The sequence below is a fragment of the Acanthopagrus latus genome, chromosome 18, assembly GCF_904848185.1.
Source record: "Acanthopagrus latus isolate v.2019 chromosome 18, fAcaLat1.1, whole genome shotgun sequence".
Classification (NCBI taxonomy): Eukaryota; Metazoa; Chordata; class Actinopteri; order Spariformes; family Sparidae; genus Acanthopagrus; species Acanthopagrus latus.
This window is the reverse complement of record NC_051056.1, coordinates 12020322-12081269: the sequence shown is the minus strand read 5'-3', so window position 1 is coordinate 12081269 and position 60948 is coordinate 12020322. Positions and strand designations below refer to the sequence as shown.

General features: G+C 41.0%; 3 protein-coding genes and 1 long non-coding RNA gene across 6 annotated transcripts; 1 reads left to right on the top strand and 3 right to left on the bottom strand.

The window, feature by feature from the left end:
* Positions 1–295: 295 nt before the first annotated feature.
* Positions 296–16445, bottom strand: fmr1 (FMRP translational regulator 1). The gene is made up of 15 exons (XM_037076271.1): positions 16015–16445; positions 13040–13092; positions 12853–12946; positions 12181–12252; positions 11733–11881; positions 10990–11083; positions 10737–10853; positions 10355–10525; positions 10153–10231; positions 9886–10019; positions 9569–9655; positions 5897–6137; positions 5327–5527; positions 4719–4798; positions 296–2409 (listed from the first exon to the last, which is right to left on the bottom strand). The coding sequence occupies exons 1-15, from the start codon at positions 16063–16065 to the stop codon at positions 2200–2202; spliced, it is 1833 nt and encodes a 610-aa protein (XP_036932166.1). The 5' UTR covers positions 16066–16445; the 3' UTR covers positions 296–2199.
* Positions 16372–23940, top strand: LOC119007014. Of its 2 annotated transcripts, XR_005070977.1 has the most exons (3): positions 16374–16509; positions 17385–17512; positions 23724–23940. It is a non-coding gene; the product is annotated as an uncharacterized LOC119007014 (long non-coding RNA). The 2 variants fall into 2 exon arrangements; XR_005070978.1 differs by lacking the exon at positions 17385–17512 and having other exon boundaries at positions 16372–16509.
* On the bottom strand, positions 18690–33653 carry rab33a (RAB33A, member RAS oncogene family). Of its 2 annotated transcripts, XM_037076274.1 has the most exons (5): positions 33515–33653; positions 31413–31983; positions 25357–25497; positions 23948–24028; positions 18690–23869 (listed from the first exon to the last, which is right to left on the bottom strand). In XM_037076274.1, exons 2-5 carry the CDS (start codon positions 31809–31811, stop codon positions 23645–23647), a joined length of 846 nt encoding a protein of 281 aa, XP_036932169.1. In that variant the 5' UTR covers positions 31812–31983; positions 33515–33653; the 3' UTR covers positions 18690–23644. The 2 variants fall into 2 exon arrangements, with proteins under 2 accessions (XP_036932169.1, XP_036932168.1); XM_037076273.1 differs by lacking the exon at positions 33515–33653 and having other exon boundaries at positions 31413–32208.
* A 549-nt stretch (positions 33654–34202) lies between these two features.
* On the bottom strand, positions 34203–53906 carry si:ch211-159i8.4 (matrix-remodeling-associated protein 5). Its single transcript, XM_037078099.1, has 16 exons — positions 53820–53906; positions 53086–53222; positions 48579–48708; positions 47387–47625; positions 46933–47084; positions 42942–46118; positions 42550–42812; positions 41496–41778; positions 41184–41384; positions 40476–40994; positions 40156–40327; positions 38709–38975; positions 38477–38603; positions 38035–38115; positions 36119–37265; positions 34203–35741 (listed from the first exon to the last, which is right to left on the bottom strand). Exons 1-16 carry the CDS (start codon positions 53904–53906, stop codon positions 35188–35190), a joined length of 7536 nt encoding a protein of 2511 aa, XP_036933994.1. The 3' UTR covers positions 34203–35187.
* Between the last annotated feature and the right edge of the window lie 7042 nt (positions 53907–60948).

The window sequence follows — 60948 nt, the reverse complement described above, 5'->3', positions numbered from 1 at the left end:
GGATGCTCAGAACCCTGAATGAGAGGATGGAAATCTCACTTCATTAAACCTGACTTTATACTCTGGTTTCATGCAAAGTCTAAAAGTAAGGAGACCAATGTGTTATTTAACCCATGTGGTTTTTGTAAAGATTATAATTTGCTGCAACTGAAAGTAAATCTGCGGTCAGTCCCTGTGCTCTGCCCTACAACTTACAAAATACAGCTAACAAAAAATAACAATAAATTAAGGTTATTACAAAACATTTTTTCTAAGTAAGAGATGTGGCTCCAGAATAACTTGGAAAACAAGGAAGAATAATACTTACACCAATATTTATTGTCAAAGAGTAACTCAGTGTAATGCCGGTTCTCCTACAATAATACTTCAAACAGGTTTCTCTAAAGGTTAAGTACAAAGGTTTTCATAAATTAAAGAAAAGCTCATGGAGTTCTACATTCAAGATGTTCCCACCTCAATCCTGCAAACGTTACTGAACTAATTGAGCTGGCTCACAATATTCCCCTGTGGAAGTTGAGAAGGCTCCCTCAGTTTTTAACAAGATAACTTCACACGTCTGTCTGGAAGATTTTATTCACGACTGTTGTAAAGGCTTTAGTCATGAGACACAGTGTACGTCTTAATGACTGAATGAATGTACAGGTTTTACCTGTGTTTCTGAATACTGAATTTATAATCAAGCATATTGGTTTACTGTAGTTGCTATTAGTGTCCAGTTTTCTGTGTGCTTCCTTTAAATCAATTCTAATCCACAGTGTTTTAGAAGTGTTTTTTTTTTTTGAATGTCCATCACTCACTCAGCTTGGGAAACAGACAGACTTTCATTCTATAATCCAAACAGCCAGCTGTTCACGCACTGTTATGAATGGTATTTGTCATGGCTGATACAGATCAGTCAATCAGTAAAAAAAACCTCAACAGCAACAGCTGAAGGGAGGTCTAAGTCAGTGTGAGCTGAATGCACTAATCACTTCAGTAGCGTGGGTCACATGACAAGAAACTCATTTTAAAAAGGAACAGCAGTGCATAACATTTTGTAGCCTGTTGAAGACTCTTAAGAGTTAATATATTTGCTTCTTTAAAAGCTTTTAAAAGTGATCATTTGCATCAGAGTGCCTCAGATTTATGTTTCCCCAGTGGTACGGCTAATATGCGTTTGAATTCATGCTTGGTCTGACAGTCGAACAGACTGAAGGAATTAACGTTGTGATGGCAACAGGAAGCAAAACACAGATGGGTTCAATAAAGTGAGATTGGTATTCGTTAGCAATTTCATTGCCCATGCATCCCTGCTGGCATTTCATCCTCAAACATGGACACTTTGAACTTCACTCTGCTGATCCCAAAGGCAAGTGTGATTTCAGTTTGCAAACGTTTTTTTTCTAAACTAAAAATTCTGTTTCCCATATGTAGAAGTCATTTGGGCGACACCCAAAACACATCTACAACATCTGGACAATGTTTATATTATAGAATTATCTCACTGTAGTTCTTAATACTCTCTAAAAATGCATCTGTAAGATGCTTCATGACTTCTCTACTCAGTGTAGTTGTATTGTAAATGCAATGCTGTGTCCAGGCTGACTCCCAAGTGTTGGATTTTGGAGCCTCAGACGATAAAAAGTAAAATTCGAGGCCAGTGCTGTCAGATCATCTCCACATTCAACATCTGCAGTAACACGATTCTTCTGAGGTACCTGTAATTACTTCCTTAATTTGTTTCACTCTTTTTCTTCCCGATGTGAGAAAGTCCAAACAGGGCAGAGGAAAAAAGAAATCATCCAATTCAGGTGATTTAAAAAAAAAACAAGTAAACAATTCTTTGCCTTTGCTGGGTAGGAGAGCATGTTTGGGGTCAATGCCTCTGTGAGAGATGAGCTTTAGTCAGATCACATCTCTTCTTTTCCTTCAGTCTAAAAAAGTGCCATTTCTTTACGTGTCACTCCAGAGAAGAACAGAGCAGTGGAGAACTAAGCGGACCAGAAAACTCGACAGAGCAGACCAGCAGATACCAGATCACCTCTGGCTAAGACTTCACTACAGTAAACTCTTCCATGCTGATGAAATATGTGTATTCATGTGTTTGACAAAGACAGAAAAAGAAAAAAAAGCGAGAGAGACACTACGATGGTTTATGACAAGTTGCCTGGGTGTGTGTTTCTGTGTGTGTCTAGATGAGAAGGTCCTCCAGTGGGTAATCTACGACACTCCGTTCACCAGCGGAGGAGCGTCCTGTTTGTCCTTCTTCATCCCTCGGTCTCTGATGGGTCTCTGATGATGATGGCGGGATGGACCCTCCCCGCTGGAACCGATGCCACCCTGGGACGAGGAAGGCCCTCCTCCTCCTCCTCCTCCTCTTCCCCCTGAGGAGTGCTGCACACTACGTTCATTGTTGCCGTCCACACGGATCTGTGGGGGAAAGAAAACAAGTACAGTCTGACACAAGTGTCGTTTGAGGAGAAGTCTCCCTCTGAAATCTCTGTTGCCTCTTCTAGGTCAAAATCAACTAAATATTCAGCCATGACTTGCTGCCAGTTCCTCTAGGTAAACTCCAACCTCCTCTCTCCAAGTCCGACATGCGTTTCCACGTCAGCTGGCAGCTGCACAGCATCTTTTTTCTGAACGCTCCAACCTCATCAAGTTGAAAAGCTCTCAACTTTTCAGAGAAGGCGCTCGTGATGTTACGGTCACTCATTCTTTTTCATGGCCTCGGCGATAATACTGACTGTATTTCTGTCTTCTATGGATCATATCGGCACCCACATTCTACTTGCTCTGTTGTCCAGATGTCTTATAAAAAAGAAATGGATAGTAAACTGCAAAAGGGGCAGTGTCATATAAGCGGCGGTTGTCAAGGTATTGTTTTCATAGAGACAAGATGCACATACAACTGTAGCTGCACAGTTCTAATAAGCTGTTGATGCAGGAGAACATGACTGTGCGTGAATCAAAGCTTCAGTCCACTCTGATCACATACGCTCAATACTGGAGATGCTGCATGAGCCCAGTTTGATTCATTACTGCAGATATATTTGGGTGTTGCAGGGACAGCATGTGCTGTCCTCGATAACTGGCACAAAGGCACTGATAAAAATGATGCGGTTTTAGTCTCAATTGTATCTTTTCATAAGCTCAGTATCATTAGATCATCGCTCCGCCATCAGCTCTGGATGGATCCTGAATATCACCAGAGAAAGAAGTAATTTCATGAGCTAACAGAGTTGATAACGTGGGTTTATCTTGGGTCTACAAGTAGTACCAAATATGTGTCACAGATAGATATTTGGTCTGTTTAGACTGATCAAAGGAAAGACATCTGTGGGTGTTAAAATCATTTTTCTTGGTCTCAAATAATTACTAGAGCTGAAACGATTACTCGAGTAACTCAAATAATTCGATTACAAAAAATGGTTGAAGCAAAATCTCTGCCTCAAGGCTTTGTTTAATTCCTATCCACATTATGTGGCCTGCTTCACTCAGGGGTCATTTTTCCACACGGACTGTTATTGTGGACACACACCACTACATTCACAATTGAGTGGGCACGATGGAGGAGAGCCGAGAAACTGTCTGTAAAAGACAGAGAATGTCCAAAGTTTGGGATCATTTCACACTTAAAAAAGAAGATAAGAAAGTGCAATGTGTCTACTGCAAAGCAGAACTGGCATAACACAACAGCACGTCAACAATGATTCAACATCTGAACCGAAAGCATCCAGTTGTTAACACCAGCTCACCAAGTGTCGCCGATACAAGCTAATGTAAACATTTATGCTAGCTAATTTAACGTAGCCTACCATCGCTAGTTAGTACGTATGGTATTTGTAGAGGCAGTAGCCTGATGTCAGTATGACCAGATATCATGTTAAGATGTGGAAACTAATTTGTGTTAAATTGCAAGAGAGTAATAGCCTACACCCAATAACTCCTTTCCCCACACACACATTCATCTCGTCTCTCTCACACTCCATCACGCACGCGTGCACACATAAACACACACACACACCTTTACTTCTGGTGTTAGCAGTAGTTGGAATAAATACCTGTATGTTTTTTCAGGAATAGAAGCCAACTGCTTGGTCTTTTTTTCAGGCCTGTCATTTTCATTATGCATCATTGGGTACTGTTTTTCAATAATGCAAAATTATCATAGTGACTGGGGGAGTACCGATTGCAGACAGAGAGCACTTATGGTGCAAAGACACATGGGAGCGAATTCTCAAGTGCTCATGAGACTGTTGTTGTTCGTATATGAGTCGTAGTTCTGCTTTCTGTACATGTTCTGAGTGTTGTAGTGTCCTGTTGTGTTGTGAGGCTGTGTGATGTTGAATTGGCATAGACATGAATTTTGCAGTGTGCCACCATGGCTGAGTATGATAGGGCGGGTGGTGATGTTCATCAAATGTTTGTGTCTTGAGGGGGTGATTAAAGCTGCAGACCTCAGATGTTGCTGCGTAAGTGGCACAGGATCTGCGTTGAAGTTAGAGATCCGTCTCGTGAGACTTTCTTCCTAGCAAGTTCACCACATATTCTTATTTTATACTAGATTACTCAATTAATCGATGGGATAATCTGTTGAATACTCAATTCTAAAAATATTTGATAGCTGCAGCCCTACTAATTACATTTAAAAACAGGTGGCTCTGTGTAGTTGTTTCTTGGTACTATTAAGATTTGTACACAGCAGAGAACTGTGTGTGTGTGTGTGTGTATGTTACCTGTAGAGTGTCCTCCTGCGCTCTTGTCTTGGGGTCTCTGATATGACGAGGTCTCGGCTCGCTCCACTGCATGTCTTCACCTAAATAACAACAGACAAACCCTGAATCTCAACTCAGGCATCATCTTCCTTCACCTTATCTCAGGCGACATTAGAAACAAAACCTCTTCTAGGAATCCAGAACCACTGACTCAATGTTTTCCATGAACCTTCATAAACCTCTGTAGTTTAAGGCAGGCAGGTAGCAGCTTGAAAACAGGGTTAAATATATTTGTTAGGATTAAATTTACGCCAGGAGAATTTCATTTTTTCAGGATAAATGATGATCACCTTGAAAAGCAAACACTCAAGAATGTTTTAGCGAAGGAGTCAGCAGAGAACGCATTACATGTATTCATTCATCTCACTTTTCTCAATTCACTACACACAAACATTTCTTCCTCCTTCTTTTTCCTAATTTTCTTAATAACTTAATAACTCATCTCCATTTGTCATCTTTAAAACTAGCAAGAAAGATTATCAAGCTTTGAAAGGTACATTTTTGACTCATCTCTCTCCTGAGAAGAATCCTCAGTGACTCAAGATCACTACAAATACATTTCCGCCTACCTTTATACCCGCCCCCTCCCCTTCCTCTCCCTCCTCGTCCCCGCGGACCTCCCCCGCCTGCCCTCTTCCTCCCGTCTGTCCGTCTGGGAAGGGTCCCGCCTCCTGTCATCAGCTCCTCGGTGGGGGCCAGCGACCAATCGCTGAGCTCGTCTCTGTGGTCTGACTCAGTCTCTGAAGCGTTGGATGCCTCCGAGTTGGTGCCTGAGGGACGGAGGACACAAGTCAAACATTACTGAAACTGTTTTGTTTTATGAGAAAGTCATCACAGAGGGAAGAGGCTGGATTTTTCATCTACTTTCCAGTGAATTGTCATAAATCCAAACACTTATTTAATCCTGAAATGGGGTCACTGTGCACAAAAGGTTAAGTAATTACTTCTCATCAAGTGTGGCTGAAAATAAACTCAAGTCTCAGCAAGAGAATCAGCTCTTTTGCTTCGTCATCGTGCCATTAAGGGCCAAACTAATGAGAGCACCTGTACTGAGCTGACTATTTTATATTAATGCTTCAGATAATTTAGTTCATTATTTTAAAAGAAAGAAGATGTGAATTGATTTAAATTTCACATACCTGAGGCGAAAGCTGCACCTCCTCCTCTTCGCCCTCTGCCACCTCTTCCTCCCCCTGCGTAGGGCTTCCCTCCTCCGCCTCCTCCTGCTCCTCTCCCCATGCCGAGCCCCATGCCGTTATCGAACACGTAGGTTTTGTCTTTAAGGTTCCTGGGCCCCGTCCCTCCTCCTCCACCTCCGCCTCCTATCTGTCGCAGCTGCTCGTCGATCTGAAGGCGCTCCAGACGAAGCTGATCCACCTCCTGTGGACATGAGGAATTGAAAAAACATGGAAAGTAATATGTTTACATGCACACTAGAAGACTGGTTTTAATCATGTTGCAGCATTCTGGGAGAGTAGGCGAAGAAGATATCACTCAAGTAAACAACATATGGCCTTGCCTACGACATAGCAGTTAGAATTACCGTGACCTGGATGACTGAGAGCCCTCATCAACATGCAACATATGGTCTTGTTAGTGCAATAAAAAAATTGCAGAAAAGAGCTTCTTCCAACTGCTTTGATCGACCGCCACTACATTCAGCCTAACTTGCCATCATAAAATTGAGCAAAGTCCTTTTGACTCTAGCTGAGATGAGAGCTACTCCATCTCTACCTGCCGCACCAGTCTTGTCAACATTCACCAACTAATATAAATTTCATGACTAACTTGATGACAGGCCAAAATGGACCTTTGTTGTCAGGTTGGTAAAAAAAGCCATATGTTTTTTCCAGCCAGACTATTTATGAGGTAGAGAAGCATCACTGTGTAACAGCACAATATAGTGGTACAGATTAAACTCTAGCAGTGTGAGGGGTCAACATCTGGCATCTAATGCTGCAATGTGCTGTATATATCTAGTGTTAATATCCATACTGTGTGTCTTTAGCATGAAAATGTCTTTCAATATGAATATGAAGTTCCATCTCATCTTATTCTCTAGCTGTAGCTGCAAGTTCCAAACGTTATTGCGGCGACTCAACTGTTTCTGCTTTTAGACAGATTTCAACAGGATCTTTTGAGCTCTGTTATCTATGTGCTTTAAACTTCCCAAACGTTGAAGACGAGGCAGAAATAGATTCAATAAAGGTTTTTTTTTTTTTTATGGATTCGTATTAAATATGCAAATTCAATACTGGATGCAGGATAACTGGATAGCAATAACCTCAGCACTGATGGATAAAGCCTAAAAATAAAAAAGTAGACTGCTGTTTAAAAAGCAGTGGCTGACCAACACTGGATTGATGGAGACAATGTCGATACCAATACTGGGGAGTTAAAGTCCAATATCAAAATATCAGCTGATTTTCTTATTCACATGCAATACATTTGTACATGAGCACAAAGTTTTTGCAATAATCCTTCAAATGTGAAATGTGAAAAAGACATGTACGTAACAGAGATGGGACGCTTACACTTTAACAATAACATTTTATTTTCCGAAATGACATGCGTATATCGCATAACATACAAGCCGATACCAGTATAGCAGTGATAGTTCAATATTGGCCAACTGAGACTTTGGATAGGGATGTGTTAATGAAGCACATTACATTTCTGTGCTTTGTTTGATCCTTTACTTATAACTGTCAGTAGATCAAAGACTGTCTGAAGCTCTGCTCTGAGAAGTCATTACAACATCCTGTTAAACCTGACACACCAGCTGTGTGAAATTCTTCTGAGAGCGAAGTCTAAGCTTACCACAATACTCAGGACATGTTGTTTACATAGTATACACGGAAACCTGGTTATTTAGCTTCCTGCATGCAAGATTATTACAAACCTACATTCCCTTGGTTTATCTGAGTCAGTGCAGAGAACGTAGCTCCTCTCTGTCAGGTCTGTACAGAGTCAGATCAGTGATCGAGGATGAACCCACTTTGGTTTGTGGCTTCCTCAACAATGCTGTTTACATCACTGTGCTGGGTTTGATTCCTCTATATGATTATTAGTAGGTGAAAGAGGAAAGGATAAAAAAAATCCATATTACTGGTTAGGACTGAATTATCATAATGTTAGTTTTGCTATGTAATTACAGATAATTAGGGTAGTGGAGGCACTTTTGATGTTTGGATGAGGAGTTTAAATGCTAATGCTACATTACCTCATCTTCCTCTTCCTGTATTTTTACTATGCTAAGCTAACTGTCTCATGACACGTCCTTCATATTAAGGACATGAGAGTGACAACCCTCTGCAAGAAAGCTAATTAATCTAGTCCTTTGCCTCCAAGTTCTTCATGTTCCTTCATAAATATTGTAATGCTTTTGTGGAAAAACATGTTTTTTGTAACATGTGAGTTATTCAGTATTTCTGCAGACATTTTAGTGTGACTACCGACACAAGCTCTAAAAAAACATTTGCAGGAAGTACTACTCCAGGGTTTCCTCCAGTGTATTAGAAGCCTGGTGGCCGCCAGGCTTAAATCTCCCACCGCCAGGCTAAGCATCATTTATTTATTTATTCAAATAGGTTTGTATATATCAGTAAAGCTGTTGTAAGCTGGAAGCACAATGGTGACATTTTATGGTCAACATGTGAACAAATTGCGGGTCTGAGGTCAGGTGTCTTTTTCATCACCTAACACCCCTCAAACCACTGCTACTCTCACTACATGCAAACTAGGCTTCTTGTGATTGATCATAATGGGATCTCAAAAAGTAAAGGCCAAAAAACACAGATTTTTCCTCCGAAGTGGGACAAACAAAGGCGGAGATGTTGAACCCACTGGTTCATCTGTTGCCCAGAGTGCAGTGGCATGATGTTGGCTAAGCCACGGGTCAATGAGGCAGCTAGCATGGATGTAGCATGGATGTTAGCTTGTCGTCCACTGCAGTGACAGAGCTGCCTTCTCCATGCTGCGATGGGAAGCATAGAACGAGCGGATTTAATCAAAATTAGTTGGTGGACCAGAAATTCAGTGGGTGGCTGTACCTGACCAATTATAGTTTTGTTTGTTTTGTGCTACGTGAAAATATCAACAATATTAAGTGCACTAAATTTTCAGTGGTTTGGTCGTAAAACACCGCTATTAAATTCAGTGTTAGATAAGCTATGGCAGTAGCTGTTTTAATAAAGTCAAAGTTTCCGTTTCAGATATGTTTTGCAGAGTGTGTTGCAGCCAATGCCAGTGGGAAAACGCAGGGGTCCTCGACAAGAGCTTTTATTGAAGCTCCTTGCACTACTTATAGGCAAGATGTGCTAAATCCTCTCGTTGGGTCTCTCTACCATCGCACCACCATCAATATAGCAGCAAGCAGAATGCCACATTGTTTTAAATGTAAATATATGTCACTGATTGTGATGAAATATTTGCTATGAAATATCCAATAGTTAGCTTGCACTGTTTTCATGTTTTGGGCTTGTCAATCACTGCAGCACTCGAGCCAGTGACTAATATGGTTGCTGGCTGTGTCGGGCCCCTGTCACACAAAAAAAAAAATTTAAAAAAAAACATGCTTTGCTGCCAATGGGCCACCCTACCCACCTACCACCGGGCTTAGCAAGGGTTCTGGGGCAAACCCTGCACTGGTATTCTTACAGTCAACAAAGGGAGAACTGAGACAGACCACAATCCTTTTGGATCAGATAAATACATTATCATATTGAGACAAGTCATATTAAGTCAGAGTCAGGGGTTCAGTCTAGAATTTGAAAGGGTCAATGCAGGTTATTCATGGCAATGATACGCACCTTAAGATAGTTGAGGTGATAGTCCAGCAGTACTGTAGCATTGGAGATGCTTTCCTTGGTCCCCACAAAAACAAATGGCACCATTCCCTGTGAGGGAGGGATGGACAGAGAAAGAAAGATTAATTATCTTGTCTTGCAGCTGTTCTTTTCTGAAACAATGCATACTAGCAGTAGTAGACAGAAATTCATTACTGGAATAAGGTCAGGTCAGAGATTTGGTGTTTGAAAGTTGAGCCTGTTTCTGTGTACTGGTTGAATAAAATGTTTTGGTTATTGGTTGGGTTGTCAGTTTGACGGAGGTGTTTTATCCTACTGACCTCGTCTGCTGCTGCTGCCGCTGCTGCTGCAACCGCAGGCTTCTTGTCATTCTCAGGCTCAATACGAACTCGCACCACCCCGGACTTGTCGACCACTTCCTGGATTAGTTTGCCGTTTTTGCCAATCACCTTTCCTATAAGAGCAAAATAAAAAATTATCAGTCACATTCTACCAGGACTTTGAAGTTTAATAGTGTGGCTAATTCCTGAATAAATTCCAGTTACCGCATGAAGAATGTCAATGTCTCAGTCGAGTGATTTTCTCACCTACTAAATTCCTGGGAACTTTGATGACGTCTTCAGAGAATTCCAGGAAACTCCTGGCCATGCGTACAGCATCCTGGTCCTGAGACAACAATGAAAAAACATATTCTAACTTCTGTCACTTCACCTCGCTCATGCCTAACTTCAGCATAGACATAAACATAACACGAGGTTAAACCTCTTCACACTGGCAGAGCCACCCTACCTCTCCATATATGTGGAAGGTGCACGTCTCCTCATCCAGATCGATGTTAGTGACTCCAGGGACTTTACGTGCTTGCTGAATGTTGGCACCGTGAGTCCCGATGGCCAGACCCATGAGGTCATCCCGAACCGCAAACTGTTCATGAAACCGCGATGCCAGCTGCCTGGAGCTCTGCAGAAACACAAAAATGAGGAGCAAAAACAAAACACATGAGCAAACACATCATCAGTGGCAAAACAGGGGAGGAAGCGGGAATCAGAGGGAAGTGATCCTTTAATGAAGCTATAATCGTTTTTACTGCAAAATGATCACATTACACACATTCAAGAATGTCAGTTGTCTGTAAATCTCACTGTGCATGCATGTGTGTATTAATATCTACCTCCAGTTGTCTGCTGGCCTCTTCGTTCCTCTGCATGAGAGACAGTTTGGTGCGGAGGCTCCTGAAGTGCATGTCACTCATCATGTTGGCTCTCTTCGTTGTGACCTCATTCACCGACTGAGAGAACAAACGGAGCTTCATTAACACAAAGAATCTGACCTTATGATGTGTAATGAGCTACAAAATGATGTGATACTGTGTCATATTAAACACAGGGTGGCTCAGGCAAATTCGAGAAAAAAGTTGAACGAACCAAAATGACAAGCTGCTTTTTCTCCGAGTCGTAGGTGACGCTGAACGCTCCCACTGCCTTTTTGAAGTCTTTGTGTGCCGACTCCTTGGAGCACCTGTTAACACAGTTATACAAACAATTCATGTCTTATTCATTAATGCCGCCAGATAACTTGTGTACACACAAACCTTCGACTCATCGCAGATTTGTATGAATCTAATGAGGCATTAGTCAGTCATATGCATGTGTAGTCCAATCACAGCCATTTATCAAAGGCCTATAAGAGTTTCTATTCTTACTTTTATAGTTTTACATGATAATAAACACCTTGAAGAATGTGGCTCACACCCTCTTATATTACTGCTGCATATTTCAGTGTTGCAATATACCACTGCTGTTCTATTGCCACTGTACTGCTTATAAACACCCTGACACAGCGTTCCTCGGACAGATGCAGTGTCACATCAGCAGGTTATGTTTTACAGTTGTGACAAGGTACTGATCTGTGAGGGCAACTGTCATCTGGGCTAAAGGCCTTTGTTGAATCCAAGCTTGCAAGCCAACCATGGCTAAAAAAATATCAGCCATTAAACGCCACCACAGCCCAGCGTGTGCTTTCAAACTGAAACGCTCTTAAAATAGACTTAACTTTTTTTTTAGAATAACTTAACTTTTCTGACTCAGGTTTCTTAGCGCCGTCCTGTAGGAATGTATCAAACCAAAAACTTACCCTGATGTGTTTAGTGTCTGTGCATCAAACTCACATCTGCCGTAGATCCTCAGGCACATCCAGTCTGATCTTGATGAAGGTGGTTTTGGTGGCTGGTTTATTCGGATTGACTGGCCGTAGTCGCTCCAGTGTCACTATCTCATTTAACGTAGCGTCACACGCAGCGTACTCTATTACGTAAAACTAGAGATACAGAGAGACGAGCAGAACGTCAGCATGACCCCGATTTAGATATAAGGAATACCTAAATGTGCAAAAAGAAATGTTACTATAACTATGTATCAATAGATGAAATGTACATGACTAACATTTTCAAAAACTAACATGGACAGAGAGGAAGAGAGACATTCAAAAGTTAATATCTGGATCCTGATCCAACAGTCAGACCCTGAACACAGGCAGTAAGCTCACTAGTGCTCATCATCAAAATCAACACCAGCCTCCACGGGAATGACGGGAATGACAGGAATGACTGAGTCTACCTCTCCTTTGACCATGCGAACCTTGGCCAGCCACCACCCACATGGCTCCTTGTCGTTAGCCCTGGAATACACCTGGAAACACACACACACATGGACAAAGTAAATTTCCTGAAGCATTCTTCTAATCACCCAAAGCTGAGATGATAACAATAACGGCATCTGGCACAGAGAATGCAAATACACAAGCTAAATGCTGGATAAAATGTTGTGGGCTCATTTCTTCTTCTGTCCTTTTAAAAAGGACAATACACCCGCGGCACCAGAAAGTTGCCACATAAACATATTAGAATAAATGCTGAATATAAAAATCAGGGAAAAATAAATGAAACAAAGAAAGAAAATGTTTCTAGTTTACAGCTTTATCGCCACAGCTTTTTCCCTTCCCATTTCTTCTTTTCACTTCCTACTAGTGGATGCTCAGCTCTCCTCATAACAGCTCCATGTTTACTTAAATCTGTCGCATGAGGAAGCAACAGCTACTATTTTATATGTGAGAACATATACTTCAAGTGTCCAACACCAGGAATTATTGTGTGAAAATCATTAAAAGTAAATAAAAATGAGCCTTAAGAACTCCTTTTTTCCACACAACTGAACTTTACCGACAACATTTCTTCCCTCGAACAAATTTCTGCAATCTGAACAGTTCTGAAAGTACTGAATGAGCCTCACCTCGACCTCATCGCTCTCATTGATCTCCTTGCAGAAGCCTGTTGGAGGAGGGAAACGCACATCCTGGAAGGAGATCTGACGCTCTGGCTGCCAACTGGGACAGGGGGACACATGTACAAACATAGGCGTCGATGTGACGATCAGAACAAGGTAACGCTTTACGGTTTGTTATATCCTCTGTACTCACTTGTTTTCAAACGCCACATTGACCGATCCTTCGAGAACATCCTTCACATAGGCCTGCGAGAATCACAGAGGTGATAAAAACAAAAAGTTAGAAGAATAAGGGTTTGACATGTGTCTATAAATAGTCAGAACAGCTCTATACTGCCATCAAACATGTGCAAGAGGCATAAATTCTGCTACCCAAGCCCAAGCTGTTAGCAACAACACAAATGGATTCCTTTTTTATGGTGGTTCTGGCTTTGGCCTTGAGTCAGGTTTGGCTCTGTCTCTCTCTGGTTGTACACAGTCTGTGTCCATGTGTGTCAAATACTGTAAGTAGGACATGTAATGCCTTGAAGGAGAAGGGCGAGATAGAGAGGCAAGTCTAAGAGTAGCATTAGCCTGGTGAGCTAACAGTCAGTAACGGATAAACATGAGATTCAATTCAGGGAAAGATTTTCTATTGCAGAACTCCAGACAGATGTTGACTACTTGAACTGTCAGGTGATGGAGAAGTGGGTCTAAGTTTACAAGCTATGACCAACTGGCTTATTTTGAGAAAAAAAAAGGACAAAATGAGTGTTTTGTTTTGATATCATTAGCTAAACCAGTATAAGCAGGTAAGTAAGGTTTAGTATGAGATGCTTAAGTGTTTTTTTAGCGTGATGTTTTTTACTTTACTTTTGCCAACTGTGCAGGAAAACAGAATTTAAGAGGAAATCAATTTGAAAATAAAAAAGAGCAAGAAAAAAACAAACACTAAGTGCCTCATTCATGACATCACATGTCTTCTGCCATTAGTTGCTCGACTTAGTTAATTGTCATCTCCCTGTCACTTTTTAGTTTGGAGCCCATAGCATTTAGCCACATCTGACTTAACTTGTTTCTGTGGGGGAAACAATGTGCAAGCCCTGCCTTCGCTTATTGTAACAGGCTCGACAGCTCTTCTAGTCATTCAAGTCATACACGTTTATGTGAGTGCCTTTTAAAAATCTGACGTCTTCTCATTCCTCATGTGACCAAACAACTCCAAGATCACTCATCACTAAAAGATCACATATAGCAATAGTAGCATAAAAGTCGAATGAAATGAGCCTTAAAAACTGCTTTCAGATTTAAATCTTAAAAAGCAACGGTACAAACATCTGATGAAGCTGCTCTAACCTCCAGCCTACTTGGCTCCATCACACCCTGCACATGAGCAGTGCCAAATTTACCACCTCTAGGATTAGCATCCCGGACCGGGGCGTCAAAGTCCGCTTCCTCACCAAGTGAATTACTGTACAACACCAGTGTGGCTGACTGAGAGTTGCCTCTCTGTCTGCATCGAACGGAAAGTGTGCAAGGCGGGCAACTAAATTACTAAATGACAGTGGTCCCAGCTAAAGTCACTGATCAAATCTCATTAGACAACAGATAATCAGTCTATGCTGTTTATTACAACATGTACTATAGCCCAAACAATTTTCAAGCTCATGATGATGACTATTTCTTTTTACCAACAAAGCCTTCAGTGTTTGTGTGGTACCACATAAGCATTTTTCAGAAAGCAGCACAAGTTGAGTAGTTGGCAAAGTCTCCCCATGTTCTTTTCTCAATCATCTTGCAGAGCTCTTAAACTTATCATCAAATCGGCTACTTAAGAATTTGATCTGATTACATGTCAAATAGTAAAACAGTGTTCAAACCGTATGCCCCATTGCCCATTTAGCGTATAGGAAGTAATATGTTGGGTCAGCACCACACCCAACTATGTTCAATTCGGGAATTTACTTTAGTTCAATGCTCAATTTCTTTACACGGACCAAATGACTTTGCGGGGCATTAAACACAGCATGAGAGTGTGTGCAGGACACGGCTACAATAGGAGGGCAGAGCAGGTGTGCAGAGCAGTCTGCAGGACAACTCCTTCATTCATTCATTCCATTCATATTACTCGCATTAGTTTGGCAGCAACACAACTCCAACTTCTGCAAACTCTTAAAGCAGTAACAATTCATCCAGAGGCTATAACGGGTGACTCATCTTTACTGATCAAAATACAAATCTTCAGCCATCAGTGATCATCTGAATTGCTTTATTCCATTTGTCTTTCCTGCTCTGCTTGTTTATCCTGTTCATTTATTCAATCCTCCTTGGAACAAGTCAGTCCCCCAAAAAACTCGAAACATGAGAACTCCAACAGTCACACTTTGGTCTAATGAGTACTTTCACTTTGGATACCTCAGAATATACTATTCCAAATGATTACTTTAGATTAATTAACATTCTAATGCAGCATCTTACCTTGTACTTTTTTCTTTTATAATGGTGCTGCTAATGTTACTAAGAAAAACGACTTCTTCCACAACTGATGAACACTTACCACAAGATCAACACCTGCTTATTAACACCAGGCCGAGGATCTTTGGACAAGACTCTCAGATCATTACTTGTGAAACACAGCCTCCTGCCAAGCCCCTCAAAGTCCTGTTCCCTCCAAACCTTACTTGTTGCCTCTTTTCTTCAGAGTAACCCCACAAGTCTGCTGCGTTAATGAATAAAAACTACCTGTTCGTTTGGCGAAACCAAATAACACCCTAGCCGCTTGTCCTAAATGAAGTTAGTCCATTCCACGTCTGCATTTTGACACCTGTGCCTCTGCTGCCGACCCTCTGCCCATCACTTTCTGGATAACGTGAGATCACAAGCACGTCAACATGACCGATACTACCAACCGAACAAGTGAATTGTTTTAGCACCGCCACTAACACCAGTGACTAACACGTTGAGCTAACAGCACTGATGTTGGAGCAGCAGCTTAGCGTCACCTTTGTTTACAGATTCGCAGCCTCCACGTCCCGGTGGAGGCTGGACAGAAGCACTGAGGCCCCGAGATACGAGTAGGTATCTCTGGCTAATGTCAGTTTGAAGAGAGAATTCCATGTCAGATGGGCTCACGTCCGTGCATGGCGTGGCCACCGAAGCGATAAAGCTCAATAAAAGCCTTTAACTTACCTTATAAAAGGCGCCACTCGTCCCCCTCACTTCCACGACTAGTTCATCCATGACGCAAATTACTACAGCTCGCTAGCTAGCTAACTACCGTTAGCGATGTGAGTAGCTAGCTAGCTAGCTGGCTAGCCTGACGCTAGCCAAGGCAGAGCTTGCTATCGCTGGCTTCGCCTGCTAGCCAAAGTAGCCTGTCAGACGGATGCGAGAAGAGGCCGCGGTAACTGTGTGTGACCGTAGAGTTGCTCCCCGCTCTGCACCGTCTATAAATCTTGCGTTAGTTTCCTTGCAGATATGCAGTTCCGGATATATGATAAATCAAAGGCGAGTGATGTAGCGGGCTAGGTTAGCTTGTACTAGCTAGTTATGTTAATGATGTGTGATTAGTGGTGGAGCAGCTACTGCTGGTTGCATCGCTTCCATGTGACGTCCCCGCTTTTCTTCCTCTGCTGAAATTCGAGGCTGGTTCCACTCATCTGAGCCTATTGCTGCTCTCCACAGGTAACACATAGGAATGTCTTTTTCACACAGCAGGACGCTACATCTGAATAAAAAATGACCGTCGTCTTTGTCCTTAAATGAACCGCACACTGTTCACCAACATAAAGCAAAACCTATAATATTATTCTGATACTACAGTCCAGACATTCCCACGGACAGAGGAGAAACGGCATCGCTATCTTAAAAGTAATCTCTTCATATTTAACATATTTCACCCCAAAATAAATGCAAGTAATTCAGAGTATTAGGTAAATATTTTTATTTTTTTATTTTATTTATTATTATTATTATTTTTTTTTTTATTTATTTTTTTTTTTTTTTACAGATAATTGTCTTAAATTCACCTCCTGTCACTGGGGAAAAAATGGTACCAAGGCCCCAAAAGAGTTTCAGAATCCAGGACAGCCTCCATTTTGTGTCCTTAAGATAATCAGTTAGTGTTATTTCTCTCACAGGCCTCAGGGATACGTGAAAAGATAGCCTATCTACCTATATGACTTATCAGTAAGGGCCATTAGAGCTATTCTTCTGTGTGGAGCCCGTGTTCAAATACAAATTTTAAAAATATATTTCTGTGATATTTTGAATTTCCAACTCAGATTTGCCTACCTTTCATTACATTTTTTATTTATTTGTTATACAGGCTAGATTTTTTATATTAAAACTGCTGTTTAAGAACACTTTCTCTTTCCAATCAGATGTCTGTCTATCTTTATAGCTCACATGCTGACCTATGTCATCTCAAAAAAAGTCTAGCCTCTCTGGTAAATGTGAAATATGTGATAAGTTTTGTTTCAAACATTTAGAAGACCAACTAACACAATCACCAGAATGTGAAGGCATAACAACTCTGACATTATGTCTTGTGTTCATAGATTTATATGACGAACTAGGTACCAGATGGAAAGATGGCGCCCGGGTTGCTGCGTGGCTAACTGAGCTAACTGGCTAACATTAGCTACGGCTGTGGAGCAGAACACCATGTAGCTGCGTTGAGTTGCAGGTGTAGTTACCAGTATTTGTTGTTGGCATGAATTCAACTTATCAACAGAACAGAATTCTTACATATTGCACAATTAACACAACAACATTTATAACATACCTTTGAACCCAACAATTTTAATGAGTAACCATGTTTTCTAAGATGTCATGGTGCTTGTTCTGGAGGTTTTTGTCGCTTAAAGACACCTAGAATTCATGCTCGAAACTAATAGGAGACAGCATATTAACAGAGTGATCGCTAACCATTGCTTACTTAAACTGCTATTAGCCAGTTGTTAGCAGTGCTGCCAGTGGTCAAGACTGTGGGTTCAGAGCATCAGGGAACATTGGTGTTTACACCGCTAGCACAGGAGTCATGGGCCTATCCTAGGATGCTAGCGAGTTGGTTAGCTTGCTAACTTCAGCAGATATCTCTACAGCACAACACACAGTCGTCAGAACTGTTGAAATTCTGTTGAAAATTGTCATTATGCTTTGAACGTTTCAACTTGAATTCTTTAATATTGTCCCTTAAACCATTTGAACCCTCTGTCACTGGTGGACCCAGAGAGTTGGTAAGAAGGAGCCACTGCAGCCCTATGATTCGGTGAAAGGCATGTCTTTTGTCTTACCTCCCTGATCTTCTCACACTCCCAACATTCAGCGCTCATCTGCTACATCCATTAATAGACACATGATCTGCTTGTTTTCTAGCCAAAGGCATGGAACAGCCACAAGCCACAAGTGTGTAGACAGAAGGTGGAGACAGACAGACAGACAGACTGATGCAGAAACTGAGATATGGAGGCAGTGATGGAGACAGAAATTCAGAGTATTAGGAGTCATTGAAGCAATGACAATGAGATATGAGACAGGCATTGGGGGACTTAAAGGGATAAACCATACAAGGATAAGGACAGAAATAGAATAAGAGGGCAGCAGAAACAGGGTGACACGTGAAGGGTGAAATAAGATCCAGGTCAGAGAGAAAGAGAGCAAGAGAAGGAAAAAACAGACATGAAATGTGAAGTCCTGTGTGTGGGAGGGAAACGTACTCTGACAGTAAACCTCAGTCATGGCCAAAACAGACATGTTACTGAAATCTTCATCACGTTAATGCTTCGGGGGCACGTAAAACATTCAGATTCAAAAGTCCCTGAGCTGGTCTCCAAAAAAAAAAAAAGTGGATCTGAGCCAAGTGAAGCTTCTTCAGCAGTTTTTATCAGAAGTCCCTTTGAGATTGTAACAACCACAATGTTACATATGAAACATTATAATAGTAGACAATCGGGTACAGTCCAAAACAATAATAACAAAAACTCACAGCCAAAGAACATTGTCATCTCAGATTCAACAACTAAATGATGACAACATCATAAAATCAAGTAATACCACTTAAGGCTTTTGTTAAAGGAGTAACTTGGTATTTTGACTTTTAATCTGATTTTTTTTTTTTTTTATTTGTATTGACCAGGTAGAAATTTATTTGCTTTCAGGGTGAGCGCTCCTCATGTTCAAGTTACTGTGTATGTTTGGTGTCAAAACTGGTAAAGAAGAACAACCATATAGGTGAAAAATGAAAGCAACTAATTACGACTCTTGTTTACTTTTGTTGTTAGGCTGCAACCTCTAGAGGCTGTAGTAATTATTACAGCTTAAAAGGAGGAGGTGAGAAGACGTATAAGGAGTGAAAAGTCCATACGGGGAGGAGCACGGATTAAACAAGCACAAGACTTTCATTCAGGAGACCGCTGTTCATGTCCACTGTGAAACCAGAAGTCAATGTAGTGAAGTTAAGTCACGTACTTAACGTAACATAAGTTACTTAGGTAAAGTAGATAGGTTTGTAACCAAAGTTACACAAGTAACATAGTGATTTGCACCCATAATGTCTTCCTAACCCGGTTGTTTTCTTGGCTAAATTTAGATTAAGGCTACTAGCACTCCCTGAAAGTAAGGTATATAACCATTATTCTCTCATTTGAAGAAACCCCCGTCATGTGTTGTTTGTTATTTGATTCATCTGCCAATTACGTTCTCAATTATTCATTAAACATCAAAAATGTGAAATAAGCCAATCACAAAGTCACGTTTTCTCCAACCAACAATCCAAATTACGAAGACATTCGGATGGTTAACTTTCATATCAAGAAAAGAAACTAAGCAACTTTTCACATTTGAGAAGCTTGAACCAGAGGATTTTTTTTGGCATATTTGCTTGAAATTCACTTTTTTAATTGATTATCAAAAGAAAATGATTTGATTGACTAATTATTTCAGCTCCAGTACCCCGTGTGACTCATTAAATGACTGTGCCCTGACCCGTACCCTGAACTGATCTGCTGCACCAAATGTATGTGATATTTATTTCGATTCCACACCCAAAAACCTGACTATTTGCTGATATAAAAATACCAGACCAAAATTTCAAAATGTCAAGGCATCCCTTTAAGAGCAAACATCGGTTATTAAAAAATCACAAACTGACAGCAAAAAGGAGTAAACTATTTTAACAAAACATGTATATGTATGTACATGGAAAAATAAAGGCAAGCAAAACTCACTGTACATTGGTATTTCTCAAGTTCTAGACCTGAATAGAAGACAAATTACTTATGATTTCAAATGTTTGAATAAACTTTTAATAACTTAAATACCTTCCTCATTCTTGTCCAATCATTTGAAACCAAGTCAGTTGTTATTTTATTCAGATCTAGTGAGTTTATGAAGGAAATGCAGGCACAACATGTTTTTTTTTTTTTTTCTTTTTAGGCCAGTACAGTCGTCTCACATGTATTACTGCGACTAAATTAGCCAGGTTATGCTAACCTAAACAGAGCCATAGATGTTTGTTAACAGATAGAAAGTTGTAGAGTGTACCCCTCCAGTCAGACTTGACAACCCTAAAGAGAATAAGCAGTTTAGGAAAATGGAGGACAGGATGTTATCCCAGTTTTTGTGTGTTCTTCTGCCCAGCTTTTTACAAACCCATGGCTCTGGGTTGAATGTCACAGATTTGCCTGTGCATGTAGCTCCCCCTGGTATTTTGCAGTAACATTATTTCTATTCACCCTTAACGGCTGCTTGATCCTGCTGATAGAAGACGAACAGAGGAGAATTTCAGAATAAAAAATCCCTAAAACCTGATACAGCTCAGACAGTAGCTCTATGGATATCACTCGGATGCACACAGTGTTTAAATTGCTCAATGAGAAGAATTAATTAGGTCACCAGACTTTCAGTTTAGAGGGAACACCGGTCTAAATTGCTCACTGATCTGATTTTTTTTTTTTTTTTTTGCATATGGCATCCAAATGTATTTATAGCATTGCTCAAAAGTAGGCTACAGTGTTAAAGGGACAGCTCACACCAATCAAAAATGCATATTTTCCCAACAGTCTGGATTGTTTTGGTGTGAACTGAGAAGATTTGGAAACATCAGCTTTAGAGATGTCTGCTGTCTCTCGAATATAATGGAATCGGATGGCACTCAGCTTGTGGTACTCAAAATCAACATTAATGGCTGTTTCCAGAAATCATGTCTCAGTTACAGAGATAATCCAAAAACCTTGTGAGTTAAACTTGTCAATGATATCAATGCACAGAAGAAAATGTGCATTTACGTACTGACGAGAGGCTTGTGACAGTGCTGGATGGGAACATTGATGGTGTCCTCATCAGCTCAGCTGTAATGTTAGCCAGCATAGTTAGCTAGCCTCTCTTAAATGAAACTTCACACAAAAAGGACTGTGAATTATCTTAAGTAGTATCATGTTATCTGTATGAAGACATAACTGTCAAAGGTCCAGTATGTAAGAAAAATCGTAAAAATAAATGATGACATCTATGTATTGTGTTGCAGAAATAAACTCAAGTTAACTTGCTAGCCAGCTAGCCTCTCCCCTTCCCGGTCCAAAGATCCTGGTCACCTGGTGCTCCAAGCTCCCAGTCCAGACCACATTAGGTGCACTTTAGTCCAAACTGACTAGCTAATAGCAGCAACAGTTAGCGGCTACAGTAAGCAGCAGTCAGCGGTTACTCTAGTGTTATGCTGCTCCCTGCTTGTGTTGGGTATTGTCTGTTTTGAGGCCAATTCTAACATATGGCACCTTTAGGTTTTGCAAATGTATTTTTAATGTAGCACCACAGGGAGTGCCACCTCGTTCCATTATTTTGTCAAGAAGGCAGACATGGCTACAGCCGATATCTACAAAATCTGGCCACACCAAAACAATCTACAGTTACAGGTAACAAGAATTATATGAATTTTGGAAATACATACACTCACTGCCAATGATTTTACTTTAAATGAATCAAAGAAAACGATGACTTCAAAATTACCAGGTAAAGTACATTAATCATTTTAAGCTTGTACAACTCACACTTAGCAGTCTACGTTACTTGGTATAATGAGGTAACCAGTTTTCTGACTTTTCTCAAAGTAAAGTCAACTTTTAAAATGTACAGTGTAGGGTAAGCAACATGGTGAGTATGTCTAACTGACTGCATCACAGTGAGGCTTACAGCCTAACGCCTCATTAAAAAGACTCCATAGCTCCAACACTGAGTAATGCACAGTAAGTTCTTCCCACAACCCATCTGGGAGCTGTCTTAATGTAAAGCACACTGCTTCTCAGTGCACAGTAAATAATGAATATGGCTTTCTACAGCGTTTCATGCAGCCTATACCACCCATGGCTCGGATACTCCTGGACTCACTCCTTTATACACACAACACAGCAGACTTAAGTCCACTCACAGCATACATCCAGGCTCAGGCTGTGCAGCAGTGTCAATATCTCCATTACATCTACTGGGGCTACAGTTTTCTTACATCTTCCCTGCCCTCTCTGAGACTGGAGGCAGTGATATTGATGTGGAGAGCACATCATCTAAGACAAGACTGAACGCCCTCATTACAGAATGTAAGCTTGCTGTGGTCGACTGGCTATCTCGAAGATCGGATGTTTCTGCATTTGTGCACAAAGGGGAAAGCTGGATAAGCCACTTTGCCAACAGTTAAGCGTGGAGGGGGATTTGTTTACATCAGGGTTAGATGAGAAAAGGAGCTTTCTCCCTCTCTCCTCCTTCTTTATAGGAGGTTGCATTACTCCTGCATCAGGGTAAGAGGATCTTACAGCCTCTGATCGATACATGACATGCTGCCGAACAACCTCTACGGCCCGTTTTCAGGAATCTTTCTCATCGAGGTTTTCCTACATAGGTCCTGGAAGCTCACCTGGAAGCTCCTTTTTTTGGCTCCCTATTTTACCAACACCAATGTTTTCTTTTGTCATCTTTCCCGTGTATTCATCATCTCACAGTGGTTTTCAGTGAACTGTCAGATTAACCTATATTGACATCAGATATATTGAGGCTTTGAGACAAAAAAAAAGTCTCATTCGTCCTCTGAAATAGTTGATATTTCCATTTAAGAGGCGGCCAGAGTGTTCAGTTGGTTGCAGACACAAAATGATGTCAACTGTTTGAAATACTCGAGAATGAGGCAACTTTTTAAGGCAACAGATTAAACATTTGAAAATGCTGCTTTCAGCTGGAATGAAAATAAATAAGGACAAAGCAGCAAAAAGAAGGATTGTGATTTAAGAGTTTCAAACACATTGCCTCAGAATGTTTGCCTTTGTTTGCATTTTCTGGTTTAGAAAATAACAGGCTTGCATCAAGTTAGTTGCGAATCCCCAGATGACTCCTATATTAATATTGTTGTGTTTGCCTGGGCACAGTGAAAGTGTATTTACCCGGTGTCTGTCTATGTTTGAATACATGGAGGAATTTCTACACTACACCGTAGTCTAAAAGGCAACATCGTCCTATTTCTGAATTGTTAATAAATGCTTCCTTCGTTCTCTCCGTCTTCACTGTCCACTCTCCTCCCAGTTCTCATCCTCAACAACAAGAGTATTGATGATGTTTCGGTCCCTCGCTTTCAGCATCCTCCTCTTCCCCCAAGCACACTGCTCTTAGTGTCAGCCTCAACCCCCAACTTCTCCTCCTAAACCAGAAAAAGTTGCACTTAATTTAAAAGACCCTTGTCGCAGCCTCACTCTCCCATCATCCCTCTCCTCCTCTTCCACAACATGTACAGTCACTCTTCTCTCTTCCCCTCCATTATGCCTCCCACTCCTCCTTTTCCTCAACAAGGACAATTACTCTTTGTTTCAGTCTCTTGTGTGAGTCTGACCCTCCCGTCCTCTCTCTCCACGTCTCTGTAGAGCAGGGATTTCTGGGCCTTCAGGCGGCAGGCCAGCGACATGAAGATGGAGTCGACATTCTGGCTCTCCCTCGGGTCCTTGGCCGACGTCTCAAACAGCAGCATGTTGTGGGAGTCAGCGAACTTCAGCGCCATGTTGGAGGGCACCTGAGAAAGCATACATTCTAATTAAACCTGGAAAGCTAAATAAAGGTTGAGACTGCTGTGCTGAGATCTCACACTCACCTGTATTTGGTCCACGAGGTCACACTTGTTTCCCACCAGGACTCGAGGCACTGATGCTGAGACCCGATGGCCATTACACTCCTGGAACACAACAGATGACAGATTTATAAGTTTTATGAACTACGGCCATGTTCACATGATATGTGACCAAAAATATGAGTAGCTCAGTAGAAAAAACAAACCCCCAGCCTCCAAGGTGTAATTTGTAATTTGTAACCAGTCTCACTTGGCAAAAATAACTGCTGCTACCAAAATGGCTGCCTAGCCACATTTCCAACAGCTCAATTTAAATATAAGCCAGCACTAAGGCTCATAGAATCTATTCAACCAATGGAAAATGAGTTAATATCAAGCCAGCACACCACTGTGTGTTGTGATCACGTGGCAGAAAGACTGACAGGTTGAGCACCGGGGGTAATCAACTTGGAGGTGAAGTCCATGAAGGCCTCTAAATCATAAAAGTCCCATTCTTTCCATTCTGCTCACATGGCATACATTTGGCATTAGTCACACTTAATTTTACTTTTACAACACACTTTTTACAACAACACTCTTGTTAAACTACCTTGGCAACTAATAACTTGCACTTGGTGTCACAGTGTATAGGATCGAGTGGCATCTAGCAGTGGAGTAACAGATTGAACTGATGACCACCAAAAAAAAAAAAAAAAGCAGCAAATGGCCCTCCTCAGAGCCGGTGTTCGGTGTGTCCCTTCTGGGCTACTGTAGGAACATGGCTGTGCAACATGGCAGACTCTGGGGAACTGCTTTTAAATCTTTGTTTCTGGTGATTATACACAAATGAAAAGGCTGGATAATGCTGAGGTCATTTGCATTACATGGAAGGCGAACATGTTAGCTACAGCTACATGTTAGCTTGTGACTCAACTGGATGCTAACAGAACTACATCAGATTTATAAATCTATAATGTAATGTCACTTACTTATGTTGAAACCTCGACTATTACTACTTAATAGTAGTAACTACTTCCACACTTAGTAGTAATTTTATAACTAAAGTAGAGTAGTTGAGGTAACAGTAGTGATAGTGGAGCTTGTAACAGTAGAGTAGTGGCAGTATTTAAACATACTCTGGAAGGATTTTTCCTACACACACTACGACATAAACCACCTTGAATAATTCATTTCCTAAGTGATCAGTTGGGGCTTTGTTGGCCTACTCACAGCAGTTGTTAGAATCACTGAAGCATTAGCATTCAGAGACGCAAACCTCACTTTGTGATGGCAACATCACAGTGTCAACTCACAGCTAAGAAGTAGTTCCTGGGGAAGAACCATTGTGGACTCTGGAAACTGGTGCTGATGATGCTCATGGTGCCAAATCACCACATTTAGCACCACATTAAGAAAGAGCATTCATTTGACCCTGTGTCGAGCCAGTTACCAACCTCTATCCACGTCTGTAGGTTGCGGAAGGAAGTCATCTTGGTGACGTCATACACAAAGACCACCGCATGGACATTGCGGTAGTAGTGCTCCACCATGGATTTACGAAATCGTTCCTGGCCTGCTGTGTCCCATACCTGCACCTGTGGAGATGGACGAGATGAGACTGTATTTCAATCTGACTGACGGGAAGTTAAGACAGGGTACAAGTTTGAAGGCTGTTGGTGGTTTTCAGAACATCCTGGCTGGTCAAAGCAGCAAACAGAGTGACAAAATAGCTTCTTATCTATACATGTTTTATTAATCTCATTTAATTAGAAACAATTAGAGCTATGAATGTGTCTACACTGACTTGTCCAAGCTGATAAGGCCTGACAAGAACCAGAACACAGCGGTGCACCACATCAACAGGAAAGAGTGCCAGGATCTTCCTGACTACAGGGCCTCTGGAGAGCACTCCTCTGTAACACGATGGCCTCAGGCAGGTACTCTGTGCTTTATACAGCATTTGATGTATGGCAAAATCTCATGCCCAACTGCAGGATTTAAACCAGATGATACACAGTATTTTTATCCATTGCCACAGTGTGTGCAGGTTATATAGGAAAGTTTATCAAATTTTTGGGGCGTTACTCATTGTTCTAGCCCACGATGTCTGATCTGACCACATTTTGTTCTCAAATTTTAAAGGAAAGTGTGTGTGCTGTCAGACAACACAACAACTCACAAGCCAATTCATCTAGCTTAATATACCGGTGTCTGCTTCCAGTGCTTTTTGCCACAATAATACACTTGTCTGGATTATACTTCCAGATTTAGCCTTAATCCTCAACCGGTGCACCTGAGCAGCATGTGGAACTACCCTGCATCACTGTCACTTCCTGGCACACTCATTTCATAATTATCTCCACTGGGTTTAAGCCTCAGGTGGATCAGGCTTTTGGCCGTGAGCGTGACTTTGTGCACGGCTAATCTCATATACTCCTGGACCCATCAGTCTGATATTTTTTAGCACATGTCTGAATGTTCAATGGCCTGTTTAGTTGCAGCAATTCACACGTATTTTAATTGACTGTTGTTTTGTAATCTGTTTGTTTCTCTGCTTTCTTTCATCTCACATGTACATATTTTATTATGGAAAAAGGCCATCTTTATAAATGATAAAGAGCATTTCACATTGTTGCCCCACTTTCATTCCACTACTCTAAAGCATACACACTAGACACAGCCTGCCCTGCACTTCCTGTTCCCCCAGGAAACACGTGGTGGACATCTGGACTGTACTGTACTCTTCTGGCTGCAGCAGTTGATGGTGCAGATTTAACCAAAGGGACGCAGAGGAAGAAAGCTTGATTTACCACCTCTGCACAACAGAAACTACTGATATTGATTTCATCTAAAAATAAAATTCAGTCATGTCAGAATGCAGAGTAAAAGTGTCAGCTGGCTGAATGTGTCCGCTGCCTCTGTGAGCTTAGCACTTTGTATATCAACATGGACGCCTCCCAACGCTCAGCCCAGGCCGCCAGAGAAAAAGGACTAGTAAATAACCTGCTATTACCATTTGAAAGGAAAAGGCGAGGTCTTAGCATCAGGCTGAATGCTGCATTTTATGCTGCTCAGAACATCAAAGCTCGGTCTTGGTGTTGAAAACTGGCTGTCTAATAATTCATCAGCAAGCTGAGCACAAAACTGGTCTCACAAAAAAAAGATATATAGGCATTCTTTATACACCTCTCATCTCTCTCTCTCATTTAAAACAATGTCCTATTTTGTCAAGAGGCAATTTAAATCCATCTGTATTATGTTTGGTATTTTTGAACAACTTCAAATTGTGCTTTTCAAAACCAGCCTAAAAGCTAAGAAATAAAAGAAAAAAGAGTCAGACCAAAATAATTCAGTCACTGTCCTTAGTTTTAGTTCAGCTGATTTCCTGTTTTATGCTTAAAGTTAACCCTCGTGTTTTACTAACCACTTCCGGTCTTTGTCTTTTTTCCCCACTGTTTTTCTGCCTGTATCTTTGTTTAATTTGTTCATTAGCCCTTGTGTATTTAGGTCTGCATTGGTTTCACCGTTTCCATTCTGTGTCTCTTCTGTACCTTTGCCTGTTCCCCAGTCCTATTGTGTTCCCTGTGTTCCCCCATTGTTTTATGTTGAACAGATATCAGCTCATCACTTGAAGCTGGATTTTTTGTTGTACAACCTGCCTGCTTCTGTGTCTGAGTTTGGTTCCCATTTTGATGAACTGTGGACAGAATTCTGGCTGTCAACTGCTGTCACGCAAACCTAAGAATCATGACCATTATTTTGACACCTTACTCTGCACATCTATACTTAGGCCACTGCTATTTGTAGTCCTCCACAGCTTATAACATTTGTTGTTGCCAATCTGTGTGGTACATTTATTGACCTGCCAGAGAGCTAGAGAGGAAAAGGAGTCACTCAGCGGGATCTGTGTAGTTAATTGGTCTTTACTTACCTGGATTTATATCATATGTTAATCCTGTGAGTGTGAGTGACATTTAGACTCATAATCTTTTTTTAAAGCCATATTGCACCACTAGAGAGGCAATGAAATCACCACCCAGATGACACCCATAAACACACAAGATTTGAGCTCCCTGTCTTGGAGCAAACGACCCGGAGTCTGCCTGATTTGAAACACTTCTCTGCTCGTAAGCCCTCAGGGCTCACAATACAACCACCAGTGTCAGCCAGTCAAAATATATGACATGAGATAATACAAAATCCATGCTTCATCCTCAGATGTGTCACATCTCTAAATACAAGCAGTATTCCAGGTTTTCTTTCAAGTCTAGTTTGTGTGTTCATCACATTCTACTGTGAGTTTTGAACGGGTTAACAAAGACCCTCTGAAATACTGCTAGACATGGTCATTTTGTCTTGAGGATGGTGCTCAAGGCAAACCTCTAGGATGATTAAGGAGGATGATTACTAATTACAGGACATATTATCCTGTGGGGCATAAATACGACATTTCATGACAAACTGTCCATTAGCTGCTGATAATACTTCCGTATAGGTTGAAACTGTGTCCTGATGGAGGCCCTGCATGAAAGGTCATACGGTCAAGCAAACCATCAGGGATCATCCTCTGGGGACCATAAATATCTACAGCTGCAGTGAATGAATGACCAGTAGTCATCAAGATGTGTTTTCCCCCGGACAGAAAGGATAGAAGACCAATCTGTATGTTTGGTCATACTTAAAGCATAATTATCATGTTGACATAATTCATACATTTAGAAAAAATCATGTGTATGGAGGAAGAAGGATAAAAGACTGCACTGACAACAGGTACAGCATCTGAGTTAATTACTTGAAAAGGCTTAATCTAGAAAATAAAGCCTACTTATTGCCTCATCTTGATGTTTTCTACAAACATCATGGACATGACCATACAAGCTTTGAAGGCAGCAAAAAAGTATAAAAGAACTGTGGAGATCCAAATTCCAGAAATGTTGGGACAACATGTGAAATGTAATTACAAACTGAATGCATTCATTTGCAAATACTTTTCCACTTTTTTTAATTGAGTGCAGTACAAAGACACGTTGGGGTGCGGGCAAGGCAATCTAATCCCCCAATCTGCTGTTAAGGTGAATAATAGAGATTCTGATTTGAAAGTCCTCTGAGTTCTGCTTCAGAAAAGCCCATAACCTCAGCCGTGCAATATACCAACAGGGTAATGTGGCTAACTAGATGGTTACACTGATGCACCAAATTACTTTTACAGGGGTTTTCGTTGGGTGACATCCTGTAAAAAATGCAACATGACACATGGCTAGGCTTTTTCATGTGTGGCTATAGTCAACAGGGCACTTCAGAACTGGGGAAAATGTATCACAATAGTGATAATGGATCATAATTGCAATTAAATATATCTCAATATTATTTTTTAAAATACATAGTGTTTGTATACAGGATACTTCTGCCTGGGCTCAGGAACACATTGTCAGTAAACACAGTTTGTCACTCTATCTACAAATGCCAGTTAAGATTCTACCATCTACCCAAAGTAACAGCCATTTATTAACAACATACAGAAATGCTGTCGGGTTCTCTAAACCCGAGCTAATCTGAGATGGACTGACAAAGAGATAGAGTGCGCTGTGGTCTGACGAGTCCACAATGTAAATTATTTTTAGACATTATTGACATGGTGTCCTCCGGGCTAAAGAGGAAATGGACTGTCCACACTGTTACCCGAGCAAAGTAAAAGCCAGCACCTACGATGGTGTGGAGGTGTGTTAGTGCAGCATTAATGTTAAAAGGTACACACAGGTTTTGCGACATACAGTGACAAGTCACATTCTGCAGGTATTAACATCACTGCACACAGCATCCCAGCTTTTATATAATCGGGGTTATATTAGATTGTAGGATTATTTACATTAATTAGATTGAACACATGAACAAACGGACAATGACACTTCCTCACACTGCTCATCGTACTGCGTGAGTGTGTTCTGAAGAGTATTTCAATGATTCATGTTCTCTGACCTGATAGTTGCAGTGCACAGTATGTTTGTGAGTCAGCATTAGGGGGCATCTGGAGGTTGCAGACAGGCTGGTCTACTGAGAGGTGGGGGGAACCTACACACATATGTGTAAGTGTGATATAGAGGTTGCACACACACCTACTGGCTGAGCGAGGAGGGGGAAGTTATGAACGTTAGACGACAGAGTCAGAAATCTGACTAAACATTCAGTCACTGATTGTCTAATTCACTGAGCAAAGATGTGTGTAAATGTTGTACTGCTGTACTGAAATTCATTTTGCTACATCTGCCAGCATGCATCATTACTAAGGATGTTGGAAGTCGTTAAATTTTAATGGAGCGAGTACCAGGACACCCTCACACTTCTACGGCCCACATTTCTACTGCTTGAGTAGAAATCAGTAGTGACTCGTGAAGTGTGACAAAGTGTATTCAAACAGAAGATGGCTGACTTAATTATGGTTTGAAATAGGGGAAATATCAGCAAACATTTATACAGTGGCAAGACCTTTTTATTTTAGTTCTAAAAATAAATGAAAGATGCTAAAGCTGGATGGAGACCATAAAAGTCTCCTGGAATCAGCTGCAACAATTGATTATTTTCACTCCTGACTTAGCCCATGATCTTTTTAATTAGATTAGTCCCAAAAATGGCTAAAAATAGTCAACACTGTCTTTTAAATGCTTGCTTTTGTTTTTGTTGTCTTTCTAATGACATTTTTTTAAAATCCAACTATTTATGTCTATGTTTGTTTTTATTGTCTTTTCAATGCAATTTTATAACAAAGGCATTTCTATGTCTCTAAAACCACGTTGGGACTGTCCTTGTGTCTGAATGGCACTATACAAATAAACCATGGCTTTAAATTGCAGTTGCTGTCCGACCAGTTGTCTAAAACCGAACGATATTCAGCATACCATCATATAAAACAAAGAAAAGAAAAAAAACTAGACCAAGAAAATCAACTCAAAAATTTCAGATTCACTGTTTCTTAGAATAGTTGCAAATTAATCTTCTGTTGATGACCTGATCGATTTTAGTTTACCAGGAATGAGAATATTTACAGTTCCAGGGGTCTGTAACTTAAATCTAATGGGTTTTCCAGGAAACACATGATTAAATACAGGTTGTGAGGTTTGCCTGTTCTTTAAGATTAAGAAATCACTAAATACTAAAACATCTATTGTCCAACTTTGTAAGAACGTAAGAATATATTCTTTTCTCCAAAATTATGTCTCCCAAAACATCTATTTGACTGAATAGATGAGCTTCATTGTCATGTTTTCTTCCTCTGGGCTACAAGGACACGCAAAGCCTTTGTTGTCAACATATACCGACTGTCTCCAACATCAGAATCCCAACAAATATCCCCGATTAATAAAAAATAAAAAATAAAATGAGAGAATGGGCCCAGTGTGATCCACTGGCAGACTTTGAGCTGCAGCCGATCAACAAAAAGAGAGGAGGAGGAGGAGGAGGAGGAGGGAGTGAGTAAACACCACCACTCCACATCCAGCCCCTCCGTCGTCTTTACCTTGATGGTCTCCCCCTCTATCTCCACCGCCTTCTCCCTGAAATCCACGCCGATGGTGGCCTCGGTCTTGTCGGGGAAGCTCCCCCCGGTGAAGCGGAAGGTTAGGCAGGTCTTCCCCACGTTGGAGTCCCCGATGACGATGATCTTGAAGATCCGCGTCTGGATGCTCAGTTCCAGGGAGGAGGTGCTCAGGTCCACGGAGGACGTGAGGCTCGGGGCGGCATCGTTGCTGCTGCTGGCTCGGCTCCGGCTCACCCGCTGTAGATCCATGGAGGATGTCAGGATGGTGACATTGTCGTCCGCTCGGTTCCGTCGTGGAACTCCTCTCCCGCCTCCTGCTCCTCCGCCGCCGCCACTGCCCGGAGCTCGGGTCTCCTCCTCCGGGGAATCGTTGGTCATTATGCCGGAGGAGGCGATGCGCAAATCGGTGTGCGTGAGTGAAGAGGAGAGGGGGTGGACGGACGGATTGATGAGTGAAGGGAGGGGAGAGGAGAAGGAGGAGGAGGGAGGGAGGAGGAGACCAGGGATGAGACAATACCGACGGGGCTCTGCTTCAGCTGCTGTCTGTGGCCTTAAAGGGAGAAGCATTGTAAACACAGGACATCAGTTTATTTACAAGATGTATTGTTTATTTTAATACAAAGGCATAAGAAGACGTCTACTGCAAGAAGATCATGTAAAATCATTTTCAGTCTTTATTCATGAGAGTGATGCTGTCAGCAGTTAATTTGGTGATATTAGTCATCAACTTTTGTGACTGATGGCATTTTATAAAAAGCAATGTTTAGCTTTGACCCCTTGTCATATTCAAGATGTTAATGCGTTCCAATAAAGAAAAAATCTGTCATCTGAATATTTGTTCCACTGTTTGCTACTTATAGCAACATTATAATGATACTGGATGATTAAAATACATCATAAAGAACAGTGAGTCACACAAAATAACCCTAACCCTACACAACGATTATTGTTTTATCTTTACAGTGTTAATGTAATTATTCAATGTTAAATGCAGTAAAACAAGTTTTGAGTACCACAGTGTAAGTTGCAAAGTACAAAGTCTTCGTCTCATTAGCAGAATGTACTATAAGATAAAATTTCTCCATTTACCACGTGCAGATGTATCAGTTGTAGACTAAAGTTCCTGACTGAAGTGATAAAATCACCGTCAACACTCTGACTCCAGACACATGCAAAAGACGTACTGGTAGTAAAAACAACCTGATTGTAGCCAGCAGAAGGTTTTAGCAGAGAGAGAAACTGAAACAGTGTCTCTCACACTACCTGGTCATGTGACTGGATCTGCTGGTAATACTATCACATTCCATTAACTAACATGGCCGTAATGAAAAGGATTTTGTATGTCTCTAGACCTGATTAGTCTTAAAGGTACAAAAAATAACAAAAAAATATAATCATGTCAACAGGAAATGACCTAATGTTGGTTCTAATATAGTCACAGCTGAGGCGTGATATGTCATTGTCCATTCTTATTTATGCAGACCAAGTAGGTATTGATGCAGAATCAATAGCACCTCAGCTGGCTACAGAGAGGGAGTCTGTGTATAAGCTAACCAGAACAAGAGGGTACCAGGTGGTGGTAGATGAAAGGCCATGGGGTTAACTTGACTTCTTACTATTCAGCCAGAGGGGAATGTGGATGTCTGTATCAAATCACAATTTCGAGTTTTCTAGACCCGAAAATAAAACTATTAACCTTGTGAGTGAGATAATGACCAACGCCATTAGAATTTGTCCTCTGGGGGCCATGACCAATGGGAATCTATCCAATAATTGTTACATTTTACATTTAGCAGACGCTTTTGTCCACAGTGACCTACAATAATTCATTCATAAACTGATGGTGGTGGCTGCCATACAAGGTGCCGACCAGCACTTTGAGAGTCAGTATCTTGCCCAAGGACACTTTGTCATGCAGACCAGGGGAATCGAACCAGCAACCCCTGAGCCATGGCTGCTTGTTGAGATATGGATGACAGTGATGGTTCAACCAACTGAATTACCATCCCCAGAGCCACCCTGCTAGCGTGCCTAAAAATAACAAAAAACAAAATGCTAGAAATTGAATCAGCGTCACTCACCGTGTGAACTGGAGCTGTGCAATGTGCCGTCATACATTTGAGCCACTTTGCTTCCATTTTGACTCAGTGGCAGAAAAAAACTACTCTATACGCACATACACTTGCACACATACAGAATGCACATGCACACACACACTCCCTGTGTGTAGATATCAGACTGAAATGCAGACAGAAATACCAAACACTTGTCCCGTTTTCCCTCTCTAAGTCAATGTCACACACACACACGTATATCTAGGCATGCCACTCACTGTGCTGAACAATCCCTCACACACAGACACAATCTCTTCCTCACAGACATAACACTCTCTCTCTCTCTCTCTCTCTCTCAAAGAGATACATATAATCTCTTTCTTGCACACAACACACACACACACACACACACACACACACACACACGCTGTGTCGAACAATCTCAACGCTTGTGTCTGACAAAGCTCCCTTCTTCCTCAGTCAAAGGCCTGTTTGTCTGTGTGCAAGTCTCAGTGGGACATTCACATTCTGGTGAAGACAAATCAACAGGGAAATATAGCATACATTTACATAGAAACACACACAGTCACATTCTCCTCAAACATTCATATGTTTTTTGTGGTAATTAAGACGTGTGTTATATTTATATAACATAAAATCATCATGTCATCCTTCAACGAGAATTTAAAAATGTTTTATTTGGTATCTCCTTTGCTGACTTTGGCAAAAATGGTCATGGCTGCCACCTGATAAACTGAACATACAGCAGCTGGCATTTGAGCTGTAAGAGGAATATGGATGTAGAAATCAATAAATTGTATCCATGGATTAAAAAAAAACGTGAAGAAGAGTGTGTAAATAAAGTGCCATAGACTGGTACATATATATTTTTGTTTTGCTCTGTATTATTGCTCCTCAACTGCTAGCTACTGTAAACTAACAACATAGCTATTATGCGCCATTATGTTCCCCCAGTGATGGACATGATTAAATGACACTGACAGCCTACATACATTAATTCATTTGCTTCACACCGTAAAGCAGCAATAGGCTCGATAATGTGGTGTAGCAATGATGTACTTTTGTGGGCTTGTAGCATCACTCTGGTTCCCTCAACAAAAAATGATGGGATTCTTGGGATACTCACACGTTTTGTTCATCAAGATCATCTCCACAGATGAACACCTCTTTTATGATTTCCGAAGTATAAATTAAATCTCTAGAAGTAAAAGGCTATAAACAGACTACACTGCATTCACAGGTTTTAAACATCACTAAGTTTCACCACTAAGCTCTTACTACACAATTACATAATTAGTTTATGTTGTATGGGGAATGTGAATTTACATGAATTGGTCGAAGAATCAAACATTTGAGCAGACATTTTAAGATGTTTATGTTCACAATGTAGAAATAAAACTCTGTTGCTACAGTTGCAACATTAACAAAATACAACAGTTACAAATAGCAAAAGGTGAGTGTTGACTATGTAGTCAACATCTGAAACTTCATTGTTCAGGGGAAACTGCTTTGCAAGGTCTCAACCCAATAGTCAGGCAGTTGTACGTCTCTGCAGAGTTTCTTTTTTATGAGATATTTTCAAATCCTGGTAAAAAAAAACAAACAAACAAAACAAAACAAAACAAAACATTCAGTCTAAATTCCACTGTGAGATTCTTTCCCAATGTAACAACTGTCACTCAGACCACTTGTAGGTAAGTAGATTTAAAGTCTGTTCCAAGTGCATTTTTAGCATTGCATTTATAAATGCCAGAGTTCATTAGTACAGGGTTCTGGATGACCAGACTTCCTTCTTCAGTCATGTGAATCCCTCCCTGCACTGTGAACCGGCTATGTGGAACCAGCGTTGTGCGTCCAGGCAAGGTCCATGAAATATCCGGTTTGGGAATACCAGTTGCCACACAATGTAATGTCACTGGTGATCCTCGGCTGACTCTAGTGATTGAAGCCAGCGTACTGGTGATGCGTGGTGGGAAAACCATCACTGAAACTGGGTAGGAAAGTGTTGATAAGCCAAAAGAGTTGGAGGCTTTACAGATGTAGGTCCCTTTGTCAAAGGTGGCGACATGCCTGAGTTGGAGGGTCCCATTGGCGAGAAAAGATACCCGGCCAATGTGTTGAGGTTTGTCCAAAACAAGCCCATTAGGCAGGGTCCATGTGATCGATGCCTGGGGCCAGCCATCCACAGTGCAGGGCAAGTTGAGATTGAGGCCGTAAGTGATCTTCATCCCACCTGGAAAAGTAAAATTAGAAGAATGAGGATTTTATGGAAAAATTATCAACAGAACAAAAAATACCAGTTGGGTAATATAGCCAGATTTCGGATTGGTGCTTTGTCGTTAAATATAATTAAATTTAAGACTATGGTTTGATTTCCCCTCTGGTATGATTCATTTGGGCAGAAATCTTCACAGGTTCAGACCAAAATGCTCTCACAAGACGTTTACCAACCCATGTTCATTCATACCAGAGCAAATGAGCAAACTGTATGTAGCTAAAGTTAATCCTCACCACAGTCTTGCAATATTCAGGTTTTAAAACACTCTTAGACTTTATATTGATCTAATGAGACTGCTGCTTCATTAATTTGAAATAAAAAAAAAACCATACCTGTAGATCCTCTGATCACCGGCTTTCTGCCAGCCTCCAGTGCATAACGTTTTTCTGCTTGTCCTGCCACGTTTCTAGCGAGACACCGGTACACTCCCTTATCACTTGCAACCGGTTGAAAGATCTGTAGAGTTCCATTACCTAGATGATGTACGAAGCGTTGGAGTCTAACACCAGGTGTCAACATCGTCCCATTTGGTAGAATCCATGCAAACTCTGGGTTGGGTTTGCCACGAGCGGGGCACTCCAGGCTTAATAGCCCACCATCTTGCCTTATTGGTAGGATTTCAATATTGGGAACAGCAAAACTTGGCTTCTCGGCCAGTGATGCCACCTCTAATTCAACCAAAAGTGAGGCTTCACCCAGATTGTTCTTAGCCATACACATGTACCTCCCTTCATCTGTTTTCCTCACGCCTCTCAGCTCCAAGCTACCATTCTGGTGGACTTGGAAGCGACCACCCAGATAGGGCATTGGAAGTGTCTGGCCATACGGAGTAACCCACCAGACTCTTGGTTCAGGTTTTCCTTCCACACTGCAATGCAGGAGCGCTGTTTGGTAGGAAACAGCCAAAACCTTTGTGGTGCTCTTCCCTTTCATACCATTGATAAACGGCTCCTGTGATTCAACTTCAAGTTTCATGTTTTTAACATCATCACCAGCAGAATTTCGTGCAACACATGTATATTTCCCTTCGTCAGTAATTCTCACTTTCTTCAGGACTAACATCCCATCACTCATGATCTGAAACCTGTCTGATGATACTGATATCACATCATTTCTTGGTGAGACCCATATGATTTTTGGTGCAGGTTCACCTGTTGCCTGACAGCTCAGTTTAGCTGATTCTCCTAACTTTACTGTCACCAGTGATTGTGATTTTAACCCTATTTTTGGAGCATTAGGTCCCACTTTGACGCTCACTTTTTTTTCATCCTTGCCTAGTTTGTTCTTGGCATAACAAGTGTAGTCACCCTCATCTTTTTTGCCCATTTGCTGGAGAAGTAAAGTTCCATTGCCAAAAATAACATAGCGGCGGTTGCGAAGGCCGCTGTCATCTGATTGCAGGGCATTGTTGATCAAAGTTCCATCAGGGAGACTCCAGGAAACTTCTGGATCTGGGAGGCCTGTCGCAACACAGTCCACCTTAAGATGAAACAAAAGGGGGAGGAGGGATGGTTAAATCAGAAAATGTTCAACAATATTTGCCTTTTTCTCTCTGTTGTAAGATTTGTTTTATTTCAGACTTTGCAAGTTCTTTTGAGTGTAAGAAGGTCATGCTTTTATTAAGATTAAAAACAACTCTTATAATAGAATCCTTTCTGCAGCAGTATGATTATACCTTTTCGTGTTTTCATTTAGATTTAAAGCTGCACAAATAATAATTTAACATTAACTATCAAAGACTAGGTCATTTGAAAGGGGTCACTTGTTGTGACAAACCCCGAGAATATTACTAGCCAAGTCACTCATCACGGAAAAACTCCAGTAAATGTTACCTTTCCAGCACCAACAGCGGGTAGCAACTAGCTGGTGAATAAAATGGAGCATTTAGCTGCAAAAAGGTCAGATATGAATCCTAGTATTTCATAGGTGGACATTAACTCCAAATTAATTATAATGTTTTGTAATTGCTAGAAGAGTAAATATACACCTGTTTACTATACTTATGCTACATAAACTTTATAAGGTGTTAATTTCTCTTGCTGTGCAGCATCAAAGTGACCAAAATCAATTGATACTGCTTTAAGATGGCTTGGGGTAGTGAGACCCAAATGTCTTTGTTTTTATGTATGACAAAAATAAAATACTGAAAATTCAAAGAATATAAGCAAACACAGGTGGAAAAGTGTCACAATGTTTGAATTGGCTTATTCCTCTTCAGATAACGTTTGAGCTAGCTCCCAATAGCTACCTGGAAGTTCTCTCCAAAGATGACCCTTGTCTGTGGAGTCCTCACTTGTTTTATTCTCGGTGGAGTCATTACAACATCTACCTGATAAAGCAAAAGCATAAAGAAATACAAAAAAAAAAACTTCAACATCAAAGAAATTTATAGTCGAAGCTTGGAAAATACAGTGACAAGCTTCAGTCAGGTGTTGATCTTTCAATGATGGTTGCAGGTTTTGCCAACCCAAGTACAGAAATATTGTAATCATTTTCTTAAATGTGAGGGCAGACCACATCTTTGATTCTTAAAGGGAGATATAGATAAATCTCTTTAAAACATTGACTTGACTTTGATACTCATTAGCAAGGCAAAGAATCTTAATGAAACATGAATTAAACATAATCTCATGGTAAAGAGTTGGCAGCAAAATGAGGCTGCCTGAAGTCACTATCTTTCCTTATCATACCTGGAAGAGCTCCATGTCCTCCCCATTGGGCCGCTGAAAGACACACAGATAATTTCCACCATCCAGCTCTGTTAGCTGAAGTATCCTCAGAGTCCCATTACGGAAGACTTTAATTGGTCTCTCAGGACTGCAGGCAAATGGGGCAGAGAAATGAGGTTGAGATTAAAGCAGTCAGTCACATATAATGGAAAGTAAAACCTTTAATGCATTAAAATTCACAAGATCATGTAACCTGTATTGATGTTCTATGATGGTTTTGGAGGGCAACTGCCAAATGGTTCCTCTTTTGGATCCGGTAGACTCAGGACAGTGGAGGTAGACAGCAGAACCGTACATAGCTGAGATAGAGTGGTGGCGGGATGGCACACCATGGCGATGGGTTGGGGGAATAGGAAGAGGAACAGGAGGCAGGCGTGAGAAGGAGGTGGGATCTGCCTTCACCTCCAGCACAATGGTTCTTTTGGCGATGCCCACAGTATTTGTGGCCAAGCACTCGTACCTGTGGTAGGATTGACAGCAGCCCAGTGACTTTTTTAAACTCACAATTTAAGAGCTAAGATCAACAGTCACAGTTAACATTTGTATCACTTAAGACATTAATACATGCTTCACCCAGTGATACACAAGTAACTTTAAATGCAAAATACTGTCCTTAGCTATTGCTGCATGTCAGTCAAAGTCAGAGGATGAAAATCTAAAGGTGGTAGGTCCTAGTTACAAGTATGATATGTTATCTGCATGTTAGAGGCTAATGGGAATGTTCTTAGTTTTGCAGCTATTTACCAAAATATTGGACTTACTGAAATTCTGACCTGATGCTGGCATCAGATAAAAAGTGAGGATCACTAAAGGTATTATAAATGTCCAAATGTTGCAAATGTAATGCCAATCATCTGAGAGTTAACAAGACGTTTCATCCTGAGCCTAACATGTTAACCTGCTGGTGGTGCTTAAAAGATAGAGTCTGATCGTGAAAGTTGTAAGGACACCTCAACCGGGAGCAATGAATGTTTGTACCAAATTTCATGCCGATCCTTTCTGCAGATGTCAAATTATTCCATTTTATAACTGAAAACATTAACCTGCTGTTGACACTAGAAAGGGGACTATTGGGACCATAAATGGTATCCCATCCAACAATTACAAATATTTTGCTCTGGATCAAAGAGGTGGACTGACAGACCAATCTGCATGACAATCCCTAGAATCATGTAAACTGCTTTGCTGAGAAAAAGCTATTGCTATACTTGTGATACTTGATGTCGTTGTGCAATTCACTTTTATCGGACAGCTAAATGGCTTGTGCTGACATGAAGACATAAAGTAACTTAATTCCTGCATAAACTCAGCTTGAAAAAAAGTGTTAAGTTATGTATATGAAACCTTTGCTTGACTTGACCAACCTTAATTTCTTGACTTGTCCACACTCTCAATTTTACGGTCTAAATAAACACATACCCAACTTATATTTTGTCATAAATTTTAAAATGGAAATCCAACCTACGCAATGAGGATTATCTGTTATTTTAAGTATTTAAAAGTGCATCTAATTCAGCTAGGTATGTTCACTCAAATCCAAGCCTTGGCTAAAGATACAATGATTACACACATTTAACCAGATATTTAGCCAGTATCAATACACAAAAAGACTGAATCATATGAAAATAGAGTACTCATACCTCCCAGCATCAGGTGGTGAAACATTCTTCACATACAGTGTCCCATTGGGAAAGACAAAAAGTCTGCGTCCAAGAAACTGTGATGGCTTTACATGGACGCCTCCTGGGAGTGTCCACTTCAGAGTGGGCACTGGTTCACCCTTCACAGAGCAGTGGACATACACACTCCTCCCTTAAATGTGAAATCATTAAAACAATATTAGTTTAGATTAGTCATTTTGGCATTGCAGACATTTTATTGTCTTTGTCAACAAGCCATATCATAGTGAATTTTTTTGTGAGGTGTTTTGTTTGCATGCCTTTACATTTCCCTACTATACCTGGCTGAATGATCACAGTATCCATCGCCCCCTCACTGATGCTTGGAGGGAGAGCTGCCACATGGAGCTGGTAAGTAATTGTATCAGCACCTGCTGCATTGCTGGCAATACATTTATAGTCCCCTTTGCTGGAGAAGTTGGGAGTGTGAATTTGCAGAGTTCCATTGTGAAGCAAAGACACTGGAGAAAGGAGAGTGTGAACAGTCCCAACTTCACGTACAAACGACCTGTCCGGAAGAATCCAGGAAATTTGGGCAGGTGGTTTCCCCAAAGCCAAGCAGTCAAGAGTCACACTTTTCCCCAAGTAGACAGCTCTATCTGTAGACTTAGGTGGCTGAATCTTGGGCGCCTCAGTCTGGACAGCTAAGGTAATGACTGTGCGATCTGATCCAAACTTATTCTGAGCTGTGCAGAGGTACTGGCCTCTATCCTGAAGCTGGATGTTTTTAATGACAAAAGTTCCATTTTTAAAGACTTCAAAACGGGGACCAAGCTTGGTGTTGGCTGGGATGGTGGCACCTAAGAAGGGAATAGAAAGAATAAGGAGACAATGATGATGGAGAACTTTAAATTCTGTGCAAGGTGAAAGCCATAAATAGACTGCATTGATCCTCCCTGCAACTGTCTGATTCTTCTACATCTCTTTTTTGCTTTTGTCCTTTCTTTTGCCCTGCCTGATCTCTTTTATTAAATCTCTTTCTTCCTTACCTGTTGAGACTTTGGTCCACGCGATGCTGGGTTCAGGATTTCCTGTGGCTTTGCAGTGCAAGAACACATCACTTTCTGCCAATACTGACACACTAGCTGTGATAACTGTGATAATATGGGGTTTCACACCGCCACTTTCAGCTCCCAACACCCATGGGAAAGGAGGTGCAGCTGTGGGCCGCCGAGAGCTGATTCGTCCTGCTACAAAGACACATTCAGACAGCAAAAAATAGTATCATCATTAAATCGTATCAAATTATACTGCTCATTTTGCATTATAACTATATAGCCTTTCTCCAATAGATCACCTACCCCCAACAGGCCAACGACCTCCATATAGAACCCCAGGGGTGGTGTGGTGGTGAGGACGAGGGGTCGGGATGAAACCAGAGAATGATGATGACGAAGGCTTACCAGGTTTCTGAGGTTGCAGGGTGTAAGCATAAGAAGCAGTGGGAGCTGGTGGTTTAAAGGCGTATGGTCTATGTGGAGATGGGTTGGGTTTTGGTGTGATGAGGAATGGAGGATTGTGGTAGCTAGTGCGAGGTTTGGGTGTCACTATCCTCCCTAGCTGTGCGATGCGATCAAGCTGCGCCTGGAATAAACAAACAAACCAATTATCATGGTATTAATCGATTTCCTCTTTAGATTCCATCTCTGAAAGCTGATTCATCGTCATTGCCATCATTAGCAATTGGGTGGCTTACAAAGCCAAGCTGAAATGATCAGAAAGATTGCTGGAAGGTCAATTTTTATAAACTACAGCTCTGACTAACATAAGTAAGTTGTAAACAGGCCTCAACCACATCCAGCAAATAACATTTTTTAGACACTTTAGACAAGTCCAATGTTTTCTCTGCTTTTAGCTCTGTTTTGGTCTTCACCAACTCCTGAGAATACCTCGAACCAATAAGCTAATCAGATCTTGTTTAATGGCAGAATCTGCCTGCTTCTTATGAAAACTTTGTGGATGATGGCAGCTAATCTTGACCTTAGTAAAGTGTCAAATAAAAACAACGTGCTAAAAAGCTTTATCTGCCAGCTGCTAGGGAGTATGTAATTTTGAAAAGGGATATAGGAGCTGAACAGGCTGGCACCACCCTTTACCACACCAGTTACACTTGCTTATCCAACACCTTTAATAGAAATGCTGTAAAAGACAAAAGTCCCTTGGTCACATTTAAATGTACTGGCACTGTCAATGGACCTTACAGCAGACATTTTGAGGCCATCAGCAACAACTGTTTACTAATGAAGTCTTAGTATACTGGTCTACATTCTATGATTTGTCAATTTGTTTGTTCAAGCACATTATGAATATTAACATAGGCATACTGCAAACCCACGTGACAACCCCTCATCATACTTGTCTGTATCTGTTCCTTAGCCTTGATAGAAACAGTTGATCTCTGGCTTGGTTTCCGCCATCCACATGGTGATTCTGATTGTGATGAGACAGGTTGGGCTTAGAGAGTGTAAATCGGGAGTTTCCTGTTGTTCGAGAAGCTGTAGGTGTGGGCTTCACTGTTTCAGCTGTGATCTCTGGTCTGTTGGTGATAGCCGAGTTCTGAGCCCAGGGGTGATTGAAAGGCCAAGGTCGATGCGTGGGCACAGGGTATGACCCAGGACCTAGGAGTAGAGAACAAAAACAGTAAATCAAATTGATTGGTGCATTTCTTTTATCTCTTAAACATTAGGTCACAATTTATTTCAGACCAGCATTTAATAAGGAAGTCATTACACAGCAGCTTGATTTACCTTGCCTTGGTGGAGGAAACACCCTTTGACCTGGCCAGTAGGGGTACTGGGGGAAGTAATGCTGCTGCTGATGGTGTGAAGGCCAGCGGGAGGTGGGGGGGACTCTGGGAAGCTGGGAATGCTTGCCCGGATTCACTTCACCTTGTCTTCCAGTATTTCTGTTTTGGTTTGTGTGTATCATCCGGGAAGTAGTAGTCTGCCATCCTCCCTGTTTGTTGGGATGAAGCCAGGGGTGAATTGGTTCCATTACTGGGAAACTGTGGATTTCAGGTGCTGCCTTTGGCTTGTTGACCTCTTTATCTCCTTTCTTTGTAACTTCTTCTTTTGTTCTTCCTCTTGTTGAAGTTGAGGTATTGACCTTGGAGGATGAAGTTCTTGCTTGGGTTGGAGAACTTTGTTCTAGAGAAGGTCGGGTGTTGGGTTTTGGTCTACTTTCTGTCGTTAATCGGACACTATCCCAAGTGTTACTGCTCTGTGTAACCCACTCCTTTTTAGACTTTTCTGTATCTTTCTCATTGCCCTCTATTTTGTGTTTTTCTTGCCCTGTCCTCACTGTTAAAAGTTCCTTATCACTCTCTCCTGCAAGATTATTTCCATCTCTGCCCTTTCCTTCAGTTTGCGTTTTGATCTCGACCCTTTGTCCCTCAAATTCCTTTAGGTATATATTTTCACTGTCTTCAACAGTCTTTTTGGTTGGATGAGGGGTACTATCTAGCTTTGGAGTGACAACAGTGTTTGGATCTGGTAATGTTTTTCTATCCAGAGAACTACCTGCATGGGGATCATTTTCTCTAGCTGATGGGATCTCAGGAAGGCTACTGTCAAGATTATTAGTAGTATGAGAGGTTTCACTATTTACATCTTCCTTGCCATCCAAACTATCACTATCCTTGTAATCATATTCATCACTGTATTCCCCTTCATCTTCCTTTGTCTGATAATCAGCAGATAAGGTTTCAAGGTCTACTGTAGTTGGAACAGGTGTCGTAGTAGTTGTAGTTGTAGTGGTAGTGGTAGTAGTGGTGGTAGTAGATGTAGTTGTGATCGTTGTTGTTGGTGTGGTGGTTGTTGTTGGGGAAACAGTTGTTTGCAGCTTGTTTGATGGATGAAAAAATGGGTTTACATGCGGACGGACTCTTCTCATCGGTGGTCTTCTTCGCCTGTAAGGTGGCCTTCGTCTGTTTGACTGACCAGGAACTAGGTTGTTATTCCTTCTACCCTCTGCAGAGTGTTTATTTTCTCTATGATCAACTCGCTGAGGAGTTCCAACAGCAGGAGGGTCTATGACAGCTTCTGCTTTTTCTGCAATCCCACCAACACGGTGTGGGGTTGGTTCTGTAGTTCTGGGAGGAGGAGGTGGTAAAACCTGTGGCAGATCTTCTGCTGTTTCATCTTCTTCGTTATTTGAATTCTTATCTGTAGAATAAGTGTTGATGGGGAAATTTGTTGGCTCCATCATAATATCAATAGTGGTAATAGTAGTACTAGGAGGTGAACTGCTAGGAGTAGCAGTAATTGTGGTGGCAACTGTAGTAGTAGGCTTGGATGTACTTTTGACAATTACAGTGCTGGGTTCTGGTTGTGACTGCTCTGTGGGCGGAGCAACACTTGTTTTCGCATTAGCTTTAGCCAATATCTCTGCCCAACGATTCGGATCTAATTCTTTAACTGATTTATTTGGTTTTCTCTTTGAATCTTTAATTCTGATCCTCTTTGATAACGTGTTAGGATTCCTTTGCTGTGTTCCTACCTTTTTGGGAAACTGTGTTGCAAAAGGACGTATAATTTCCTGGTAATCTCCCCCTGAACCCTCTTCTTCCTCTATACCCACTGGCAAGATCTGCTGCTCTCTCCCAGTCTGTAGTTTGGACGCACTAGTGGCCTTGTTTTCTGTGACTTCCACTATGTGTGACAGCATGTCAACTCCATAAAGATTCGAGGTCAAGCAGCTGTATTCTCCTGCATCTTCTTGAGTCAGCCTCCTAACCACCAAAGTCCCATTTTCCATCACCTCTGCTCGTCTTGTCTGTTGTGTAGGAAGAAGAACTTGGTTTTTGGGTAGGTACCACATTGTTTGAATTGGCTGAACAGATGTCACCTCACATGGGAGAGAGAAAGAACGTCCCTTTTCAACTACAATTTTCTTACCATTGAAAGCAGTTGGGCTGAGTGAGCGTTCTTTTATGGTGAGTCTCAAAGGCAATAGATCTACCCCGGCTTTGGTTCTGACCAAACAGTGATAAAGACCTGAGTCAGATAGTGTGGCATTCAAAATAACAAGTTTTCCTTCTGCAGTAATTTCAACTTTATCAGTTGCATCTTCCACAATAGATAAATCTGGAAGCATCCACTCGACTTTCACCTCTGGATCTGAAGCAACAACACTGCACTCCAAGTGAACCTTTGAACCATCGAGCACTGTTAGAACCCGGCCTGACGTCCCTCTGCGAATGAAAGCCCAGGACATGGGGAGGTCATTATCATCTTCATGTATGTAGCTTTTGAAGTGCTTAGAGATTACCGTTGTGAAATCCATAACTAGTTTCTTGGTTGTTGTCTGCTGTCTGTTGAGTTTCAAAGTAACTCTTGGTTGAAGCAGCCAAGAGGGTTCTGCAGCCAAATACCCCTTTAAATCAGTGAAATATGGCGAATTTTCATTTACAGCTTGGGAATATTGATAGGTTACCCTGCTGTCATTTCCTTTCTGTTGACCTCTCTCCAAGATAGCTGGGCTTTCATAATAATATGCAACCAGCTGCCACAGATTTTGCAGTGTCTCCCGATCAATCTCACACTCAAGGACAGTCACTAGTGATACATTGACAGACAGCTCCCCAGGAGAAAGTGGATTTACTGTCCAAGACATGGGGGAACTCTCTCCAGGGTGTCGCACGTCACATGCCAGATGAGCATTGTTTCCGTGACTGTCTGAAAGAACAAACGTGAGATGGCCTAAAGGCTTTTCAAAGTCACGGGTGTACGGGAGGTCAGGCTCTGCTTCAGATTCAGCCCACACAGGATTGTCCCACTGCTTGAGCGGGGACCGGAGAGCTGGCCGTTCACAAGTAAGCTTGTCTGAAGTCAATCCAAGCAAAAGGGTCCCATTCAGGGGTTGAGGAGAGGAGCACTGGGGGCAAACCTCACTGCTGCCACGTTCCTTCTTGCACTTTATAATGCCTTTGGAGAAAGCAGGAGAGGTCGTAAGGTAAGAGGACAAGGAAGGACTGAAACGTTCAGAGTAATTGGATGGAAACAGTCTGAGTAATTGGACAGAAAGATTAAGGAGGAGAAAGGGTAACAGATGATGTAGACAAGGGAAATGTAAGATTGGAGATGAAAAAAACATGAATCTGGGATTACAGTGGTTTAGGAAATGCATCATATGGTTTTAGCTCTTCATGAGTCTGGGTTCAGTGAAGGTTCATGGATCCACAAATAAAGTTCCGGCAGTCACAGTGACTTATTTTCAGATGGAGCAAATTATAGACATCAGATGTATTATCAACAGTTCTGTTGATACAAACAGTTAGCACATGGAACTGGTTTGAAATGTACAAAAGCATATGTGTCATGAGACATACTTAACGAGAGAAAAAGGTAATGAAAAAGTAAACAATTCAATCCATTTTAAAGACGGCATATGGATCAAATACAGTCCTTAAGTTTATAATAGAGGGTGTTTCCTTTGTGTGTTGTGCAGAAACTTGATGGTAGACATTTACTTTTCTGCTAGCCTCTGCTTCTAGTGACAAAAAACTTCTGGTCTGCACCTCAGACATATATACACATATATACAAATGTACATAATTGCTCAAGATGATGAACTTGTTGAGAATTGTTACCTAAACCAAAGAAATGGTAGTGTTGTTGGATGTCTTTTGGCACCACAGAAGTGAAGAAGTGAGAAAATGTCTAAGTGAAGTGAAGAAGTGTCAAATTTAATAAAATTCTAATCAGAAAATGACCGGGGCACTCATTCTTGCATTCTTACCTTCATGCGTGGAGCTCCATTCTACCAACCCATGAAGTTGACAGTCACAAGTCCAGGGATTACCATGTAGAGAGAGGAGCTCAAGCCTGGGAGCTGTCTTCAGTGCTGCGACAGGGAGCTGCTCCAACAGATTGTCTGACAGGTGTAAGTGTCTGAGACAAAGACATCATTTATCATTTCCTTCACTTATTGATCTGCAGGTAGATTAACCTTGAATGCATTATGTTAGATATGGCAACTTCATACCGAAAAACTATTTGGGGGTATCTAAGTGTCTTTTCAGTATTGGAAAACTCTTCTAAAGAACATGCTAAATCCTCTACCTTGCACATACTTGCATACATCACGCAGAATTATAAAATATGCATTTAAGTATCATCTTCATTCATTGTATTTAAAAAATGCAGTTTCAATTCAAAATATGAGAAGTATCCACTGCCTTTTATTTTCTTACTTGAGGCCAGAGGTCCAAAAGCTTCCCAGTAGTGACACTGTTATGAAGGTGTGAGGGTGGATCTCTTTCAGGAGGTTCCCCTCCAGCTGCAGGAGTTTTAGGGAGGTCAGTCCTGAGAAGGAGTATGGCTCTATAAAGTCAATAAGGTTGTGGTCCAGATGGAGTCTGATCAAACCTACAAGGCCTTCAAACAGACCAGGGTTCACCGATGTGAGCTTGTTGTAACTCAACTTCAGGATCTGTAAAAGAAAAAATAGTGTCATGCTGACATTCAATAGACAGTCAAACTATAATAAGAAGTTATTACTCTAGGGACCAGAGGAACTCAAAATCACAAACAAAGCCTCGATATACAGTTTGCTTACACAGTTGCTGTGACCTGTGAAGTTACCATACACTTTATACACAGATGTTTCTCTGGTAGCCTGACCAATGTAAGTCCACATTCAGCAGCCTTTAAAATCTGCGTAATATGTCCAGCAAATCCTCACAGACAATATTGTCGACAAAGTTTATTCAGCTATTTGTGAACAGGAAACAAAGAAGTAGATAACAATAGTTGTAGATGTGCAAAGCAGGAGACAAGGCACCACTTTCCTTGGTTTAGCAGCATGAACAATCTTTTTACATACACAGAGTTGTGGATTGATTTAGTCCTAATACACATTTATATTCTGTTATTGTAATCCTTAGTCTTAAACTTCATTTATTTTATAAATTAAAGCTGCAATGGAAAAGATCATCCCATTGTCATTAATTGGGATTTGGGGAAGACGTGAACTCAACCCAACACAATTTGGGTCTTGATGTAATTGATTGTGATGTAGTGGAGCGGATCTTCAATCTGTTTGGCATAAAAATGCAGATTCTGATTGGACCCATCTGGACCCAACAGGACTCACTGCATGGGTTGTCAAGCAATCAAAGCACAACTAATGAATGGCTTAAATGTGATTTAGAAAGGGGAAGATTTGATTTGGCTTTTGTACAAACACTGTGTGTTCTGGTGTTAGCTAGCTCCTGCACTGTACATTTCTTTCTTTACAGGTTTCATTTACTTTGTCTTGTATGTATACACTTTCATTTTAGGGTTTTTAATACAAAATATAAGTACTTTTGCAGTTCCTTGCCCACTGGTGGAGAACGGCTGTAAGATATCAAGAAACACACATAGACACAGACACAACCGTACCTGTAGTGATCTCAGGCTGTAAAATGCCCCAGGGTGGACTGTGTTAATGTCATTGCCATGCAACATGAGCATTTCCAGTTGCCGTAGTGACCTGAATTCTGACCCCTCCACCTCCGTCAGGCTGTTATAACTGTTAGAGAGAAGATAAACAGGACCAATTACCTGGATGAAAGAGAGACTGAGAGTCATTATGGAGGTCAAAAGGATAGGAAACTAAAATTAGTTAGCAGTCGGTGCTTGCATGTGTGTCTGAGCAAAGTGACCTTTAAAATGATGGGGAACAGGATAGCTGGAAAGAATGAATGGAAAGAACTAAAGAGACATGACAGAGAGACCTCAGTCAACCTTTGACCCACAGTTATGTCCTCATTGTTAAAACTTCACACTGAGAAAAACAGTGGAAAATAAATGCAAACACACACGCACACTCTAACCTATGTTTTCTTTACTTGTGGGGACATTACATGGACTTGCATTCCTTCTCTGGAGCATAACCCCAACCCTAACCTCGGTAGAAGTCTTAGCCTTAACGTTTAATGATGTATGTTATGGTGTCCAGCAGCTTGGCCCCCAGAAAGCTGTTGGACCAGCCAGTTTTGGGACCCCACAAATAAAAAAAATGGATGTAGAATAAAACATTACTGTAATTGTGTTGTTTTACATGTGTTGGCTGTGCAGGAATGCCTTCTTTAGCATATTTCCAAAACAGGTCAGCTAAACTGTTTGGAAAAATTTGAGTGTGACAAGATCACCTTTCAGCGTTGGAAATTCAACAATATTTTGTTTACGAAATCAGAAAAGGGTTCTAACTTCACCGGAAAGTATAAAGCTTGTTTTCCAGCAGTGGAAAAGCTGTGAACAACGAAATGTACAACTCTTCAACTTTTTCCCCTGTTTAGAAAGTAGAAGTTTTGTTGGAAAAGTAATAAAAAAAAAATTCATATGATATCATACATTAATTTAATAACTAATTTAAACAGTTTCATGATGTATTTCGTTTTTATACTGGTAATCTATAACCTACTACAGTTCAAAGTAACTTGTCCAACACTGCAGATCAATAAAAACCATGCTGCTCAGAGTGTATTTTGAAATTCAGAGGCTTTTTACTACATATTAGTGTTGTAAACAGCATAAAAGTAACACTCTAAAGCAGCAGGGGTCTGTCTGCATAGGGGCCCCCATATATAATTATATCAAAATACAATGATGCAATCAAAATACAAAGAAGTTTTGAAAAACCTCTCTTGGAGTGAGCTTTCAGCACTTTACACTTTAGCAGTCATCTGTCAAAGAGTCAAACTGGTTGCCAAGTGCAGTATAGAACAGTGGATGCAAGAGTCAAAGACACATTATTCATCACAGAAACACAGGAGAGCACGTTGTGTATTGGCAGCAGTCGACAGCATTTGACAGTAACGGAGGGTTAGTGAGGCAGTCCAGTACCAGGAATCAGAACAGTAATGTCCAACAGCGTCTACTATCTGTAGTGAGCTCCTTGACTGTAACACGCAACATTCCCTGGGTGCAGTTATCCCTACCCAATTGAACACATATGGGAGATTCTGCATTTTTCCACTGCCATCAATAAAACAGGCGTCTCACAATATATCATCTAGTGGTGACTTTCATCCAGAGTGTCTTTCTTTACCATAATGCACATATTTTCAGTGTAGGTTTTCCCATCGGGAGCTGAACTTCGAACCTCGGTAATGTTATTTATTTGCTCTTATACCATAACGAAAGCTGGTGCATTCCTTCAGCACTGAAGACCCTTTTTTTATTTTTGTTCTCGGTGGTGGGGCTATGGTCACCTTAACTGTCCATGCAAGTTAAGCAAACACAAAAATCAATGCTTGAACCAGCTGGAGCAAATGTGCATCTCTGTTGAACGTCTGCTTTCTTACACACTGTTGGAGGTAATAAACATTGGTTCTTAAGGGGCAATATAGAGCTCATCAAAATTTTTGCAAAATGCAACAATGCTTGGAATGGATCTAGCCTGAAGAGTCTGCGTTCCCATACTTGCAAAGACCATGTTTCTGCCCTTACACCTTGGATCGGTGGTTATAATGGAATTTGAAGCATACCAAAGTTTTGAGTTTACAACTCTGCTTTAAATTTCTTGTTTTTAAATCCTGTTTTCTTTGTTGCACTTCAATTAACTGTAGGCAAATCCCAAATAAAAGTGACAGACCTTGCAACCAAATATTACAAGCACTCCCACTGCCACAGTTTTAAAAACTTGTCATCCCTTGTGATGAGGGCTCCATAGAGGAAAATTAATTTCAGCTTTAACCATAGCGGACATGCATGATTGATTATTTGTGTATGACGATAAAGCTCATGGAGAAATAGTTAAATGCTAAGATCCATTGTGACTCCGCCAGGCTCACTAATTATGATGGACTACTTGTTTTGGGGTTGTTCTCTCTTGGTGGTCCATGCTATCCTTCTTTATCACTTGTACAATAGCAGCACCTTTGAAAGGGGATGGACATCTGCATTTATTAGAGCGCTTTCCTTTTGAATTCAAACAGCAATCTCAAGGATCAGGCTAAAGAGAGTAAATAAAACATTACAGACAAGCCTGGTGTGAACAGACACCAACAGATCTGCATTAGAGTCCACATCCCTGTGGTCTGCACCCCAATGTACAGGGTGGTCTAATGTTTAGAAAGTTTGGGGCTCTAAAGGTTTGGTCCACATCCAAATGTCTGCACTGCTGATGTGTCCTTGAGAAGTTCCCTTGATTCCTATTAGAACAGACACTGCTGTTCGCCCCCACACAACAAAACAACCATCAGGAACTAATAGGGAACAGAAAACAAAAGTCAAACATCAAACAGTTCTCTGAAGTAAAACCGTTAGCATACGTGGTAAACTAACAGCAACATATTCAGTTTTGCCTGTTGACTGTTAAGCTTTACCAGCCCTTAGTAACACTTGCAGCTGTCTGTTCTCACAGGGCACATGTGCCGTTTACAATTATGATGGTGACAGATTTACCACCCCAATTTCTTTGTAACAGCGGATCTTTGACTTTAGACAGATAGACAAAAACAACCTCTTCATTTCTAAATAGTGTTTGGCAAGTGATTGGCAGCTATATCTTGCTAGCTTAATAACGTTGGGTCAAAACGCTGTCTTCAACTGACTTTTTTTTTTTTTTTTTTTTTTTTTTAAATTTTTAGCTGACACATTTTTAAACAAGATTACTGTAGAAGACTGTTAGATGTACATGTACATACATGCATGATGCTGTCCCTGTCAAATATTAAGCAGCATTCTTCTTGTAGCCAATTCAAGTTAGGTATTAGAATAATGCCATGTGGACATAGTGTACATTTCTCTTACTTTTTGATTAATATGTTGTTTATCTGCAATGATTTAAAAGGAGCAAAATGTCTGCATATGTGTTTGATACATCTTTGGTGTTCCTAACCTGTTATAATGGCTAAAGACAGATTCACAAAACAAAGGACAGAGTGCTCTGCAGTTCTAGGAAATGTATTACTTTTCTTCAGTTTGGCCAGTGGGGTTCATGTCATGTTGTATGAATATAATACATGCGGTTTCCAAACCTCCTTTCCAATCTAGTAACTCAGTCCCTGTAGAGTAATGCTGGCTGTATAAAACAGTGTACGTGTAAGATTATCCGGAATGCACTGATAGCTCCCACACTATTGTTCCCATATTACAGGAGCACATATGGAGTTAGTTTACCTCCCGTGGACTGAAGCTTTCGTGACTATTTACCTGCCTAAATGCTCATCTCATCAAAGCACATTATATCCTGTGGTGAAGCGCTGGAGTGTTGCCCTTTGCACAAATGCAATACACCTGAAATGCAGTGATAGCGGTTCCCTCAACAGAATTGCTGTGAGCCAATTATTAGACAAGCCAATTTGTTACATACAGAACAGTGGCTGGGCTATTTCTCTACTGTGCTACAGGGCAGTGAAAGCACCGTCCACAATACAGAGGCCCACATGGAACAGATTAGGAGGTTTATTCCCTCTGGACCCAGTTCAGAACCACATGCTGGTGCGAAGCCGTTATCTTCTGAGTTTAAAGCAGATGCAGTTCAATTAAATGCACTATAGGCTGTGCAATTATCTCACTGAGAGGGCCACTGTCTTTGCTGTACAGCTGTGTCTTTTGTTATTCAGGATGGTTGGCATTTAAACCAACAGCAAGCAACAATCTGTTTTTATGATTTTTACAGCCTAAGGCAAGAAAGTGATTTCTGTTCTGGATCCATGGCATCAGAGAAGAAACATTAGAGACGCTATCACACAAATCAAAATGCGCTTGCCTCAGCAGTAATTCGAGGCGGTGATGATCATTTGTTAGCTAAAGAAAACACTTCTCTGACAAATCACCAACACTGCATTCCACACTGTTTCCTGTGGAGTGTTTGGTTTTCCTCCCCTTTGGGCTGCCTCCGATAACAATATCTCATTGCTTCTGTGTGCATGTGCGCTTATGAGTGATGGAGTCTTACCCCAGGTTGAGCCTCTCTGTGTCTTTAGGAAATGTTTTTGGTAAGGTGGTGAGGTGCCTGAACGTACAGTGGACCTCTTTAACACCTGGACAGCTACAGCTCCGTGGGCATGACGGGTTGGCATGTATGGGAGTGATCTGCAGAGAGGAGAGGAGATATGCAAGAGGAAAGGGTTGCAGGGATGAGGGTAACAACAAAAAGAAAAGATAAAGGAGGGTTGATGTGATAAAGGAGGTATGAGAGAGCAGTGAAGAGGGGCAAATTTAAAAAATGGGAAAAGATAAGAAAGAAGAGAAGACAGATGAGTTCATACATGTCGAGGCACTGTCAGTTTGGAAAGAAATCAATAGTAAATGAGCTTGACACGCACATGAAATAGAGCGGGTGCACTACCACCTCGCCCTCCTGTGACTGATGCCATCAAGCACATCTGAGAGTTGATATTATTCTGAAATTCACAGTTGTCACATACCTATCCTTACTGAGTGTTGTGTTTTCTTTTACTCTACATCAGTCTCATGACTTTATCAAACTTAAATCACTATGAATGTGCTTCTGACTGGAAACTCAGCAGGGTTAGTGAATCAACTCCCAAAGCACCTATCTGTCTACACATCCAGTAAAGCTCTGGCTCTTTTTCTTGTAGAGTTTCACTTTGCAAGTGACTTGTATCTGTCCAGAAACCAGTGGCTTCTGTTAAGAGGTTAAAAAAAACTTCTGCAAGGCAGATTTACCGTTTGCCAAAGCAGTGATGAGAGGAGCAGGGGAAACCACGCTGCAGCCAACCTGCAGAGGATGTTGGCGTACCACCACAGCGCCATGACTGGATGGCTGTCTGACCGCTCACGTCATTAATACACCTGCAGGAAGGGATGGAGTAAATTCTAATTAATATCCATGTAACCATCTCACACTCATCTACAGAACAGAAAAAATAACTTAAAGGAGACATATGATTTTACCATTCAGCCTTATGGGGAATTTTTCAAATTTCATTCTGCTAGTATTTCAGCATACGTTCAGCTAGAGAAACCATTCAACTATCAAAATGTTCAACTTTTTAAGCTCTTTCAGCCTGGTACTTTTCAGCTTTTTCTAATATTCATGTTTTTCAAAAAAGAAAATAATATGGATGTAAATGGGAAATTCTTCAAATCCTCTTGAAAACTCATCGACACCATAGAGACACTAGAGACATAATTCCAACCTTCCAAGAGTCAGAAGACTTTGAACTGTTGGGCATGTATCAGGCTTTTTAAAATCTTTTACGGTTTTGAAATCATCACAGTTTTGGTTTTAAGGATTTTTAGCTCATCTTCTGATTTTATAATGGGTGTGTATTGCCTGAGCTAGAGTGCGTGACACCATCGCTAGAGTGGAGAGCAGCTGTAAAAACAGGAGAAAAAATTCTCTTCAGCTTGATTTGAATCCCACATCTTTTACTTTACATAGACAATATATAAAGAGAAATGTAGGAAATCTTATTGCCTTTCAGCTGATGGTCTTATTTAAGATGTAGGACTTACAGTTTTGGTTGTTGAAGCCCCAGAGCGACAAGCAGTCCAGCCACTCCCCCATAAGCCACAATGTTAATTTTGAGCCTAAATTTTTGGAGGAGAGCAGGCGTACCTGTCCTGTCTCATGCTCTGGTGCCCTCATTTTTCACTCTACAGAATATAAAAGACATCACAGAGTTCAGCAATGTCTCCTGTTACGCTCTGTATGAATATCTGGGCCATAACCATAACACCTCTTTCAAAACTCACAAGAGTTTGTGATAAAGGTGGTATGAGAGAGCAGTGAAGAGGGGCAAATTTAAAAAATGGGAAAAGATAAGATAAGAAAGAAGAGAAGACAGATGAGTTTATACATGCAGAGGCACTGTCAATTTGGAGAAATCAATAAAAGAAAGAAAGAAAGAAAGAAAGAAAGAAAGAAAGAAAGAAAGAAAGAAAGAAAGAAAGAAAGAAAGAAAAACATAGATAGTTCACATGGTGGCTTGAGCAAGACTGACCTAGAAAGTTAGATAAAATTTCACAAGTGAGTTGTCAACTGATGCAGATTTCCTAATGCCAAACTATTTGCCCTCAAGGTTGATAAAACAAGTCTCAGGTTTGAGCAATCTTTAATTCAGGGTGCAAATCCTCTCTTATTCATGCTCAAAACAAAGTATGTGTTTACTTAAAGGCACAAAACACAAATCATCTGTCAGCACTGGGTATTAAAAGAATCAAAGTCACACACCAGTAGTCCAAACAAATATTGGAAAGTAGAATTCAATACAATAAAGCACAATGCAATGGATGAGAGTGGAAAATAACACTTTGCAATTGTGGTTTGCCGCAGTGCCAAGTGGTTTGGCACTTAATATGTTGGTGTAAATGTTCTGAGGGCATTTCATACCAGTTACATACAGACACGGTCACTGAAACACACACACACACACACACACACACACACACACACACACACACACACACACACACACACACACACACACACACACACACACCAATCTGAAAGTTAACAAACTCAGAAGGGAGAAGAAAGGGTGGATGAAGAGGAGGAGAAGTGTTTACAGGTAACAACACATGTACATACTATTTGAAGTCATTAGAGGCCAGTTTGGGGTTTTTCTGGTTTCCACTCCTATCTCTGTGTTCTCTCTCCTCACAGCAAAGCTAATTCACCTAACAGCTGTGTGTGTATATGTGTGTGTGTGTGTGCGTGTGTGTGTGTGTGTGTGTGTGTGTGTGTGTGTGTGTGTGTGTGTGAGAGAGAGAGAGAGAGAGAAGGAAAGTCTAGAATTTTACTTGGTTCATGATATTGAAATTCATGCTTTCCCTCCACACACACAAACACACACACACACACACACACACACACACACACACACACACACACACACACACACACACACACACACACTCACACACCAGTTTGGAAGTCCCAGTCTGACAAACACATTAACCTACATAAGAGGTCAGCTGGCTGACCATTTATTTCCGCAATGGTGACAGTTCAGATGAATTGTAAGATTATCCTCAAATTGTAACAAATGACATCTGCGGAGAAGCAGAACAAATGTAATTGAATGTCTCAATGCCAAAAAAATCCTGTTCCTTAAGTATCAGGGTCAAACAGGTGGAAGGACATGTTGGCTCTGCAATGGCTTTTTCAAGCTATGATAAATATCAGAGCAAATCCTACTTAGCCATATGTACATAACATTGTCTGGGTTGACACTGAAACAAGATCAATAGTCTAGTGAGCCAAGCTAGTGGCTTAATAAGGCATGAGCTTATGCTAATGTTGGCTTGCTAACATGCTATTGTTTAGAAAGGATAATTCTACTTCAGCGCAGCATGCTTACATTTACTGAAGACACAGAGCAGCTGAAACTGATGGTAACGTTATTTAGTTTTACAGATATTTGGTCTTTGAGATTTTGATCTGACGATGACACTCCAAAGAAATTGCAATTCATCATGAGGGAGATATGGGGTTTGCTGAAAATAGCTGTCTCTTCTGCTGTATCTGGAAGACTATGAAAGGCTTGATAGGGAACTGCAGAGCCAGGTGATGGCTTGTCACTATGAGCAGCACCTGTCACAAATATGTACTTGTTTGAACCATTGCTAATGTTAAAGAGATATGAATGCCGATAAAAGCTTTAGAGGTCTAATTTGCTAGAAAGTTGATTGTTGAGTCTAATTTCCAACTCAACTCCTGCCTAGCACCAACCCAAAGCATCAGTATTTGATAAGTTGGGAATGAGACTCAAAAATCATCTCACAAATAAGACCTTTAAATCATTCTGCCACTTGTGACCTCAACAGCGTGGCGAGAGTTTGAGGTCAGCTAGAGAACAGAAGCTCTGCTGTTCAAGATCAATTGTTGTGGTCAAGGATACTGCAGCAGGAGGTAAGAGCTTGAACCTGTGCCCTGAGGGCTCTAATGACTATCCCACCTTGCGGCCAAGATCATAAAGGTTCATGTTAAAAACTAAAAAAGGCTGGTATCTGACCGCGGTCACAGGAACCACCGCTGTATTTTAGGCTCACAGTAAATGTCCTGTATTATCTGTGTTGATTTGGTCATCAGTTCTATGATGTAGATGACATGTTGAAAGGGTATTGGATGCATTTTATCAGGTGTACATACAGCTGTTCAGTGACCCTCACTTTTGATACGACTCAGGTAAGACTAACACCTGGTGCTGTTGCGGCTTCCACCTTTACTTTACAGAGCAATAAAGGTGTCATTTCAGTCAGTCTCTGGTATCGGGGGGTTAAGATGGTCACAGGTAAATGCTGTCAGCCATCTCACTCTGTGCTCCTGGCCTCCTCTAATGGCTTTACCAGATCTCTTGTGTTAGTACTTTGGAGACAGAGAGCGGATGGGCTAGGAAATGAAAGGAGAATGTAAAAACAGAGAAGAGAGGAGGCAAGGTGAGGCAAGGAGATAGGGTAAAGGAAAGGACAGGAAAGGTGGTATGATCGAGGAGGACAGGATGGCATAATAGAAATGAGAGACAGAGAAATCAGACGAGGGATGAGAAAACACTTTCCCTACACATTTGAATCACTTAGTACCACTCCCAGACCCTCAGCTGACAAAGATAAAGTGCTGTACTCCACTAAAAGAACCAGACCCCTACAATGTTCGACTGCCTGCTTATTAAAATCATATGTCCACTGGCATATAGTGGTTTTGAGTCCTGCCAAAATTCTTCCTTCACTCCTTTGTTTCTTTCTACATGCTTCTTCCTGATCAGTGAATGAACAATGGAAGGAGACAAAGTCATGCTGTCATAAAGAGAAAGGAATGGAAGCGAAAAATGAAAAAAAAAAACAAAAAAAAAAACAAACGAATAAAGGATGGGCAGAAACAGGAAAGGCTGTGGGACTGCAATGTAAAGGAATATATCGCACATGGAGAACATTAAACCAACAGGACACCGGATCTGTGTGTGAAATTTTAGCATGCAATATGTTGAACGATAGCAGGATTATGAATCAACCATGTCTACAATAACAGTGGTAAGTAGCATATTATGCCAACTAGATGCCAAAAAACATCAATTAGAAATAGGCTGAAAAAATATCAGTTTCCTTTCATATCTTATTAAACATAGATTTTTATAAGCACATCAGCATGTGACATCATCTGGTCACTTTGCCTGGGTTTGTACCTGGAAATATAAACTAGCTACGAGTACCTACACCTGTCATATTATTGTGGCTTGCCTTGGAATACCCAGTTTTAGCATGTTAGCTTCTACCTCTGAGCATGTCTGTTTAAATGTAACCAAGAACAGTGAACATTAATGGCTTGGCTGTCAATGTACGCTAGCACAGGACTGTCCAAGGATTGTTCTTGTGTGGTCTTATGTACATTTTTGTTTTTGTGAAGCAGTTCAGGGTGGTGCTGTGTCAATATTACCTGATACAGTACATCGTTATGCTAACATAATTTAGCAAAATCCTATGACATTAAGACCCAAGGTAAGAAAATGCCTTGCCACTTTCCAACTTTCCTGTTTCTAGCTAGCTAAGGAGAGCTACGTACACACCTTTTTAGCATTGTCTTTAATGTGACTGGTGTGTTTCGCATGCTGCTGCACTACAGGCACAGTGTGTCATCTAAAGATTTTAAGTTTTGAGGAAATAATCTCATCTACGGTAGTCTTACTGCTTCCTTGTCTTAAAGTCAAAGTTTTTTTTCTGAATTGGTTTTCAGTTGGGTGCTGAAATGTGGTCTGTGGTCAACACGAGCTGAAGAGAATTTCACGTTTTGTTCTACAACATAAAACACGTCAGTAAATGCCCTAAAACCATTGTAAAAATGCTATAGGCTTTGCTCGGTTATCCTAAAAATTCATGGCCTTTCTTGGCAAGCAATGATACGCATGAAAAAAGGGGCATTAGCATCATTAACATTGATATTATTGGCTAATGTTGCTAATGCAAGCTGATTTCAACATTTGCTAGCTTGCGTTAGCAACATTAATGTTTGCTAGCTGACATGAATACAATGGGATAGGGGAGGTTGAGCACCATATCTAGCATCTGAACGTTATCAATAACACCTTTGAAGAGCGTCTGAGTGAGCTCAATACATCTTTATGTCTAAGGCATTACGCTGACTGCCAGCCAAAGCACAGCTGCTTTATTCATGATAACACATGTCAAGAGAGGAATACAATATGATTCCCACATGTTTTCCATGCAAGTCTGTAATATCATGTGTTGCCTATATATCCTCATTCAGAAATCTCTTTTTTCACATATTGTGTTGAGTGTTGTTGTTGTTGGACACCAAGCTTATTTAGCAAGTTGAACCAATCTAGCATTTGTTATTCTATATACTCATTATCCCTACTCACTTCACCAACATCTGGCTTGTGGTAATTTATTTAAATTTATTACATTGCGATGTAACTTTAGGGGCACATGGTTACCAATTTGGTTTTAGAAGTCTGTTTTATTTATAGATGTAGTAAAAAGTGTCATGGTCAAAATTAAATGTCCCTTTATTTTTATTTTTCAGTCACAAAGCAAACTTTTTCACTTACACTGAGTATATGGGATGAGAAACAAAATCCCCTGCCTGCATGTTAATTGATAGCTGCAGATTCCTTTCAGAGTTCTCTTCCAAGCATTGGCTGTAAATCCTTCAAACCTTTAGCATGGCTTCCTGCAGTGGCACAGAGATAAGCTGAGGTTGCTTTTACGTTAATGTAAATACTTGATACAGCCAGGCGAAGTCTAGCATGCTTCCCCTTGCCTCTGGCTTATTATTACTGAAAGCTGGCTGCCTTAAGTCATTAAAACAAAGCTGCATGTGGCTAATAAATACTTAGGGAGTGAATTTATAAAGAACGTCTGTTTGCCTGAAGTGCTCATTGGTACCACATATGATTTAAACGCACTGTGCCAAAGGACCCGGTTGCGGTAAACAAAGTCTTACGGCAACAGGCTGTGTTTGACAGAAGTTTCTGTCTCCCACACAGTATATCAAGTGTAAATATTTGCAATTTTCGTAAAGCTTTTTGAGCAAAATCATATGGGAGCCTTGTGCTCATTTGGTGGGTTGCATGTAGGTCAGGATGGTACAAAAACCTTTGAAGCTGAGCTCTAAATCAAAGTTTTTTGAAAAGTGAGCAGACCAATAATGTTAATTTCTTAACACCAGTCAACCCACACTTGACTGACTGCGACACCAGCCACATCTGTCACCACACGACAGCAAGTATGAAATCAGATTTCAGAGCGACAACACGTTCCTTGATGTTGCAAAGACAGATACGGCTCTAAAGCCGTCACGTCTGAAGCCTCCTGACACTAATTAGACAACCTCGAGTTACTTAACAGGCAGTTTTCGAATGAGGACGATTAGTCATCAGCCATACATCAACATGGGCGACTGCAGCAGCATGTGAGGAGAATTTTTCAATGAGAGCCTCCTTTAATAAAACCAGAGACCCGCACAGAAAACACTGTCCTGAAAACTTACAAACAAGAGCATCTGTGAAAGTGCTTTAACATTTACTTTAACATCTGGGAGGCATTTAACAAGTTCTCATTATTAAAAAAGAAACAAACAAACTCATGAGACTCACCTGGATATTCCACCAGAAGGGAGGTAAAGATAAACAGTTTCCTTTAGTTTGTGACTGCAGGCTGGAAAGTCAGAGTTTTACAAGAAAACAGGCGTAAAAAAAAAGTATCCAGTTGGTGTTTTACTCCTGTGGATGTTTGCTAACTGGTAGAGCCACCGAGGTCCTGACGCCTGTGAGGGAGAGCGCAGGAGGAGAGGGGATGGAGCACCCTCTGTGTGTGTGTGTGTGTGTGTGTGTGT

Coding starts and splice junctions, on each gene's coding strand:
- fmr1 (XM_037076271.1), bottom strand. CDS start 16,065: ATGGATGAACTAGTCGTGGAAGTGAGGGGGACGAGTGGCGCCTTTTAT. Junction 13,093..16,014: donor CGAGTGGCGCCTTTTATAAG/GTAAGTTAAAGG, acceptor TGATTCTCGCAG/GCCTATGTGAAGGATGTTCT. Junction 2,410..4,718: donor CGCAGGAGGACACTCTACAG/GTAACATACACA, acceptor TTTCCCCCACAG/ATCCGTGTGGACGGCAACAA.
- rab33a (XM_037076273.1), bottom strand. CDS start 32,000: ATGCTTCTCCCTTTAAGGCCACAGACAGCAGCTGAAGCAGAGCCCCGT. Junction 25,498..31,412: donor TAGAGGGGGAGACCATCAAG/GTAAAGACGACG, acceptor CCATCTCCACAG/GTGCAGGTATGGGACACAGC. Junction 24,029..25,356: donor ACCTACAGACGTGGATAGAG/GTTGGTAACTGG, acceptor GTTGTGTTCCAG/GAGTGTAATGGCCATCGGGT.
- si:ch211-159i8.4 (XM_037078099.1), bottom strand. CDS start 53,906: ATGGCGCTGTGGTGGTACGCCAACATCCTCTGCAGGTTGGCTGCAGCG. Junction 41,779..42,549: donor TAAGGAACAGATACAGACAA/GTATGATGAGGG, acceptor TGTTTATTCCAG/GCGCAGCTTGATCGCATCGC. Junction 38,116..38,476: donor AGGACATGGAGCTCTTCCAG/GTATGATAAGGA, acceptor TTGCTTTATCAG/GTAGATGTTGTAATGACTCC.